This window comes from Gadus morhua, chromosome 13 (assembly GCF_902167405.1).
Source record: "Gadus morhua chromosome 13, gadMor3.0, whole genome shotgun sequence".
Classification (NCBI taxonomy): Eukaryota; Metazoa; Chordata; class Actinopteri; order Gadiformes; family Gadidae; genus Gadus; species Gadus morhua.
Genome location: NC_044060.1, coordinates 15,605,409 through 15,670,408, shown reverse-complemented (window position 1 = coordinate 15,670,408; position 65,000 = coordinate 15,605,409). Strand labels below are relative to the sequence as shown.

General features: G+C 45.3%; 4 protein-coding genes across 4 annotated transcripts in view; 2 read left to right on the top strand and 2 right to left on the bottom strand.

Annotated features, from left to right (window-relative positions):
• The first annotated feature begins 4,821 nt into the window (after positions 1-4,821).
• igsf8 (immunoglobulin superfamily, member 8) lies at positions 4,822-15,356 on the top strand. The gene is made up of 7 exons (XM_030375185.1): positions 4,822-5,319; positions 6,866-7,246; positions 7,999-8,460; positions 11,342-11,526; positions 11,745-11,997; positions 12,706-13,152; positions 13,322-15,356. The coding sequence occupies exons 1-7, from the start codon at positions 5,277-5,279 to the stop codon at positions 13,447-13,449; spliced, it is 1,899 nt and encodes a 632-aa protein (XP_030231045.1). The 5' UTR covers positions 4,822-5,276; the 3' UTR covers positions 13,450-15,356.
• A 1,079-nt stretch (positions 15,357-16,435) lies between these two features.
• Positions 16,436-20,383, top strand: LOC115557509 (uncharacterized). The gene is made up of 5 exons (XM_030375383.1): positions 16,436-16,673; positions 17,372-17,563; positions 17,858-18,078; positions 18,275-19,695; positions 19,861-20,383. Exons 1-5 carry the CDS (start codon positions 16,472-16,474, stop codon positions 20,144-20,146), a joined length of 2,322 nt encoding a protein of 773 aa, XP_030231243.1. The 5' UTR covers positions 16,436-16,471; the 3' UTR covers positions 20,147-20,383.
• On the bottom strand, positions 20,174-31,898 carry soat2 (sterol O-acyltransferase 2). Its single transcript, XM_030375384.1, has 16 exons — positions 31,736-31,898; positions 30,134-30,268; positions 29,942-30,000; positions 29,440-29,573; positions 28,688-28,741; positions 28,386-28,493; positions 26,822-27,104; positions 26,405-26,480; positions 25,636-25,720; positions 25,456-25,501; positions 24,967-25,096; positions 24,549-24,646; positions 24,067-24,165; positions 23,558-23,693; positions 22,762-22,907; positions 20,174-21,885 (listed from the first exon to the last, which is right to left on the bottom strand). Exons 2-16 carry the CDS (start codon positions 30,201-30,203, stop codon positions 21,829-21,831), a joined length of 1,581 nt encoding a protein of 526 aa, XP_030231244.1. The 5' UTR covers positions 30,204-30,268; positions 31,736-31,898; the 3' UTR covers positions 20,174-21,828.
• A 6,226-nt stretch (positions 31,899-38,124) lies between these two features.
• Positions 38,125-65,000, bottom strand: part of kif5ab (kinesin family member 5A, b) — a 70,093-nt gene continuing 43,217 nt past the window's right edge. The window contains exons 12-29 of the mRNA XM_030374757.1: positions 64,402-64,610; positions 63,664-63,732; positions 61,259-61,465; positions 57,004-57,150; positions 56,250-56,438; positions 52,610-52,727; positions 51,259-51,323; positions 50,228-50,337; positions 47,248-47,349; positions 46,414-46,474; positions 45,942-46,013; positions 45,381-45,485; positions 43,765-43,981; positions 42,712-42,900; positions 42,327-42,345; positions 41,246-41,307; positions 39,007-39,034; positions 38,125-38,203 (exon numbers count right to left, since the gene is read on the bottom strand). Of these exons, the coding sequence (XP_030230617.1) occupies positions 38,125-38,203; positions 39,007-39,034; positions 41,246-41,307; positions 42,327-42,345; positions 42,712-42,900; positions 43,765-43,981; positions 45,381-45,485; positions 45,942-46,013; positions 46,414-46,474; positions 47,248-47,349; positions 50,228-50,337; positions 51,259-51,323; positions 52,610-52,727; positions 56,250-56,438; positions 57,004-57,150; positions 61,259-61,465; positions 63,664-63,732; positions 64,402-64,610 (2,048 nt within the window). The remainder of the gene's footprint in view (positions 38,204-39,006; positions 39,035-41,245; positions 41,308-42,326; positions 42,346-42,711; positions 42,901-43,764; positions 43,982-45,380; positions 45,486-45,941; positions 46,014-46,413; positions 46,475-47,247; positions 47,350-50,227; positions 50,338-51,258; positions 51,324-52,609; positions 52,728-56,249; positions 56,439-57,003; positions 57,151-61,258; positions 61,466-63,663; positions 63,733-64,401; positions 64,611-65,000) is intronic.

Below are 65,000 nucleotides of genomic sequence, written 5' to 3'. Positions count from 1 at the left end.
GGTTGGCTAATTGGTGTGAGGGGAAGGGGTTTTGGGAGTGTCAATAGTAGGATTCTTGTAAACAACGTGAGAGACAGGCTGATCAGCATTCTGTTTATTTACAATATATCAGTTATAGGATGGGATTTAATCGATAACATTATTGAAATAACTATTGACATTGCGACTTTAGATAAATATGTAAATTATGTGTAAAAATAGTCATGAATCAAGAAGTTTTGAATGAACGCAGAGGCAGGCCAATATGTATTTCGGTCAGGAGGCATAGAGATAGTTCTGTCTGTTTATATATATGGAGGCCATCCACCCTTTTTTAATTCACACACACACACCAAGAAAGTACCAACACAGCCAACTCTCCATTAAAGGAGGTGCATTCAATACATGGTGAAACAATACAAATGTTAATAAATGTGTGCAAAATAATAAACATACATTATTCTATATGGTGGTTCTTACGATTAACTGTGTCAGCCCCACAGGGATTGGTCCAGTGTGCCAATTTACACCCCTTGGGTTGGGTGTGTGAGGGTGTCTGGGGGGGGGGGGGGGGGGGGGGGGGATATGACCCATGAGCCACAGCATGCTGTTCATGTATCATCACTTGAACTCACAACTTCACACCCTGCCTCTTGGCCCCGGCTCTTTGCCTTTGTTGTGAGTGAGGTTGTCTGGGGTTCTACTGGAACAAGGGGTGTGGGGGCGGGGGGGGGGGGGGGGGGGGGGGGGCAGAGGGGGGGGGGGGGGGGTCGGAGGGAGACAGAGGGGGGGCTCGGGTGTTGTGCGGTGTGAGGGGAAAGACCAGCAGTCAGACCATTCCATATGTTTTCAATTCTGCCCCTGCAGACCTCTCTCCCTCCCCCCCCCCTCTCCACACACCCACACCACACCAGTGGCTATGTCTGGGTCTCTCGCTCTCTCTCTTGTCCTCCCCTCTCTGATCTCTCATTCATTCAAGTGCTGTCTCTCACTCCGTCTTCTGTCTTGTTTCCTTTAGATTGTTCCTTCTTTCTCCCTCTTGTCTTGTTGTTTCTATCTGTCGATTGGGCCTGCGGTGAGGGTTGCAGGCGTAAGTCCAGGGTACTAACTCGATGGTTAACTACCAGCCTTGATATCCTGGACTTCAACACACACATGCAACCACACATATGAACACACACGCGCACACACACACACACACCCACCCCCACACACACACACACACACAACCACACGCTCAAAAAATGCAGCCACTGTTGGGACTCATTTCTGAGAATCAAAAGATGCTTGTGCATTGTTTAGCCCTCTTAGTTCAAAGTTAACCCAAAGAATTGAAAAGGATAGAATGCCCAGTCTGCTTGATTTTTATTGTAGTCAAGATTGTGGTTTATACATACACACCAGACATGTGATCAGTAATGGTGACAATATAACCAGGCCTGTTCAGACTTTCCATTTAAATATATTATACATGTTTCTGTCACGACATCTGGTTTTGTTCTCATGGAGTCTGAGGAATATGTGTGTGTGGTACATGCATACCATTTTCAACCTTTTTTCTATGCATTGTTTAAAAAACCCAACTTTGGTTACAAACGCAGAAAGAAAACACTGCATGTGTCAAGATGTGAACCAAAGTGCCTCATGCATATCCAGTGTGTAAAAGTGACCATGAGAATTGCGATGAAGCGGTCAGACGCTTAGCCAAACATTGTCAATGCATGCATCAATAGAGAACGGGAAACATGCTCACAAAGAACAAGTTATTAATACTCTGTCAGCAATGAAGTAGCATTTGTTGAAATCCCTGTTCATTCATTCACTGATTTGTATAAATACGGTCCATTACCCATCACTGGGGGTGGCGCAGGCCTTGTGGAGACAGTAAACCAATACACAGAAGATGGAGGAATACCCCATGCGCTGTAATGTTCCGGGGTCGTCTGCTGAACAGAGAGCTGTGTGAGGGATCCAGGAGAAAATAGCCCGTGGAGGAATTTAAAGAGAAAGTGAAAATAGATACTAAATGTATACATACTGAACATAATGGAAACAAGGGGAGATGTGCCAAGCCATGGTGGTTGGAGAGACCAAGACACATAGTCAGATACATATAGCTGAGACAGATAGCTAGAGACGGACAGAGAGAGAAAGAGGGAGGGAGAGAGAGACAGAGAGAGAGAGAGAGAGAGAGAGAGAGAGAGGGGGAAAGATGGGCTGATATGGCTCAGGAACAGAGAATATGACAGAAAGGACGAGACAGAGACAAAGACAGAGACACACGGAGAGAGACAGAGAGAGAGAGTGAACTGAAAATGAAGAGACAGAGGGATGACTGGGTAGCAGAGAAGTGGGTCATTGATTGCCTTGCCCATTGAGTGTCTACATGCCTGTATATAAACTGTCCCACACGCGCTGCAGACATGTCTCGCTGGTCCCGGTGAGGTCCCACTGATGACGGGGGCGTATTTGGAGACTACAGTACAGAGTAATTACAGACAGTGTTTGCTTTGATTGGTAAGTTACAGTTTAGTCTATAGCAGCCAAAGAGAAACATGAGTGGGAGTGAGTGGACAATGGAGATGACAGTGTGTGTATCCACTCGCACCAAAAAAAAGAAGCAAAGAAGACTAAAAACGAAGCAAGGCAGCCTTGTCAGTGCACTTTTTCGCCCTTAGAATAACGACGTATATACGACGGCATTAGCTGAGAGTACAATTACAATTAGGGCATTTAGCAGACGCTTTTATCCAAAGCGACTTAGAGTAGCCATCGCCAAGGTAATAAAAACGCATCATGTGGCTCATGGTTACAACATGGCAGGCCGAGCGTGCCGTACCGTAGCGGTGGAACGCATGTCGCGGCGGCAGCAAGCAGACAGTACAAACTGTCGATTTTGGATTCCTTGGAACCTCGCCCCCAAGTGCCGCCCGACCGCGTTTAATAAACCTAACGATACGGGGAAGTCATGGCGACGGGGGGAGTTGGAAGTTTACCCTGGCCGGCCTCGCCCGCGCCACGGCTCCCCCATCGTGGCTGATGGTGTGTAAACCCCTGCTGCTGCTGCTGAAGTCGGCATATCCTGCTGGCCGCCTTGTTAACCCAGAATACCCTAACGACTTCCCCTCTGGCTGCCCGGCCACATTGGGAAGTCATCAGGGCCCCCATGTTTCCACCATGGGATGAGTAGAGGGAGAGGAGGAGAGAGGAGAGGGGAGGAGATGAGGAGGAGGAGGAGGAGGAGGAGGAGGAGGAGGAGGAGGAGGAGAAGAAGAAGAAGAAGAAGAAGAAGAAGAAGAAGAAGAAGAAGAAGAAGAAGAAGAAGAAGAAGAAGAAGAAGAAGAGAGATGTGGAGAAGAGTGCAGAGAAGAGAGGGGGTGGGAGGAGATGAGAGGATAAATGAGAGGAGAGTATAAAACATGAGAAGAGGAAGTGATGAGAGGATGAGAGGAGAGGAGAGGGGCCGGGAGGAGATAAGAGGATGAACGAAAGAAGAGGATAAAACAAGAGGAGGGATGAGAGGATGAGAGCAGAGGAGAGCGGTGGGGAGGGGAGGCAAGACGCAGAAGAAGAGGATAAAAGAAGGGGGAGGGCAGCAGAGAGGCAGATCAAGAAGAGTTGATCAGCAGGAAGAATAAGACATCAAAAATCAGATCAGCAGGAAGAATAAGACATCAAAAATCTAAAAGTGAAGGGGAGGAGAGGAACAGTCAGAGGAGAGATAGACAGGGGTAAGGATGAGGGAGGGAGTGAGGCGAGGGGAGGAGAAGAGCGAGGGTGAGATGAGAAAGAGCGGGGCAAAGTGATTGACAGTAGAGGTGAAGAAGAATGGGTGATATGAGGAAGAGGCAGTCAGGGCCAGGTAGGGGGAGAACTGGTCCCCATTAATGAGGTGTGTGTTGACGGTTTAAATCCCCTTAGTGTCCCTGGTGTCCCAGCATATCATGTGCATTACAGGCCTACTTGTGACGGTAAATTCAAGTTTTTCTCTAATGCTTAACCACCAATCACAAAATATTTTCCCATCTCACTATATAGCTAAATAACTGTGGCCTGTGTGAGTGAGGCAAAGTGAATGAGAGGTTTGACTGCCCCTCTCACTTTTAAGGATTCACAGACCTTCTCAGAATTCTTTACCAGTATGTGAACTCTGGAATACAGACTTTATAGGAAATATTGTATATAGGTTGGTTGTAATTAAAGTACAGCTCCTTTATTAAAAACGTTACTATATCCATTACATATATTATCATGGTAGGCTTTGATAGTTCGTATGTAGTTCACTATATTATCTCAGTTCGTTGCATTATATCGCCACCTCCAGGTCGTACGAGATACATGCCCTTTTCTGTGATATGACTGCTTAGGATAATCAGTTGTATGATTTATTTATTATTTAAATAAGTAAATTGATAAAAGGTAACTATTTAGACTATATATTAAAAATATAGCGAATCAATATCCAACGTCCATTCCATTGTTGCTCGAGGAACGGTACGGAACTGAAGATCTGTCATAAAAAAGATAACAGGAAGGTTTTTATCATCTAGTGTTTTTTATTCTAATAATTGGATGTTTAGTGATAATCCGTGATTATGTATTGATGGAAAGCCCGTTGTGCTCGCCGCTTTTTGCCTCTAACAGACCGCCAGCCTATGTTATGGCGCCGCTCGGCGGTTTGACGAATTAATTAATTTTCCACCAATGCGTTCGAGGATGCTCACAACCAAAGCCATTGTTATCGGTTCGAAATGTTATCTTTGCTCTCTTGACCAATGGCCTCGTGTTGTTTCTTCCTCTTTTTTCTACACAAGCCACTCCCCTTTTAGTGACCCCCTCCCCCTCCCCCTCGCCACCACACTTTACACACATACGCCATCCCGCTGAGACTGCGTATGATGCTTTCTGTGAGCCCGGGTTGTCCGTCTGAAGTGAAGACCAACGAAGATGAATGAGACAGGAGCTATCCGAAATGAAAAGATTGAATCATTATGCAGATAAAGACGCGGCGATGCACAGTGCATGTAACTATACAATCGGCGACACACACGCGTCCATTTATATGCCTTCCCTGTTAGCGCATTGTGCTAACTCGCAATTTTGAAGAAGAGTAACCATAATATTCTGACAGTGTGTGAAAAAAGGCGTTTCATATATTTCTGCGCTTTAGGAAAGAAGGACATGCCCCAATTTTTGAGGATGCGTTAAGAAACGCAGGAACATTATTCAATCAGTAGTTCAGAATACACTAAACGAGGAATCTGGGTCAGTTTAATTCCTCTGCATCACTAAGGACTATGGCTCCGTTGCAAGCAGCAATTGTTATTCTTCTACAATTGAGTGAGTATAACCCTCTCGTCTTGTAGTTTGCACTACACTACACACATGACTGTATATGTCCCACATGATATGTGTCTCTGAGCTTTCCCCCTGCCATACTGCTGTATTCTACTGTACAGAAAATATAATTGTAATGTTCTGCATATGTGTTGTGCTTAAGCTGATTTGCTTTAAATATATTGCAAAGGGTTCTTTATTCCTATTTAATTTATCTTCATGCAGGTTTGTAAATAGCAGCCCTTCAATGGTTTTATACACCGTCATGTATGTCCCCCAAGATCCATATCGGTAGACTCATAGTTAGCATTTAATCCGCTTAAGTTTCCCACTGGTCCGTCATGTCCTTTTTCGTAGGGGCTTTGTGCCATGCCCTAGTCGGGCAGGAACTGTACGCACCTGTCTAGTATTACTAGTTTGACAAGCTGACAGTTAAATGTGGGGGTATGGTTAGAGGTGTGTCCCTTACTGGAGTTCATAGTCCCTCTACTTGGCATTAATGGTAAACATCAATGGCGGCCTTGCGTATGCCTCTCATTTGGGTTGATGTGATCATCCCAAAAAATACCCAATGGTTGTCTTGACATTCAACAGGACAACTATTTTTTATTCCGTAATAGTTGTTGTTGTGTGATTGTTTGGCATGTTTATTTTCACTTTAAACTAGCCTAAATATGATCTGTGAAATAATGAAGCTTTATGGTTTGCTAATGTTCTTTCATATTTTCTCATGTGACAAAAGGCTATGAATGGATTTAACCTAATTTATACCCAACATGCATGTTCTGGGTCATCACAAACAATGCTTCTCATTGAGTGAATGAGAAGCATTAAGCCTAGATATGAAGCACATTCTATGGTTTTACACTTCCCATGTTACTGTGACTCATTATCCACTGGATAATGTTGTGGGAACCATGTTGAAGTTCTGTAGGGCAGGCCTAATCGTCAGGGTAAGATGAAGTTTAACCATATAGTTATTAACATCCATTACAAGCTCAGTCAGATTTTGTCATTAGCGGCCCAGCTTTTCATTTAATGACCTCTCACAGTAATTCCAGGCCATTTGTTTCCCACACTTTGGTTAATCGATAGATTTCCCTGTGGCCAGCTCTCAGCATGGAGTATCGAGTGGCGGAAATGATGACGAGGTGTACTAAGCATGCTTCTAGGCAAGGCCCCTGTGACCAACAAAAAATGTCCTTATCTTATTATCTTATCTGCTTCAGGTATAACTACTGCCATTCTCTATCAGGGTGTGTCATTGGTGTTGAGGTCCTCCCTGTCTGGGAAACCAGGAAGGATCTCAGAATCAACATGATCTAATTCTGACTCTTTTGCAGCTTTAACATACATGTAGTAACAATAATTTAGTAGTAATAAAAAATCCATTCGTCCTATGATGAGCTGTGTACGTCAGTTAAAAGTCCCTGGAGCAAAAAGAATAGGACCAAAGACAAGGAGAAGACAAGACCAAAGCAAACTCCTATTTCACCCTGCCGACATCCTCATCTAACCCTCGGCTCCCCCCCTCCCCCCCTCCCCCCAGTGCTCCACCAGGCCGCGGGCCGCGAGGTCCTCCTGCCCTTGGGCACCCTGTACCGCGTAGCGGGCTTCCCGCTCTCCCTGCCCTGCGCGGTGACGGGCTACGAGGGCGCCCGCACGCAGGACTTTGAGTGGTTCCTGTACAGGGAGGACGCCAACGGGAGGCAGATGGGCATCGTGTCCACCCGGGACCAGGGCTTCCCCTACGCCCCCTACCAGGGCCGGGTGCGCAGCGGCGAGGTGAGGGTGGAGCGCGACTCGGGGGACAAAGCCCGGCTGGTGGTGCAGCGTCTGCGGCCCGAAGACCAGGGGAAGTACGAGTGCTACACGCCCAGCACGGACACCTCCTACCAGGGGAACTACAGCGCTTCAGTGGTCGTCAAAGGTGAGGCTCCTGTGATCGTGTTGTGTTTCCATAGTTAATGGTGCAGCTGAAAGAGGCAGTCGGCCGGTTAACACATTGGGGGCGACCGTTGGGCTAGTGCAGAGATATTCAGCATAAAAAAACACAGTTTTTGCGTTTCAATATGGAATTTGTGATTATAGCAAAACCTTCAATGAATATGCGATTGAAGTAACGTTTTGGGTCATTGTCACCTTGGACGTTGACCAGCAGAGCAACGTTTCTCATTGTTCATAATCGGCTCTTGTTCTTTGTTTGTATTGGATCTTATCCGTTTTTTCATCTGGACTTTGTTTCTCTTTATTACTCTACTTCTCTCACTCTCATATTTAGTTTAGTTGTGTTTTTTATTTTGTTCTCTCTTGGCTTTTCCATTCACCTTGCCAGGTATCGGATTACATGTGTTTTTTCTATATGCTCTGTCCAAGATTCCATCTTTCCATCCTGAATGCTACTTTTTATAGTTAATAGGCTGTCATTTTGGTTGGCTAGCTATGTTTGAGAACAACTTCTCCCTAATCCAGCCGATTTAGCAAGCAGTTTCTTAGGCTAGTGTCCTTAAGCTGTATGTCTGGCTCTTGCTCAGTTTCCCCCGTTCTATAGTTTGTGAGGAGTGCTTAACATGTGACTTTAAAGCAAACGCGCCTTATAAATCAAATTTGCCATTTACGTCTGTACCATCTGGCCCATGTGCGTCCTGTAACAACATCATCTGACTCACCATCATCCCACAGTGATACCAGACACACTCCAGATCAGCTGTACCCGCGCGCTGACCGGACAGCCCCTGCCGGAGGGGGCGGGGCTTACCTTAACGTGTTCGGCCGGCGTTCAATCCAAGGAGCACACCCACCTGTCCATCATGTTCGGGAAACGCGGCGGCGATTCGGGAGGCGGGGAAGGGGGCGACGTCAGCACCCTCCGAGAGATCATCGCCCTGGACCGGGTGCTGGGTGTCACGCCCGGGTCCAGCCAGGCCTACAGGAAGCGCTACGAGGACGGCGAGATCACACTGGAGAAGAGGAACGGCGCCGCCGGCGTGGACACGTACGTGGTGCGGATGCGCGCGGTGAAGCCCGAGGACTCTGGGTCGTACTTCTGCGAGGCGGCGCAGTGGATCCTGGACCCCGACGGCTCTTGGCAGAGGATCGCACAGAGGACCTTGGAGATCGGCAACCTGACCGTCCAGCGGCTCTGTGAGTGCTTCCAGTGAGAGACCGTGCCGTCTCCCAAGCTAATACCTGAAAATAAGTGCAGCTGCACATCGTAAAGCCTGTTGCGGACGCCAGTGAAAGTTTACACTGCTGCTTGTTTACACTGTCATGGTGGCATAGGGCCAAACCCATAATCTCTTGTCCACAAGTGGATTGTTATATGAGGCCCCTTTTGCGCCCTGTCTCGGCTCACGGGACTGTGCTGCTGTCATGGTCAATCTGAAGCAGGGTTTGGCACCTTTGAGTGAGTATTCTCCTCGTGCACAGTTCCTAGCAGTAGTTACATTGCTTGATCCGATGAAGCTGGTACCAACAGGCCTGGTCTTGTGCTAGTTGTAGCGAACATTTAGTTCTCCAACAGATTACATTCACAGGACCTGTCTGCTGGCAGCATTAACCTGGCCAAGTATAAGAGGAACTGGCTGGCTGGTGGGTTGATTGCTGACAACTCTTTACTTCCCTGTTTAACTGGTTATGATCTATAGCATAATATTATCAACTTACCTCGTTTTATAACTAGCTTTGCAGTTGGTTTGATAAGGCCTAAAATTTTTTGTTTGGTTCCGGTTTCCGACCGACCCTGTCAATTTATGTGCGACCCAAATTATTTTATGAGTTTTATAAAAAAAAAATATATATATATATTTTTTTAATGTAATTACGTTTTGGTACAGCACCTCTATAATTACGTTTTAGTACAGCACCTCTTCATTCTGTACAAGGATGAGCGAATTTTCTCGTTTTTAAATGAAAACAACCTACCTATCATTCGCTGCCGCTGTAAAAAATCCCTACCTACCCATGACCTCAACTGAAAACCAACAGGAACCAAACTTTTTTTTTTTTTAGGCCTAACTAGTTAGGGTTAGAGTGATGCACCGATCGATAGGTCAAGGATGTTATCGGCCGATATACGCCCTAAACACCTAGAAGTTGTCGATTATGTGTCGATTATGTGACCCAAAAACTACTGGGAAGACGAATTTTGTCCAAGACGTGACGTCATGTTCAGTCACTGAGCAAATTAATACTAATTATTAATACTTTAATTCGGTCCACACAAATAAAGAGGAGTCCGATACACAATCATTATTCACACTTCCCCCCGTTAGTTGAAACTATTGAAGTATCTATAGCGTCATAGGACAAGGCTGCTCCCCGCTAATTCCTTCTGCTTTATGTGAAACTAATTGGCTACTCTGAATGGAATATGAGTGAGCGAGAGCTATTTCCAAAATAATAATGTGTCTCACAATTTAACCCAAGCATTACGTAGCCAAATTATTGCAGCCACAGTACTTGCATATCTACATAATTCCAACAATATGAAGCAAAACGAGGGCTTCCTAAAAGCTAGTCTTTATAACAGCAGTCCACTATAGCTGGACCCCGGATATAATGTGGGTCAAGCCGTTGACAGAACTTCTTTCATGAGCTCGGTTTCATAAAGAGATTTTACACAGTTGGTTTGAGAAATAGCTATACTGTTTGATTTATAACAAGCTATACAGTTGGTTTAATGAATAGCTATACTGTTTGATTTATAACTATCTACACAGTTGGTTTGATGACCACAGACTCAAAGCTATAGCTCACTCAAAAGCTGTCCGCAAGGTTAGGTTGAATAGATGGTACACTAATAGAGCGTGTTGTCAGATAATGAAAACAGACCCACAACAAGTTTAGCTTTTTTAAAGAACGGCTAGCCATTGCAGCCTATTAAAAAAGCCTGTTGGTTGAGCCTATTGCAGGCTATACCATCAACGTATATGGGCTATACAGACTGCACTTGAGCAACTCGCCTGGCTCAGTGTTGGGTTTTAAGACGCTTGGGAAGGGCTGATGGATTAAATTATCTTCACCTGCGCCTAAGCCTGGCGTGGACTGTGATAAAGGTTTCTGCCGGTCTAGTAAACATGAGCAATCCTTTCAGAACGACACCACTCTGTATGGAGCTGCTGAGGGTAAACTGCACGTCATCAGCCCAAACAAAGCCCAAGCTCTCAAGAAGAGTTTCAAATTGGGAAAAAGTCAAATGAAGTAGTTAATTTTCTTTGTTTTGTTTGATTTGTGTTGTTTAATTGGAACAATTATCTTAATGCACACATCCCTTCAATCGCTATCCTGTGAAGAAGTGTTTTTAATTAAATAGTCTTTTTTTTTCCCTCTTCATTTACTCGATAATGACGTTGCGGAAGAGAATTAATTATTATTTTTTTAGAATAGAATCTGAACAACAGATGCCTCTAAATGGTGGAAATAGATGCCTCTTAAAAAGCCATTATTAAGTTCAGTGTTACGCTCATAGGCAGTCGCCTGCACTATTAAATGGTTAGTAATTATTCATGTGCCCTGCAGTCTGTCTGACACAATAGCCTGGCAGCTCAATCTGAGACTGAGTTAATGGGTTGTGTTTACAGCAGGCATTGTTTTAACAGTTCTTTGTTTAACAGCACACAGCCGATACATACTCCTGCTGACTGTTAGCCTAATGCGCCATAACTTAGGTTGGGCTAAATGGAAATCTGTTGCTGTTGAATACACTGGTTTGTGTGTTTTTAAGTACTTTTGAACCAAAGTATATTGTTTTCTTAAGCATGTGATCCTACTCTGCTTATCGGGATCATTTCATGTATTTACATTTCAAAAGCCGATTCAGTCATATGTATGTGTCATCATACGTAGTTGTTTACTCATCATAGTGGAGTGTATAATTTACTATAGGCCTACCATGTGGAGGCTGCCCTCATCCACCAATGGGTCATACAATGCCTATACCTGACCTGGATGACATCATTGATTTCTCAGTGTCCTTGCTCTCCTCACTCACTCTGTGCTCTGCGGTTGTTTGTCTCTCTTCTAGCCGAGTCCATGACTGTGACATCCACTCCCAGCGGCCGGGTCAGCCTGCAGGCTGGATCTCCGCTCACCCTCACCTGCCAGGTGTCCGGGCTGCCCGGCGGAGGGACCTCCGGCCTGCTGGTCCAGTGGCTGAAGAGGGGCTCTCTCCCTGGCGATGCTGTTGCTGCTGGAGCAGGAGGAGTGGAGGTAGGTTTTGTTTGGTGGTGTGTCAATCAGATACTTGTGTGCGTGTGCAGGGTTTGCTCAAGACTGCGGTTTAATCCGCCGTTTTCTATTGGCTGAGATCTTGTAATTGTAATCGTTTTTGACGTTGATAAAACTCTTTGTAGTGGTTGTGTCCATTTGTGCACGTGTATATTCGAGACGCAGAGACCAGCTGACCTTACGTGCCTCCGCTCTCTCAGGTGGAGGTGGCGCGCATGGGCCCGGACGGGGTGGTCAGCTGGGGCGACGACCTGAGCCGGGGCACCGGGGGGGCTCTGGAGCTGGTGACGGAGGGCAGCTACGCCCTGAGGCTCTTCTCCGCCCGCCCCTCCGACTCCGGCGTGTACCGCTGCGCCGTGAGCGTCTACGCCGGCCGCAAGAACCCCGCCCCCTCGGCGCCCGCCACCTTCTCTCAGAGGTCAGAGGGCGTCAGCGTCAACCTCAAGACCAAAGGTAAAGGGTGGCCCACATGGCGTACGACAGGGTGGAGTCCCCACTCGCCCTGCTGTAATGCCCCCAAGGGGTTGATTTTCAGTAATATAAGCAATTCGACCACATTCGGCTCTTTGTCAGGGCAAGGACATGGCATCCTTGTCCTGACGTAGTTGCGCTTGTGTGGACTCTTTCACACGTATTACTTCCCTTGTCCGACAACCTGCCTTCAATTGGTTGTGCGTGCATTCGTATCCCCTTCTACAAAGTTGAAGTCGTTGAGAAGGTTGTTTTAATCGGGCAACTCTGCGTCGGTCGTGAACCTCTCGCACAGAACCTCTTCCTGAAAACATATTTTTCTCACACGCACACAGACAGACAGACACACAGACACACACAGATAAGCAAAGAGGATGTAGCTGGTAGGTAGCAGGGTGTGTAGATCTTCTGTTCCGGTTCTTGTTCTGGGTTCCTGTTCTGGGTTTACAGTAATATAACCCCTTGATGGGGAAGAGCTTGCACTCAAACTTTTTACTCTGATGGCCAAGCGTTTTATATATTTATTTATTTTCCTTTCAAATCCTCCTCAGCCTGATTACTGTTGCTTTTTGTCAAAAGCTTTGAGTTGGAAGCATTCAAAGAGAAAGGCGGTTGTGTTTCCTGTGGTAAATTGAGTCGGCATATCCGCTCCCAAGTGCCCTCGTTATGTTAGGTTTTCTCTCTCTGCAGAAGTGCTGGTGTCGGCCGTGGCCCAGCTCCCGCGCGGCCCGCTGCTCAAACGCGGCAGCACAGTCACCCTCCTCTGCAACGTTACCGTGACGACCACGGGCCCCGCCCAGGTGCAGGTCCTGTGGCTGCGGCGGCCGATCCCGGAGCCGCTCATCACCAAAGGGGACCCGGCGGACGCCGCCGCCCTGCTCCCCGCGGGGCCCCCCAGCGCGGTGGCCGCCCTGACATACCAGGGCATGGCCCAGCTCTTCACCAACGGCAGTGAGGTGAGCGTGGACCGCGTGTCCGCCGTCACCTACAGGCTGAGGGTCCACGCCGCATCGCTGGAGGACCAGGGGCTGTACGTGTGCCGGGCGGAGGTGTGGGGGCAGGACCCCCACGGGGGGTGGTACAACACCCAGGCTAGAGACGAGTCACCCGCCGTCACGGTGTACCTGTATGCCCGAGGTGAGTGCGTCATAATGATGATGTCTTTGTGGTCGTTTTCTAAGTAATTGATTGTAGCTTACCTAGCGCTGAACGCGGGGCACTAGAAGTCTTTAGGCGTCACCAGGCCTCCCTTCATTATGCAATATAGATTTTTTTTTGAATAAATGACTCTCCCTTCTGTTTCCAGCGGCTGATCTTCTACTGATACCACTGGTTATCGGAGTGTCGTCTGCCCTGTTTGTGGGCATCGTCGTCATCTCCACGATAACCTGCTGTTTCATGAATCGACTCGCCAGGCAGCGGCCTGTGAAATAAGTGACGCATACGACTGCCTGAGCAAAAAAAACACGATGCCCCAAGACTTTTTGGCTCCTGTGGGTGCAAAGGAAAGCGATGCAAGGGACACATTGTGTATAGGATGACAAAGACATTTTTGAGAATTTATTGAATTTGTGGAAATAGTGAATGTCTTCATGTGGCGCTGTCAGATGAACAAGGTACTAATTGCATGGAAAGGAAAACAATTATCAATGGATAAAGACAACAAGAAAACGCCCAGTCAAAAGTATAAACAGGTTGATTTCTGCTTACACATGCTAAACAGTGACTGGAAAAATATTGTGTGTCAGGGATCTTGCTGTCTTGAAAAATTACAATTTTCACATTATTGGTGTTTTTTCTCTGAGCCGTTGATATTGAATGTGAACCGCATGTTATTTCAGGACAGTACCAACATGTCTGAATGGTACTTGGGTGCATTTAATCCGCCCGCTCAGCCCCTGGCAGACAGTTGCATTGAGGCTAATGCGAGCAGGACAGCTTTCTCGAAAGCCTGGTCAGGACAGGGACATTCCGCTGCCAGCACTGCGCTGCATACAAACACAAGCTTAGGTCTGACTGAATAACGAAGGAGCTGTCCAGAGAGTCACTCGAATCTGAACGCCACTCGAATGACGATTTTGTGAAAAAACATTCCCTGCCACTAGGGCCAAAGGCTGTAGTTCATTTTCTTTACTTGCTTGTTAGTTTTATGAAATGCATATGATGCACTGCTGTCAGATATTGAAATACAGGCGTTTATTTTTCATGTACAAAACTCGAGACCCTACACTGAAGTTGCCATAATATTTTCTCAGAAGAGGTTTTAATGTTCTTAACTTTCACAGCACTTTGACCAAATTTGGACACATGCCATGTCTCTTGTTCTTGTGAAGTGACTGAGACGGAGCAAAAAAAAAAGAAGGAAATGCAGTGAAACTGAGTTCCGGAGCTTTAGTACTAAACAGATAAGAGCGTTAGTGTTTTGTTATAGTGTGGCTACGTCGTCTTGGTAACTCGGTTAGGAGGAGTCATAACCGACTGATGACTGGTCACAGTTCAGTGTGGCTTGCCGTAATAGGCTGCATCACGTCACCAAGCATGCGCTCTAGCTGAGCGTCGCTCAGTGCCAAGACCCGTCACTGCTCTGTGCTGGGACCTGTCCCATGAAGAGATACAGTGTTGTGTTGGAACACTTAATGGTTCTGTTTTCTCCCAATTTGTTCAGTTAAGTTGAAGCGTGTCTCTGTTCATTCCTTTAAAAGACGCCTGGTCTCCCTCTCTTCTTCTATTGGTCTCTCTACCCTGCCTAACCTCTCTAAGGCCTGACAATATTCCAAATGTTATTAATGAACATTATTGAGATCAAATCAGACCACCGCTTGCTGCCAGGGATGCTCTTGGATAAACCAGCCAAAGCTGATTTGCACCACGCACGCATGCACACTCACACACACAGCAGTGCCCGATTCTGTACTGGCTGATATTTTTGCTATGGAAGTACCTAGACTATGTGAAAATACACTGATCCCTAATCCCAGTGGTTCTCGTCTCACTGTGCCCATCCCCCATTCTTCCGCTGTATTACTGTTCGGAGCTTCTCATTTAAGCCTCTGTCCCCATGTAAACGCAGCTGCCACCCCCGCTCGACATTCTCCTGTATTCTGTTGCACTAAGTCATGTTACAAGGTCATCACATGTTTGATGTACACATTTGTTGTGCTCTGTTTAAAAGGTTAGTAACCACTAATGAAGGTGTTGTGTTTCGCTTTTTACCACTTTTTTTTTTGTTTGTTTTAAAGCCATTAACAAATGCAGTTCATGGATGTGTTCATCTGTTACTTATGGTGCTGTGGCAATAAACTGCCATTTAATATTTCAATTAAAAAAAGCTTAAAACAGTATTGTGTTGATGCGTTTGTTTTGTTTGGTCTTTTAATTGCAGACTTCAATGTAGTTAAATATTAAATAAATAATGCATCGACATCGAGGGAATGGTTGGAGTTATAGACATCCAACCCCATTGAGATCTAATTAATTAATTAATATATATCGCGTCTCTATAGGAAGTCCATTTCTCAATATTAACGTAAAACTTTGTAAACCTACGAAAGCGTTCTCTGGCAAATTCTTGGAATTTGCCGAATTAGCATTCGTTCGATTTTAGTCCTTTATCACAAATCAACAATTAGTGTTGCTATTGGTTTATGACGTGGACGCTCGATCGACAACAGAACTCCGGGAAGCAGGTAGGGAACAAGGACCCACGCGGAAATGTAATGTTTGCTATATCTATCGGCTATTTATTTAACCGCGACCATTTAATGAAAATCCATGCTGGGTTACATTACCTACCTCCCGGAACTTTCTCCTAAGCACTCGCACCTGCACATAATTACTTAATATCACAGTTTTTCCAGTTCAATTTCGTCTCCGCAGTAATTTAGCAAAGACATCAATTTTTTCTCTTGGTGTTTTTTCAGGACTTTGTTTCTGGCAAGCCGTGATTAAAACACGAGTGTCAGAACTACACCATGCGTAGGCCTACGGAGTCTTATATGGACTTCAAAGAACAAAACTAGTCAATATAAAAGCCTAAAAGCATACAACATTCTGAACAACAAAGGTCATTAATATTCACGATGTCTCTTGCTTTTCATTTTGTTATCTTGTAAAAAAAAAAAAGTAAACGGATAGGCGTGTGCGTGTGTGTGGGCAAGCTCTGGATCAGGCCTGCACAGTGTGCTAGGCCTACTTTAATATACAATACGATAATACTTTGTTGTCAGACCAGTAAAAAATGCTATTTGCACCACAGCAGCTCCATTGGCAATATCACAAAATATATGAAAATCAAAGTTACATACACTTAACCTCACAATTCTTACAAATCCTATTCACTGATCAGGACAAGGTTTGGGTCAAAGACGATGCTGATGGCTAGCCATAACATGCTCTTATGGTATGCTGATTCACAGTTTCTCAAGAGGTTGGCGTGTCGCCAAGCTCCGGAGAAGACATGGCATACAGAAAAAAATCGGGTGCTTGCTGCCGTGTACCCAACTCGGCTGACATAGAAGTCAATGAAGTGTGTAATAACCCTCCTTACCTGGACCTTGGGGGGCGAGGCCAGCAGAGGGGCCAAACCATCGTGTTTCTGGAGGGAGTCCTGCAGAGGACCAAGCAGCTCGCAGAGGTCCTGGAATGGCTGACTGCCACACGTAGGTTCTGTACACAAACTAGCGGTTCCAGTACAAAGCCTTTATTATTTGACCACTGGCCATAGTATGCATAAAGAACCACTTCTATACATACACTATATGTATGTATGTATGTATGTGTGTATGTGTGTGTGTGTGTGTGTGTGTGTGTGTGTGTGTGTGTGTGTGTGTGTGTGTGTGTGTGTGTGTGTGTGTGTGTGTGTGTAACAATTCATGTCCAAGGTAAAATTTGAATACATTTAATAAGAGGCCCTTTAAACATAGAGTTTGCAATTTCTTTATGTTGTTCCTATAAGTACAATGAACTACAGCAATTGTACACACAACGGATATCTAACAAACAAACAAAGTCATCATAAGGAGAAACAAAATGGCCTGCTTTGCCTGACGTTAATATGAAGAGTTGAATACAATAGACATTCTCTGAAGGGTTAGCATGCCAAATGAACATCTCCTTTATTTGTATTTTGTAAAGCCTCAGAATAAATTGTTCAAAGGCCATCTTGGGAATGGCCTTGGAGGGAAAAGGTAGGCATTCATCTCCCCTGAAGCGCGCCGCTGACGGTTCTCCTTGTAAATCCAGGATTAATAAGAGGGTTGCAGCTTCTTCTTCATTTTCTCTCCTATGGTGCGTCTCATTGTCTCGGTGCTTCAGGGGTCTGTGCGGTGTGTCCTCACCCACCGATCTCTTTGTGTAGAACAATCCATACGGAGCCTGAAGGAAAAGGGCGAGGCCACTGGGGAGGATGTCACCTCCACGTGTATCAGCAACACCAAGAACAATTTAGAGAAATCCCTGAGTGACGTGGACAGCTGCATTCAGGATTTGGATTACATCTGCGGCCGGCTTTTTAATGTGGAAGTCACAGGGACAAGGGAAGATGAATCTGGTGAGTGTGATGGGAGCAGTTCCACCATTATACCATTTGTTTTATCATTACGACGTCCAATACTCTCAGAATCCTTAGTATCACGTCTTTGCCCTTTTGCATCTTCTTATTTGTTACACTAAAAACAAACTAAATTATGTTACAGACCCTTTCTGCATCTACCCTACACACTGTGAAATACAATCTGTTTATAAATAATTGATTGAGCATTTTGTTTAAATGTATTGTGCTATACACAGTCTTGTGCTTGAGTTTGCCGAAACATAACACTACGTCTACACTCACGGTTTGTAGCTCTTAACATGAGTGGGGACTGGATGTGGTGGAGGGAGAAGACGATGGATGCTAAAACAGTAAAATGCATCCAATTCCACCAACCCCCATCTGTGGAAGACGTGTTGAATGAACCATGTCTGGCTATTAAATCGTCTACCGAGCTCTCCTTCATGCTGCAAGACATTGTCAATTCAATGGACTTAAACAAACCAATGAAGACTGCTTTCAGGTTTGCCAAGGTAAATTTTCGTTTTTTTGAAGAATTGAAAGTTCATTTCATATGTAACTGATTACTTAATGATAGGGTATTATCGACAGGGGCTTGCAATGACCTCCCAGACCATAAACCCTAGATTCAAACCAGGTATCTTGGACATCGTACAAGTTCATTCAGCAGTGTTAGGTCTTACTGTACACACTACTTTGTTTTTCCAGCTCGGCCTTCACAATTTGAACCAGGCTCTTCAGGAACGTACCATAGAATCCAGGCGTCGTCAGGCCGAGGTGGAGGAGCTGAGGAGGGCCGACTGCCGCTCGGAAATGGCTCAGCTAAACATAACATTTTTAGCCTCAAAGCTCAAGGTATCTGCCATGGAGGCGGAATTGTCATCTTGCAAAGGGCAGAACCTTGCTCTTTTATCAGAAATCCAAGAAATGCAGCAAAATTGCATAACCACACATCAACAGAAGCCTTTGCCTGAGGTCTTTCCACAAGAAATTTGGAACATTTCATCTTCCAAGCAGAACACAGAAACCCTCTCAACCAGGCGTAGGCTACCTCCATCCCCTCTTAAATCACTGAGCCAGACTGCTGAGACGGCCCAAGACATGGCGGTCGTGGAGGAGGAGTTTGTTTATGAAGAAAGAAGAACTGAGAAAGAGCAATCCATCATAGATCAGCTGGAGAAGAAGTGCGCAAACCTCCTCAAGGAGTTCGAGAATTCAGTGTTTAAAATGATTGATAAATGCAGGAAGGGCGGTGGGATGGACAACAAGGCCCTCGATCTGGTTCAGGTCCACAGCGTCCTCCAGTCCATTATCAAAAATGCCTTCCAAGAACTGGTCTATCATCTGGATGACATGGTGACAGAAAGTATTGTGACAGAATACTCAAACAACTCCCAGACAGAATACTCAAACAACTCCCAGACAGAATACTCAAACAACTCCGGGATGTCTCCGGGTTACCTGCTGCATGATCTGAGTGAAGGCCTAAAACAGCACGAGAGGTCTATGGAAGAGGCAAGCCATACAATCGATGGCTTATCCAGACCAAAGCAACAAAAACTTGTCAACATTAAGGGTCAATCTGTTCGCCATGCCCTGGGTTCTGTGATGGCTCAGCTGAGGAACGTTAACGACAAGGCAAAGAAGCAGATATGTAAAATGCGTGAAAAAACACCAGAAAGCGTGATGGATGAGCACAGCAAGACAAGTATCTTCCGGGATACAGATAAGAGTTTGGCCTTGAAAAAGTCCAGTCTCTTTCTAATGGCTATTGGAACTGAGCTACCGGTATCTCCAAAGTTGTCTGACATCAAGACCAGGGAAGTGGGGGAGGAGAAAGTGAACCACGTGAGCCGCTACATTAAGGAGATGGCGGCCATAGCGGAGGAGCGGGTGAAGGAGGAGAAAGCGCTTCAGGGGAGAAGGAATGACCATATCTGGGTGCTCCTCATCGACTCACAGAGGACCAACCTGAAGCTCCTCTCACAGGCGGTGAACATTGGAAGCATCTCGGGCGAGCTGTACAAGCTGAGCAAAGACCTCATCATGGATGCTCTTTGTAGTATTGAGCAGAGGATGGCTTTTCTCTGTCGCAGGTTCATAAGACGCCGAGCTCTGAGAGACCTCAGGTAGGTAGCTGGCTTTTACTTAATCTCACAAATCAGACTTTAGATAGATTATCTAAGACACAGGTAAAAGGCTTTCAGTTTGCGGTTTCTGTCCCAGGCTCTGTGCTGTGTCCCTCCAGAAGTCATGCATTTAACTACAACAAGAATGTTCTTATTGTTGCACAGAAAGCAGCTGAATGCCAGATTCCTCCGGGCTAAGGACTTGGAGGATGGGCGTTCTTTAAAATGCTTGTACTCAGCCTTCCAGAAGCTGGATAGTTATGAGTCAGACGTGTTGGGACGATGGCACAAGAGACAAGTTTCCATCGAACGCAAGCGTTCCATCCGCATCGCAGAGATGCGTTACTTATTTCCTCAGGTTAGTACAGAGTGTAACTCATGCATACAAATTAACATGAGCACATACTACTCATTCCAACAACACTTTATTTTAAACGGGAATGTCTATTGATCATTTGTAAATATGAGATGACAACCATTGACATTTTCCTCTTTATTTTGGAAGTTCGTTAATACAGTAGTGCAGAACACTAAATAGGCAACATGTTTATTTGTTTATAGTTTAACTCCCATCCATGACAACTATTTACAAATAACAACCATAGCCAAAATAGGCAAGAGGCATGTGGAATGTTTTTACAAGGTCAAAACTGAGATGGATTAGTATGCAATACAATAAAATACAATACTCAATAAAATATATACCTGTCATCTATGATGACAGGTATTCTCATACGCCAACCTGTCAATCACAGGGATATCACCGCATATCCCAAATCAGTAATCACTATCAATCTACAGTACATGAAATAATAGTTTAGCACCGCCGATGATGAGAGTTGTTGTACTGTTTACAGCTACGGAAAGACTACCACTTACAGCTGGCCGTGCCTATCAGCTGTTTCAGCAATCAATTACAGCCTTCCCTCAAAGTGGTGACAAAGAAACTTCACTGGAACCCCCTTCCAGGTCCACCAACACAGTCCATGAGTCCCTTGCCCTTACCATCGCTAGGAACTCACAGAATCAGGTTTGTACGCACTTGAGGTGCGGTCTTGATTGATTTAACAGTGTCAATAAAAAGGGGAGATTGTTAACTGGAGATACATTCTCACTTTGGTACAGCAAAACTTAAAAAATCCTACTTGATAATAGGAATACTTCTCGACTTGGTCTCGATACAGTCTAAACAAACACATGACAGCGTGGTAGCAACATGGCGTTCACATGGTTTTGCATCCAGCATTAGTCGGGCAACCTGTTGGGTGTCAGCTGACAAAGCATTACATCATAAATGTAAATACTGTGCCAAGCACACACTGTAATCCTCTTCATACTGAATGACTTCACAGGCAAACGCAGGCACAGTGGGAGACTGATAAGTCACTGCACAGCATGAGGCTGGCCGGGGACACACCGCTGGCCACACCCGGCAGGCCCCGCCACATCCCCCGATTGCTGGAGCTGAACGTGAATGGGCGCGGGATTGGTGCACAGGGCGCCCTACAGGACAGGTGAGGCATTGCACCTTTGTTCTACGTGCACTTGCCTAGTAAGTTGGCTTCTTCCCAAATTAAATATTAATTATAATTCTCCCTCTTTGTTCAGACTTTATAAATATGTATTTACTATAGACTACGTTCAATAATTGATTGTTTAAGGAAATTATTTGGTGAAAATATAAAATTAGAACTAACCATATTAATGTAAAGCATGCGGGTATACCCGCAGGCTTATAAAAAGATGATGTTACAATATTTTCTGCCTCCGGAATGAATGAATGAATGAATGCAGGAGTTATTTTTGCAGTGATATATTTACAAAGCGAGGCCACTGGAACTATTTCATTTTGTCACATCAAACAAACGGCTTAGCCCTCTGGAATTCAAAGATTCGGGGTTCAGAAGCCAGTGAGTTGTGACAAGCTAGTTATCTTCCTCTTGGCCTATCCTGGTATCCGTGATGAAGCTACACAGCCTCGCATGCTGTTTCCGTCTGTGTTTTTGTGTGTTTTTCTTCATTTATTTAGTTATTTCATCATCGGTTTTCACTGAGTAAACGGTTAAATATAAGCTCCCAGCGTGATTCACTCCACTCCCACCCAAGGTCTGAGGAAGACCAGCTGCCTCCGCTTCAGGTCGAGTAGTTGCAGGACCACGACCGGGGCGTCACCAGCTCCCAGAAGCCATTCTGTTGGGGAGAAAAGGACAGAGCCGGCTCAGAATATATACAATAAAACCCAAACACAACACTGTGATTAATCTTTCTGGTGATCTTTAAGAAAGTATCTGTTCCTTAGTAACTGATCTGGTGCGTGCCACTTCTATATTTGGGTCACGTTTTAATCTGTTTTGTCAAACATGTTAAATGGTGGCCCTGGCCACGGAAGGTTACATCAGAGATTCAGTGTTAGGGGGAGGAGCTACAACGTTAGCACCGTGCCTGGCCATCTGCCATCCCAATCCATGGGCCAAACATCTGGCGCTTTATCAACTGCTCTTGGCACAAGGGGGTAAGGGGTGGTTGGAGGATGTAATCCAAACCACATCTTCACAAAGTTACAACACAGGCAGCTGTACGTCATAGGACCAAATGTACACTGTGTATGTGTTTGTTGTGCGTAGGCATGTGGGCCAGGGCTAAAGCCCACGTCATGCCTGGGATGCTCGGATTGTCTGGGGACAGGGGGACGGGGATAATCACAAAAGCTGGGATAATGAAATGGAGAAAGAACGGAGGGAGATTTTCAGACCCACGGTTAGATTAATACCAGCAGGGTGTAATACCGGTATTAATCACACATCTAAAAAGGAGGAGAAAATTTGGCCTCCCAGGTGTTCAAAAAGTAATCAATCACCTCATACGAGCCACGAGACTCTTCAGTAAAAAAGTATTTCCGCATTCAACAGTGGTGTAATTAGTTGGGGGAGGAGGAAGTACAGAGCAGAGAAGTGCATATACATTTGAGACAGAACAATAGCTAATAACTACAACAGTGACTCTGAATCATCATGAACACACAAGACCAAGAAAGAAGGAAAAGGTGGACCCTGGCAGGTTGCTCACCCCTGTCCGTGGGCAGTGGATCTGGGCGTACCACTCTTGACAATACAAGCACACCTGGACGCCCTGGCCAATGAACAGGCCGGTCCACATGAAGATGTTGCACAGAGGGCTCTGGCGCTTGTCGTTCAGGGTGAAGTTGAAAATCACTTGGGACGAGCAGAAGAAAATGAAAACACAAACATTTATTTATATAGGTTTTGGTTTAGTTTATGAGCTGTGTTTCGCTGTTTTCTTGTAGTGTACGTGAGAATGAGCTTTAAACAGAGAGAATGAAATCCAAAGACTTTATATGGGTGAGGAAAAAACCCTGACTGCTTTGGGCTTTCCGCATAAATACTCAATAGTTTTTTTTGTTTCAATAGAAATTGCATGTTTTTACTAATCAACTGGGACATGACTACAAAAGCATTAAGATTTCACCACTTTAAGTCCCTACCCAGAAGAAAAACTACAATCCACGAGATTCATATATTGTCTATCAATTAACTCGAACAAGATGATAAACCCATGGACTGCCAGATTACATTCTATTCACAGACACAATTAGTGAGCAGACTTTGATCCCATGTCACTTCTAATCAACCATATTTAACCAGTGAAGCCATTAAAGAAGATTAATTTCATAGTGGTCATGTGGAATTTCAGATTAATTATTCCCCCCCTTACTGGTTAACCCCCCTCGGTTAACATATATCATCAATCAATATCATTAGAAGCACACTGATGGCCTCCTCTGTATGAGCAGAGAGAGGTTATCAGTCCCTTAACCTCGTCTTCTACATATTGAGCTCCTCACCGCCAAACACAGCAAAGAGGCAGAACATGACGGGGTAGAAGAAGCCGAAGCCCATGGTGAAGGCGTACTCGTGGACCACGGCTGACACCAGGAACACGGACAGCATGGCGGCCGAGCGGAACCTCCCGTTGGAAAGCTGGGTGAGAGACGGAGACGGAGGGTGAGAGAGACCCTCTTATTTCATGGACGCCTCTTGGGAAACAGAATAGCCTTTGCACTGCATTTTAGGGAGGAGTGTAACAGTATCACGAACCCATTGGTACGACGAGTAAACACTTTCTAGCGCTACAGATATACAGTGTATTTTCTACACAGGACTAAGTTCTGATGGATAAAATGTGTGTCACTGGGGTGAAGTGGAAAAGCTGTGCCTCACACATTAGGTAGACGTTTTCTGATTGACCTCCATTTGTTCCTTTCCCCACTGATCCAATTCTTTGACAAGCCCTTAACAAGTTAACAATGGATCACCGAACTTTGATGTGACAACTAACTGCGTTCAAGCTCACCCAGAGGAAGTCTCTGTAGCCATAGTAATACAGCCAGTCATGGACAACCACGTTCCAGGTACGGTAGTAGTTGGCAAAGGAGGCAGAGTTCCACCAGTCCTACGGAATCAAAAGTGAAAAAATATATGAGGATATTTTAATATACACTATTCAATTACGTATTCATTTTGTTAGTGAATATTCTCACTTATAAGAACAACAACATGGTGACATGAATCAAGAAACTTCAATCAAGATCCCGGTCTTAATAACATCTTTCACAACCCCTTTGTCACACCAAGGACTGAGGAAAGAACCGGCAATTAAAATATATTTAATGAGTGATGCTTATCTGAAACTACTCTCGAGCTATGATCACAAAACCATGGCCCATGTGTCCCATTATCCAACTCAACTGAACATATTTCACACGTCTATTCATTTCAGGTAGAAACTATGGAGATTCCCTCATCGCACATGGTGTTGCCGATCGTTTCACACACCTTATAGAACATCCGGTCTCCGAAACGCAACAGCTCCCCAAACAGGTTCAGCCAGCAGTGGAGGAACGCAAAGAAGGCCAGCAGAAGTATCATTATACCTGATGGGGAAATAGAGAGAGACGTAAGAGTGAGATGCATTGACAGTGAGAAAGACTTAACAAGAGAGGCAGTCAGAGAGGAGGGAGAGAGAGAGAAGAAGAGTGATATGCATATAGAGAGAGAGAGAGAGAGAGAGAGAGAGAGAGTCATACAGAGTGAGACACAAATAGCAAAAGGCCACAGAAAACACGGTCTAGGAATCGCCATGCTGAGGCTGACTCCACCTCATATCATTGACAGTAATGATAGATTGCAGTGTATTAGCCAAGCTTGACAAGTTAAAGTATATAGCACTGTTACAGGTAGGCTAAATATGTACCTGGAAGTGATGAATTGAACAAGGCTAACACCAGTGTTCTTTTACTGAATGGTTTGCTTCCCTCGTTTCTGAAGACGGGCACACAAAGGCGTACCATGATGAAATAGCTATAAAACAGACAGCCAAGGATCTGCAGGAAACATAACAGACATTGTATCAAACAATAGCTTGGTTAAATCTAATTAAGAACCATTTAGTTCTCGAGATTTTTGTTACGTATCATATAATAAAGATACATATAAAATATACATATAGATATGATTTATGAAATGGGTTTGTGGTAGACCTTTATTCTGATCTATTACACATCAAATCTCAAATTAAATCTACATTTTGGTTTCGCAATTATAAATTGCAGTTTAAGTGCCAACCAGTAGATGGCAAACAAGCACAATGAAGGATTACTTTAGGAGCAGCTCGGGATTTCACAGTGAGGCTAGAGACTATTCCTATTAACTCTACTTATTATATATATTCTAATATACGTACCATGGCAGCGGTAGAACGGACGTAATCCCAACGAATGACGGGATTCCTGTGAATAAATTACAAGAATGATGTATGCCGTTGTACTGCTGAAGCTGCCTTCATGTTATATTATGTATGGTCATCGGCCATGCTGTCTCATTATTTTTGTACATGTGTGTGTTGCGTCATGACATGACGCACCTTGGGTACGACTCCCTGTAGATGAGGGTAGGGCAGAACAGGAAGTAGAGATAGCTCGAGAAGGTTGGGAATCTCTGTGTCTCTCCTGAATGGAATACCACAGAATTAGGAGTGTATAATGGTAATGGTCTATGTCTGCATAGTATTTGTACATTTATTTCTACCATAAATGGTTGATGGTTGAAACCCTGTCCCAGCGGAAACACTTGCACCTTTGTAGTCCTCAACTATGTGTGTGTGTGTGTGTGTGTGTGTGTGTGTGTGTGTGTGTGTGTGCGTGTCTGTGTGTGTGTGTGTGTGTGTGTGTGTGTGTGTGTGTGTGTGTGTGTGTGTGTGTGTGTGTGTGTGTGTGGGATTCTGTGTGTCCACTGTCCAGGAGGGTTAATGGTGGCCCCTTTACTCATTGAATGTTTTATAAAGCGTCTCACGTTGGACCTCATTCCGATGACCCATGTCCCGTGTGAATCCTCAAGGGGCTGGCCTTGACCGTAACGATGTCCCAAGAGGACCACCATATAGGGCTTGTAGGGCCAATCGGACAGAGACATTGTCGGATATATAACCATTACGTAATAAGGCCCTTTCTCTTTAAAGAAATGTGCTGCTTCATCCTTATTAGCTTTATCTCCACTCTTCAGTAGGTAGCTTATATAGGGTTCTGGTTGACCCCTCACAATCCCCCCCTCCTCTTTCTCTAAATAGGTTAACGTTGTCACGGTGACTAATGGCGGTCCGGTAGAGGCAATGCATCTTGTGGCGTTAACGGTACCTTGCCGAGGCTCGCTCCTGCTGATAACAGGGACAGTCTCCCTGATGAAGGAGTAGCTCTTCATCACGAAGCGGATCTGATAATGGAGGACGGAGCGGCAGAGTGGTTATGATCGGCAGACTTTGTGCAATACATTACAAGTCAATGCGTTATGTTTTTTTAATAGGGTCTGTGTTGCTTATCGGACGGCAGGTCATAGATCTCTTTATGTTGCTGGGTGACCTAAATCAAGTTTGTGGACAGTACCAATGACTGTGGCACATCTGCTACACATTGATATACACAGGCTTACGCAACCCTTTGATATACACCGGCATACACACGCACGCTCCATGCAGGCCGCACACACACACACACACACACACACACACACACACACACACACACACACACACACACGGCCTGTCATACACTCACCTGTTCCAGAGTTACGATGAAACGTGATGCAGGGGGCAGCTGGTAGTGTACCACCACATACACGGGGAACAGCCCCAGCACGCAGGCCTGCATGGCAGCCACGACCAGGCCGATGCCGATGGACAGACCCAGCTTGGATCCCGATGCATGGTAGACGGTTCCCCACAGGGTCACAGCGTTGTAGGGAACGACCAGTGTGTAGACAAACATCCATCCCCAGGCCCAGGTGACGATGCCCAGCTCCCCGAAGGCATAGAACAGCAGGTCAAACTCCAGCACCAACCTTAGTGGAGGAGGGGGGGGGTCAAAAAGAGGCGTCTTCGTGTTTTTATGCGGGTGTTATAGGAAGGTAAACACAGGTGAAGCTTGTGTATGGATTATATTATAGTTTAGTGAATTCTTAGTGAATCATTCTTTGTAGAAAAAAAGATAGGAAACAGCTACATATTCTACCTCAGTCTCAGCTGACATTTTTAAAAAGGGTGGCTGGGAAATTACACTACAGAGCTTTGCCTCTGGGAGAATTGTCTGTAAAGTTGTTTGTAATCCTCTGCATTGGAACTTCTAAATCTTTACTGTGGGATAACAGAAGCCCTCTGAGGGACTGATTGGTCTGACTCTCTCCGGCTGAGCGCTGAAGGGGAGCAGACATTGATTCACTGAAAGTTTGGTTTGAGCAGAGAAGATAGGAAGTAAGTGAGAGAACTTTCTGAGTCTTGACAGTCAGTTTAAGGGGTACCTAGAATGAGGTCACACACTTTGTAACGTGTCAATGTTATGCATGCACACACATACACATACAATCACATACACAAATAGAAACACACACTCACACTGAGTAACTTTTTATCATTGGTTGTACAGGGTAAGTTTAATAGCATACATAAGGAGCTCGATTTTCTGGAATCTATAAAATGGTAGCATTGGCAACATCATTCGTTGATGCATGCTCAGAGTTAGTGTCATCGTAAATACATCTGTATGTGTGTGTGCGTGTGTCACTGTGTGTATATGTGAATGTGTGTGTGTGTGTGTGTGTGTGTGTGTGTGTGTGTGTGTGTGTGTGTGTGTGTGTGTGTGCAAGCCAAGCAGCTTGCAACATATTGCTCAATCTCCTCCATTATAGGCAGCCGAGCTATTTGGAGGAGGAGGTGTTTTCTGTACCCATAGATTTTCTCTGTCTGTTAACAGACTGTGCTCAACCAACGTTGATTGAATAAGCCCATGTGTAAGTATTGTCTATTCTGTGCATGTTTGGCTTAAGTACTTTAACATGTTGTTTCGAGGATGTAGGGCATCAAAAGCAACTGAAAATATTTGTGCCCTTGCAATGTATTTTATAAATGCGGACACAAATAAAGATATTGAAATGTGTGTGTTTGTGTTTGTGTGTGATCCCGATGATATATTTTATCTAGGCCAAACCACAACCACCTGTTAGATAATACTATACATCCTCTTCTGGACAGTGGACACACACAAACACACACACATGCAGTCACACAGGACTCCCATGTTCACTGGAAAATGCCCACACACATATTCCCACATGCATTTGACTGACCTGCCTTGGTCAATGTAGTCGACAGCAAGAGTACTGATGCAGAACACAAGCAACACGGCGACAAACATGTGGTAGATGGTTCTGATGTGATTGATCTCAAACAGCTCACTGTCCAAGAGGGAAGAACAAAGAGAATACCGTAATCTCAAACAATTCCATTTAGATACATACTTTTCTGTATTAATGTTGTGTCACATTTAATTGTGTCATGTATCTTAAACCCCAGCAAAAGATGTGGGAGATGTTGAAAGTATTCCAATGATGTATACTACTCCAATATTTTCAATAAATCATAAACTTACTCTAACAGAGAAGCTCTCTGTATAAACACCTTTCCATCCTCCATTCTGTGGGACCTGAAATTAGATATCAAGACAGCAGGCGGGTAAGATCAATGCACACACATGCGAGCACACGCACAACTACACACACACACACACACACACACACACACACACACACACACACACACACACACACACACACACACACACACACACACACACACAATCAGAGTGCACTAAATGAGAAGATAAAAATATATTGTGTATTGACATTCATAATCCCTCTATGCACGGAGGGAGAGGCTTTTTAATCTATCTCACACAGGTCCAAAGAGGATCCTCTGTTATCAGCCGTCACCAGGGTGAGGCCTGGTGAGGCCTGGTGATAGTGTTATGCCAGGGGTTTGGATTGAGAACCGGACATTCACAGAAGACATGGCCAACAGAGATGGCCATTTCTGTGTCCTCTAAAGCTTTGTTTTTAAAGTCAAGCTAATTAATTTGAGGAGCCAGCTTCAACTTCAACTTCAACTATGCTATTATGCGTAGCTCATTGTTTCATCTCGTCTTCTGTCTCGCTGTTTGCTGCTGAGGAACGCTTCTTGACTTCTACTTGCTACGGGAAACATTGACTTCGGTATCAAAAAAGTATTTATCCATCTGTCTGTGTATCTATCAATTCAACTTCAAGAGGGCTATAAAATGAATATAAAGGAGGGAAAAAAGATTTACGGTAATGTCATTATTGATCGCCCATGGGTGCACCTTACCTGGATGTGTGGCTGTTGGTTTTCTCATTGGCTGCAGTTCTCTGGGTGAGGGGTTGAAGAGACTCTGTCAGGGCTTTGTCCAGGAGGACATTAAGCTGGCCCTGGATCTCCTCCAACACTTTTACTTTCACTTTCTGGAAGCAGAGCGAAAATTCATTATGGATTCCCGTCTGTTTTGAGCCCTTAGCTCCACACGTAGGCTTTAAGCCCTCCTTCAGTCATTATTATGCGTATCGGCCTGTGTGTGAAAACCTATTTCCTCTGCACCCCCTCCCACAAGCCTTTTACATTCCCCTCCTATTAGACTTTGTATGTATCGAATGCAGGGTGGACACAATCTTGAATAGGTGCAATGGTTTCAATGCTAAATATCCCCATGGATATTTAGCATTAAACCAATTGCACCAATTCATATCAATAAGCTTGTAAATGCTGAATATAGTATGATAAACCTTGTGGTCTGATAGAGAAACATTCAACGCAATACCAAGACGTATTTCACCTGTATGTGGCTCTGCAACTCTCTCAGTTCATCGCCTTGAGCATCCGTTTGGCTGCCGGCTGAAAGTGGAGACACACAGGTTATATGAGCCCCACCGTCTCAGAAGGCTTTTGCCTCTTTTGGTAGTCTTGGAGGGAATATGGAGGGAAAGTTGGTTTACTGAGCATGTCATTATTTCGGCATCAACCCTACCATCATTTGACTGAACGGCCTTGATGTGCTTTTGATGCCCGAGTCCGTTGGGAGGTTTAGTTGTTGCCATGGTTTCCCCCCCCAAAAAAAGGGCTCAAGTGTGAGGCCTGCTTATTGGGACCCTGTCAGAAGAACCTGTTATAATACAAAGGGATGGCACACACAGGGCAGAACATCAAAGGTCAGACTTCCATTTGCATTCAGTGGATCAACTCAGTTATTGCCAAATGAATGATGCTATACAATCATGCTAAAGTCAATGAATTGTAGCTCAATTTGGACTAGTGGCCTCAATCTGGAATTATAATGTAATGTAAAATATAATAATGGTGTGTATTTGGTTCTGTCTGTTGAACGGACACAAATGGACTAGGTCCTGAGGGAGGGTGGTACAGTTATGTTAGCAATCCAGATCCAGATTACACCTATTACTATTATTATGTCCTAACATGCAAAAAACTTACATTACATTTAGAGGTGATTCGGTCATGAGTTATGACCAGCAGTAACCTACAGTGGGGTGTTTCAAGGCTTTCATCTGTTATGCTATACAATATTAATACATTATAAGGCTAGCCTATCTCACTTTGCCATAGCTTGCACCTCACAGCAGTGTTGAAGTCTGTTGGAAGGCTATTTCAGGGCATCTAAAAGGCTGTGTGATTGTTTCAGGCTTCTAGATGAGGAAATCAATGCCCTTGTATGACAGAGTAAACCTGATACCATTCTTATCTTTATGGCTTGATTACCTGACTCATTTTCAAGATTCGACATTGACAGATACCATTTGTGGAAGTAGGCACATCATACGACTATGTATTAAACTCTAGCCAAGCAAGAGTTAACGATACTATAAGAGAGTGTTACATGAGATAAAAACCTGCATCAGTTGTTTTGCCTTTCATTCGTATAAAATGTAAAAGGAAAGTGTTTCGTCTTTTTCAATCCGTTCCATACTTTATAAACACCATCAACATTGAGCATCCCTTCCATGCTCTGTGGATTAAAATGAATCTTATTTAAATATGATGCCATAAATAATAAAATAGCCCTCCCTTTAGCAGGATTCTGTAGATTTCAAGTAAATTATTTACCAAGAGGATTTAGTCTGAACCTTCTGCTATTATCAAGAGAATAAGAAGGGTACTTTTTGATGATGCACGCCAATGTTTCAATGGTTTGGAGTCAATCCAATTCATGGGAAGGTTTACTCATGCCTTGATTGGATAACAAGTTTCAAGAGTAAAACAATGTAGATAAAGTTTAATCAGCAGACAATCAAGAGCACTGTCACATATCAGTATTGAATACCCTCCTGTTGATTTATTGACCTGCGTGTCATTCAATACTTCACTTCAATCTTTAGTATTTAAAAGTAAGTACTAACATGAGTGTATCTGTAGAGCATTGACATTGTATTAAGCCATTAAGCAGATGCTTTCTTCAAAAGGAACTTCAAATCGAGTAGTAAAAGCACTTGATTTTAAACCAATGTAAAATATACAAATGAAAATGTATATTTTACATCTCTAATAAAAAAAAGCTGTGATCCGGCAAAACTGCAGTGCCATTCATTCCTGCGTGTTAGCATATTGTACTCACGCAGTCTTCAGGAGCTCTTATTCAACAGGGATATGAAGGAAAGGGGGTTACAGCATCATCCAGTGTGCTGTCCACTTTTAACCGGTGTGGCTTCCTGCTAGGTATGTGAACAGAGCTGTCTGTAAACTCTGTTCCCTTCCTCCTTGGTTTGTTATGTTGATCTTTGTCCCCAGTCATGGCCCTGGGCCCTTGGAAGTGTAGTCCCTTGGATGTCCAACCCCTCGAACTCCAAAGCTATGCATGATGTCATGGGACACACTCACAGCCTTTGGAGTTTAACCTCTGCTGTCGGATCAATACACAGAGATAGTTTTGGGATTTGAATAAGAAGAACATTTCTAAGTTTCTGAATGCTAATGAAGAATCTGGGGCATGGAAAAGTCTAACTTGACTTCTTGCATGAAAGGCCAGTCCTTCAAACACAGCTTTCATAAAGGGTCACCCAATGCCGTGGTCAATCGGGTGGATTAAAAATTGCACACCACTTTCAAGAGACATTTAAGAAGATCATAAAAGGAAAGACCCCTAGAGGTCCTAGAAGAGACCCTCAGGGGGAGAAAGAAAGACAATGACAGCTTGCTCTTCACAGCTGATTCATATACAAGCCTGTGGCCGTCATTGACCCTGTGTGCTATGGTCTGTATAACTCTCTTATCTGTTATTTTGCCTCTCCTACCAAATATTGGTGGTCCCACAGAGGGACAGGTTGTTACATTGGCCCAGGCCACTGCCCTTTTACCTATTATTGAATCCATATAGCCCCAAACAAAAACAACCATTGAGACGTTACCATTATTTTTGACCTGCAAAATCCCCTGTTGCGGTAATTTAATTCAAATGAATAAACACTTGGGAGGGGCAATAAATATCATGTAAAATGACACGGGTGAACTTGAATCTGGCGACGCGCTGATGTTATTAAACAGAGAACAAGTGGAGCTGTAGGGCTGAACCCTGCATAGTCTAGCCAAAAGTTTACAGGCAGAAGCTGCCGGTGACCGAATAAAAGGAAACCACTGCATAATGTTTCTTCACACTTTATATTACGAGTTATGAATAGGGCTAAAACTACCTGGATCTTGAAGTCGGGTAATGTAGCAGACAGTGGAGGGAAGGTTGTCCTTGTATTAATGAGACACTCAAAGTGTTGTCTGAAAGTCTGCGGTTGCAGACGCGTCTGGGTTAGGATATCAAAATGTTTGATTCACCCATCCTGCAGGAATAAGTATTGGTCTAAGATGGGGAGGCTGAAACTGTATGTCATCAACACATACAATGTGTGAAACAATGTGTATTAAATCTGCGATTTGGAATGGCTCCTGGAATTTCTCAGGAAAGGAAGGCACAGAGGGAGAACGGGTAAAGATTAGAATAAATACAAAATGGTGTGTTGATTTGTAGACAGGATCACCTTTATTGAAAGAGCGTCAACAAGGGTGTTTGTTTTTCTGTGGCTACAGAGGTATGTACTGCATGCACTACATCACACGCTACGAACTCAATAAACAAACCAACATACAGATGTACAAACAAACCAAACAAACAAGACAATTCGCCAATGGACTTCCATCTATGAGTTTTTATACGGCCCGACGTTCCGGTAATCTTTTATCGCCCTCGTTTGCTAGTTTAATGATAATAATAATGGCCCTGATGCGCAACTACACATTGATATCTGGCCATATTATTTTTTGTTTGATTACCGAGGACAAATAGATTAACTGGAATCAAGGTTTCTTTTATATATTATTATTATTATTATCCCATTTTCCAAACATTTAACAGGTCAACAGACATCCGTAGTGCAGGTAAACACAAAGGTGAAAGGTTTCTTATAACCATTATAGGTCGGAACAGATTGAGACCATCAATGCCAGCCACATTCAACTCATGGCTTCTCCATGGTTTATGTAATATATTATATAATGTAAACACACACAAGATACTTGTTAGTCACTTGCTAATTCATATAACCTCCCTTGGAGAGGGTCTAATTGGGCCAGAACCGGCTCACATTGAAGCAAATGGTTTAGGAGAATAAAATATTTTCTAAAAAGTGAGAAATGAGAGCTTTATAAAAAATGATTTTTAAAAGTGCTTCATGCATCGCTAATGAGTCTCTATGTAATACAAATGGAATGTTTTGATTGGCTGGGATTCTTCAAAGTCAAAAAGTGAGCATCTTGGCACCTAAACAGTAGAGGTAAATGATTCTCCAGATTACACGCACACATGCACACAAGCACACACGCGTGTGTGGATGAACACACAAATAAACGGTAGTCCCCTCCGGGCCCCACTCTTGACCCTCTTGTACTGATTGGCTGATCAGGATGAGAGGTCCGGCATATAGAGTGCTTCACCGACTTAAACTCAGAATGCGTCCGCTGCTTTAATGTAAAGGATCCAAAGGTCACCTGCCTCATTGGCTGATAAGGCAGTATCATCTTCTATGCCAGCCAAACATACTGTTTCTGTTGAAGCAGACAGGGGAGTATCGATACTGAACGTGCCTGATAATCTAAAGTAACCCAGAGCTGGACGTTGTCAACATAATGTAAACAGGCCATTACAGGGCAAGATGCTCTCTTTCAAAATCCCAACAAACTACATACTAAGCTTTGGTTAGACGGATGGGAAACTAGAATTTTGCATTCACTGAACGTGCAACTACTTTCATTTTAAAATTGCACCGGTGTACAATGTACACTTGCTCGAAAACAATTTGCTTTGCATACAGAAACAGAACATACTTCTAACATAAATACAAAACTCAACTGAATAATAAATAATAAGCCGAAAACAATTAGCTACAAACAGGTAAATAAATAACAAAAAAATAAATTAATTATTTTACTACATGGGATTATAAAAATAGTTTCTACATTTTTTTAACAATTGTATTTCTATAATTTCATTTTCTTTTCCCCTTCTGTGATCTTGAATAACATGCCAATGACTGTATAGCTAACAGACAATTATTGACACACAATTCATGCATGTAAACACAGAAATCTTTTACACCTGGTACATATAGCCTACTGTATTTTTGGTCACCAGTCCAGAACCTTTTGTGTTTTCTCTTTTGCTGTACCAACTTTCCTATTGCAGGCTTTCATCAGAACAAAGTGACATTTTGCATGTAGGTTCCATCTCCTGTAGTTATACAACAAACACAACAGTCAGGAGGGTAAATGGTGTGTACAGACACCATTATGTAATCCAGCTCTAAGCAAGCAGACACTGATCCAAAACCACAGGGAGAACACAGAATTGGCTCAATTTAGAACCAGGTGGTCACTCGTAACATCATCATCGACTCGGACCCATTTCAGCATAAGCCAAAACCTGTGATTCAACCAGATATAGCATTGTCCATGTGGTTGGATTATATTGGTTGCCAGGTTACACTTTGAGGACATTTCATCAATATTCACGTTATTTCTCATAATTTCACTTAACTCAGTCATGAACTCAAGCACATAAACAAGCACAGCCATTATAAAAAATGTTTTCAACCCGAGTTTTGGCCTATTCTTTTGTTACGCAAATAACACAATGGTAATATTTAATGTGTTAATCATTACAGATTTAGGTCAGATACAAAACTTCAGGGATTTCATAATAAGGGTTGGACGTTTATAAATTCTCTTTCTTCTACACTCCAATTACAACAGTAGAAATGCCTAACGAGGGAATGCGTGAAGAAGAACGAAGGCTGGGCCGAGGACTCTGCTTTGTCTTGGGACGTACGGACGAATGAGAGGAACCTGCGTTTGTCCTTTGAGCAAACATCTGCGTTCCTCTTGGTTTGTGTACCATCTGAAACATTTCCCTTTTAGAGGGGTGATGTGTATTTCAGCATGATTACGCTGAGATATAACATTTTAGTTTTTAGATTGTGTGTCCGTGTAAATGTGTACTTGTGTATGCGTGAAAATACGGAGGTGAGGTCAGTTACACTGCTACACAAATCATTAGAGCAGATTCTAACAGTGGAACTTTAAACCACTTCATTAATTCATGAGAAAACAACGATGCCCCTCTTCATAAAACACAAACAGACACCCAAACCCACTAACAGAAACCACAAAGACTATAAAGTGTTTTTTGTGGTAATGAGATTTGTTACGAGTACACATTTATGAATAAAGGAGACATTTGAAAAAACTAATACCTTAAATAATCATTAATCGAGCATTGCAATACTAGCGGAAACATTTTTAAAACTGAAGAATTTTTTTTTGTGAATGTTCAGATAAACTTTTAGGTCAGAAAAACAACAATTAATTTTTGGCCCATAGCCATACTGTAATTTTTTATAGAAAAACATTGGGGATGTATAAAAACAATTATCTGCTCTAGCTCAGCCATAACTATTTCCACCATGCGCTTCTCATTGAGGGAATAACAGTTTGATGATATATTATTATACTAGCCCTGCAGGTCTTATTGTTCCACGCCAACCAGGTTGGCACGTTTTCGCTAGTTCAAATGATAATCCCTTGGACCGCTGTGGGGTCTCTGTATTAATACCTCACTACCTCCCTACACACAGACATTCACATTCTCACACACATACACAGGCACACACTCACAGACACACACACACACTCACAGACAGACACACACACACACACACACACAGGCACGCACGCACAGACACACACAGGCACGCACGCACGCACACACAGGCACGCACACACACACACACACACACACACACACACACACACACACACACACACACACACACACACACACACACACACACACACACACACACACACACACACACACATCCCAGCAGCGAACCGTTGAAACGGGTGGATTGACAAGGGGCGAGCGAGGAGAACGAGGGACTCTGAGAAGATCAGTACAGTACAAAGATGATTTTATCTTTTGTTTTGTTTCTTTTTTCCATTTTCCGGATCATGGGAAGTTTGTTAAGACAACGATGCATCTATAGCTGCAGCCTCAGGACGTACAGCCACCTGGATGAAAGCAGAAAGAGAGAGAGAGAGGAGGGGGGTGAGAGAGAGAGACACACACATGAAGACTGAGTGACAGAGTGATTGGGTAGACACAGAAGTGAGAAAAATTGGTAAACCGAACGGGGAGGGGGGGGGGATGAGAGAGCGAGAAAACGATAGAAACAGACTCAGTGAGTCACTTTGACACAGCCAGGAGGCACTGAGTGAGACTAGCGGCACTTCTTTCTACCTGCCATTGTTTTGGGAGGTAAGTGTTCTGAACACATTGCAGCCAGGTTTAGACGTCAAAAGACTCATAAAGTCCTTGTTTACCTAAGCTGCACTGTTCAAACAAGTCTCTACTCTTCGGTTCTCTTTCATTACTTCAGTTATCCACTTATATTATAATCTTAACTGAATTCCATCTCACTCTATGTAGGAAGCATGGCATTCATGAACAAATGTGATCTCAACTAGTCTTTGTCTTGTCAGTTTGTTTTGTCAGAATAAAAACCTGCATACTTTAAATATGCGTCTCAACCTCACTAAAAAACCTTTGCTGACTAATCCCCATGCCAGTGTCTGGACAGGTGTAAGATAAGGCCGCAATAATAGACTTGATATCAAAGCAATGCAGCCATGCTATATTCTCGCCCAGTGTGATTTGCTCACTTAAAACAATATGACTCCAGGTCTTGTTTGTGTGGTGCTGGCAATAAGCCTGTGAGACAAAAATATGTGCTGCATCTGCTTAAGGCTGTAGACCACAATCTGTTGGCAGATGGTGGCAACAGACGCTTGTTACTCGGCCCTATCTCGTTGTCCTGGAAGGATTGCCCGATGTCCACTGTGTGACAACTCGCTGGGCTTTATCTCATTCTGTTGTCAACGCCAGGAAGAACTGTAAAGGTGTGGATAAAAATATAGTTCTGATGGACAATGAGGAACTTCCTGTATCTCCGATTGGGCCTTCCTCCGAGCTCCGACCCCACCGATCACAGCCACGACAACGCACACCTTCACCAGCGTGGCAGGGGCTCTGGTCCCAACCACAGTCCAGTGGCCTGGCGGCTGGTCTGCTCACATTCCATTTTGCATGCATGCGTGTGCTCCGCTGTCTCGGGCTCTCTTCTCTGAGGCCGTATACCGAACTCCCGCTACAGTTGCGGTCTATTTTTAGAACTAACGGGAAAGGGAAGGAGGACGGGGAGGACCTGTCTCGGTGCCGTCTCCTGCTTTGAATGATTGGATCATGGATCGAGGTCGACGGCGGTCGCTTTACGTGTTGGGGCGCCTGTCCTTATCCTCTCTTTGTGTTCCGTCCACCCGGTGGACTCCATCGAACTCCGATAGCGAATCACCGTCAGTCTGCGTGGTGGGAAGAGAGCGCCCCCCTCACCTGTCCTCCGCTGCTCACTAGCTGGCCGAGGCCTCGGGCTGCAGGCCGTAGCGCGGGGTCGGGGTCGAGCCCGCCTGGTTGTCCCATAGAAAACGTCTGGACACAGAGTGCACGCTCAGACACATGCATGGGACCGCCCACACACACACACACACACACACAACACACACACACACACACACACACACACACACACACACACACACACACACACACACACACACACACATACAAATCACAACACACCGCCAGCGCAAAGCCGTTTAGCGGGAGCCAGTGGTGGGGCAGGAGGAATGAGAGGAGGGGGCAGCAGCGGGAGCAGAAGGCGGCAGCATGGATGGCAGAAAGGGAGGGCTGGGTGGAAGGGGGGGAACGGTGGGAGGGGTGGAGGGGGCAGGGTTGGGGGGTGGTGAGAAAGCAGGGAAAAGCCTGTCTTGAATCGTTCCCTAGACTCGGCTCACAGAGGGCAAGAGGGAGAGAGTGGGAACTACATGAACCCTTCCAGTGTGGATCTCAGTCAGCATTAGCATGCAGCGGTATGGCGCCATATGGACGGCCTATATATTTCGCAACAAACGTCTAGCTTGGTGGTGTGTGTGTGTGTGTGTGCGTGCGTGCTTCGAGTTCAGAGGCAGCATTGTCTCCGGTTGAAAACTCATTAATCTTCTTGTATCCTGTACGGCGGAGATTGGCAGCTTTGTGTACGGCAGTCAAATAAAAATAAAGCAACGATTTCCTTTTCATTTCTTTACAGCACCCTTTGGAGAGAACATTGACTACCAGCGTTAAGGCATAGCGAATGTGGCCGGGCTAAGCGTATTGATCAGTGACGGGGATGGAGATGGAGGTGGGGGTGGAGGAGGAGGTGGAGGTGGGGGGGGGGGGTCTGGAGGCCTTACCTGTTGTCATTCACGTCGGCCGCGTTCCCTGTGGGACAGAGAGGAGGTGTGTCAGCAGGCGAGTGCGGCGGTGGCGTGGGCGCGGGGCGGGGGGGGGTGTGTGTTAGTGCTCAGGCCACGAGTGGATTTATCCCGCTGCATTAGTGCCGTAATTGGAGTGTTTATTCAAGCTAAACGTCTGAAAGATAAGATGGACAGCTTCGTGACGCGGCCGGTGTTTGAGTGCTTAGCGCATCGCCGGGAGGCATAGGGGTGGCAGGGCGGGGGTGGGAGGTTGATGAATGATCCTAACGTTGAGGTCAATCCAGTGCCTCCACGTCCACCGCGGCGGCAACGACAACAACAACAACAGCGGCAGCGATGACAACGATAGCACACAGTGGGTTGATTTACATAGTGCCCGTCTTCAGTGAGTAAGGAGACAAGACGGCAATCTACTGGGAAACGGCCGCCCGTCTGGGCCCTTGACAGCCCAGTGGAGGGCCGGAGGGGACCAGCTGCTTCTCTGGATTGCCTCTTCACTTCTGTTTCCTTTCCTTTCCTTTCATATCACATCATAGCCATCATTTAAATAAATGAAGTGCCCTATTCATAGTATCCATAATGACAACTATGCCCGGCACAGACATAATTACCGATAGGCTTATTCCCAATTCTGACATAGTAGAATAAGCATGTGAAACAGTTAGTATTGATATCTTCATGAAAATAAATATAAAGAATCTACTGTTTGTAGCCAATCTTGACTGTTGTAGCCCACACTTTGGTGATTGTGTGTGTGTGTGTGTGTGTGTGTGTGTGTGTGTGTGTGTGTGTGTGTGTGTGTGTGTGTGTGTGTGTGTGTGTGTGTGTGTGTGTGTGTCTGTGTGTGTTCACTTCTTTTGACTTTCATTAAAAGACTGATCACGCTCGACTATTCAAGAGAGTGGATCTAAGCAGTCTCTTTGGCTAAAGTGCTGAGGTAGATAAATATAATTGGATGCCGGCTATTAATAAACACCATGTATCTCACAGGAAGCTTCATAACAAATCAGAAAAACCTCAGCCAGAAGGAAGAACCCGCACGTGATCGGGAATAAAACTCAGAAAATAATTGAATGTGATTGTTGTTCATTGTTTAGGCCCCTAAACAATAAGCTTGCTAGTAAATACCAGCCACAAAGCACTATTTTAAAATACAATAAGCCACACGACCGGCCATATTCACAGCTTAGGGGCCTTCATGTCCATCGCGTGGAGGAGGACGTTTCATGCTGTATAAATACCCATATGTGGTCATCGTTTGAATGGATCACTAGTGTCACGGGAGAATGCTTGAGGTGAAGGAGTGTTGGGGCAGTGAACAAGCTGGAGTCATCGGTGGGTCAGGCCAGCACTGCGGTGGCATTGCAGGCTGTCTGGAGAGCTCCCTGTCTGGCTAAATAACGACCTGGCGGGCCCCCATCCATTTCCACTAGAGACTGTTGATGCTGATGGCCGCACAGGCACACAAACAAGACATACACACACGCAGAAAGAGACAAAGGTACACGCGCACACACACACGCGATTTGAGAACAAGAACAAAAAAAATCACTTTGCTTTCGAATATCTGTGCTAAATGTGAAACTTGGATTCATAAATATGCATGATTCCCCTCATTAAAATGTAAACTCACAAGTTAACTTTTGACAAGACAAGACAAACTGGCTCCTCTTAGTATTCAACACACACACGCGCACACAAAGTTAACACAAATGTGCATACTTCACAGAGAGAAAGTTTGCAAAGAACTGAAATCACATTCAGTCCCAATGCACTCCGCCAAGCAGCCATCAGCAGCAGCAGCACAATAAACCTCTCTCTCTCTCTCTCTCTCTCTCTCTCTCTCTCTCTCTCTCTCTCTCTCGCCGCCTCTGCAAAGAGACAACCTCCTAGAAAATTCTGTCTGCAGATCCCTTGGCCCTTGCACTGAGCACGGAGGAATGCCCGCCCCCGCCAGCTAAGACCATGCCTTCCTTGAACACCCACCCTAATTACAGCCGGGCAACAATCGCACGGGACCCGCTTCAGCACCCCTCCACCCCGGGAACAAGCGGGCCTTGATTGTTATTCTACCAGTGGCGGCAATTACTGTCATTTGGCATGAAAGACGTCCTACCAGCCAGCAGAGCGGCAAAACGAGACCGACAGATGGTAGCGTGACGGAACAGAACACGCTTCAAAAGGAGCTCAGGTGATGTTGCCCAGAGAAACTCACCGTTTTCAGAGTCGAGCATCTCGGCTGCCGTGTCCGTGGCGCTCTGCGGTTCATCAGGTAGCCTGGGGAGAGAGCGGAGCCAGACAGATGAACATCACGTGGCATAATGATGACACTCTTAGCTTCTCGTCTCTCTTTGGTTCTGCGTTCATGTACCGAGTGATATCATAACAGTGTCGTTTTAACATGCTGCGAGCCCTCCTGTATTCTACTCCGATTGCAGCACTGCAGAAGGTTTATGGTTGTAGTGGCGGTCGTCCCGTCTTATCGGGGGTACGAAAACAACCAATAAGCTACAGATGCCTCCCGAGTCCCAACATGGAGTGCAGATAAAAGCGGCCGAGAGTGGAACAGATATCTTCAGTCGATTATGGTAATAAAAAACACTGGCAAACATTAAGTGGGGGCCGTGTTTTCATAAAGTTGGATTACCGACGCATCACTTTCAGTGTCCCCCAGAGACCTACCCCACCCACTCATAATATGGAAGAGGGTTTCCATCCTGACGGCTCCTAAAAACCATAGTGTCTGCTTTTTATACCAATGAAACTGAAGGGTCCTCAAGATGTATTTCTTGATATTATTCTCAACATTTCCCTTCAGTCTACTTAGATCTACAGCCCGTTTTACAACTCGTAACCAGCATGCTCTGAGCAGAAAATAAAGTGGCACATATGCTCCCTAGGGCTTAATTGAAAGGGGGGCGCTGCATTAAATATTGATCCCCGGTGACCCCCATAGCTCTGGCTGTGCATTTGGACAGAGACAAACAAATGGAAGGAAGAATACAGAACATGATTTCCCATCGGACCATTATCTCCGCAGCTAGCACGGCCATAGACTGGAAACATTTATATAACCTGAAAGTCACGCATGTTTGTGGTGGGAATTTTCGAAGGAACATAATTAAAGTAATGATTCAGAGTCGAAACTCCTCGATCTATGTAGTGACCATAGCACCACAACAAGCGAGGATATAAACTGACTCTTTCTGTAGAACTTAAGCCAATGCTTGAGCAAACTTAGATCCATCAATGTCTTCCTGAAAGCATATTTCTCTGCCAGCAGAGAAGGCTCTCACCATCCCACAGGGTGACATCCTGTCAAGATACGGCGCTCTGACATCACGCACCACCCTCACTGCAGGCGTCCTGCCATCACCAGGCGCACTCACGTGTTGTTCTGCGCCGCGCTGTCGTATGTGCCGTTGTCATGGCGATCAACGCCGGGTACAGCGCCGTTCCAGTTGGTCGCCTTTGTCGAGGCTTCCGTTACTTCCTCTTCCTCCTCCTCCTCCTCTTCATCCTCCACCTCTTGTTCCTCCTCCTCCTCCTCCTCTTCCTCCTCCTCTTCCTCCTCCTCCTCCACCTCCTCCTCCACTTCCTCCACCTCCTCCTCCACCTCTACCTCGTCGTCAACCTCCTCCTCGTGTTCCGCCTCTTCCTCCCTCTCCTCTTCATCCTCCTCCTCCTCCTCCTCCTCCTGATCCTGACCCGGCTGCGGGGCTGGGGGGGCCGCAGGAGGAGCAGCAGCTGTCTGGTGGTCCGTCACAGTGCTGCTGGAGGAGGTGGCCGTGCCGTGGCCACTGTAGCCCCGCACGAAGAAGGGGTTGGTGGGGGAGGCTGGTGGGTAGTGTCCCGGGCGCACCGGCTTGGCTGTTGGACAGTGTGAGATGTGGAGGAGAAGGAGGAGGATTAATGAGTATGTTTAACGGCACCGTGGCTGATTTAGAGGGAGAATAGTACGATTATGAATCATTGCTGGGAGTCTGAGGTTTATCTCTGAGGCAATGCCGCACTCATTATGGGTGTAATGGGGGAGGCATTAGAGAAGCCTGGAGGAATGTGAGTCAGAAAAAACGATATTCAGAGGCGAGATCAAGAATGACAGGAGAGAAAGCTTTTGTTTTGCATTAGGATGTGGTTTGTGACTGCAGAATAAATAGGATTAAAAGGCATTACTCACTTAATTAACACTGTACTTACGTGACAATGCATCGATGAATGAATGCCGATACTGCTTTTACTCAACTTAAAGACTTTAAGACTAGTTTAAGTCTTAAGTGTTTTAAGTAAATATGTGTATTCCTATGGTCCTGTGTGTGTGTGTGTGTGTGTGTGTGTATGTGTATATTCCTGTATTTGTGTATGTAAGTTCCTGTGTGTACATGTATTCATGTGTGTGTACGTGTTTATGTGTGTGTGTGTGTCACTGTGTGTGTGTGTGTGTGTGTTTGTATATGTGTGTGTGCATGTGTATTTGTGTGTGTATATGTATATGCATATGTACGTGTATGTGTATGTGTGTATGTGTATATGTGTGTGCGTATATGTGTCTGTGAGTATGTGTGTGTGTATATGTGAATATTTATATGTATATGTATATGCATCTGTATGTGTGTGTGTGTGTGTGTGTGTGTGTGTGTGTGTTTGTGTGTGTGTGTGTGTGTGTGTGTGTATATTATATATACACTATGTATACACACACACAATGCATGCAGGCCCCCCAGCCACCCCCACCTATCTGCGCGGCGTAGGGTCTGCGCAGGGGGTTGCGGGCCCTCATCACGTCCCTGACGCGCTCCACCTCCTGCTGGTAGTGCCGGCGGTCCTTCATGGCGCCCTCCTTGGCCTCCTTCAGGGCCCCCTCCAGGGCCTTGACCCGCTCCGCCGTGGAGCGCAGGCGCTTCTCCAGCTTGGGGAGCTCGCAGCGCAGGTCTGCATTGTCCCGTACCAGCTGTGGCGGCGCGTGCACACACACACACACGCATACACGCACGCACGCAGGCAGACACACACACACACACACACAGATTTGTACAAAGAAATGTTAAGACATACACGCACGGCCACACACACACACACACACACACACACACACACACACACACACACACAAGTCCACGCACACACACACACACATGCACAAAAACATGCTCATGGGCACACAAGGGAGTGCCCACGGGGAGTACAAGAAATAAGCAAATCAGTTTACTGCGATGCGATGGGCATTTAGTCATTCAATTACGCAAGTCGAGTCACGTGGTCATGACTGCGCTGCCAGAAATAGACGTGTTTCATCACATCACACACAGTGATAAATAGGTGGAGCGGCAGAAGGAGACGGCGGAAGACAGAAGGGGGTTGGTCTCTGTGGCCGTCTCCCACTGATTACATCTGGCTTGGAGTTCAGCTGATGGGCAGCTGACTTAAGCATCAGATAGAATCTAATTCCTGTCCCCCCTGCATCCGACCATGGCAGACTATCTCAGAGCACATACAGAAACCCTAGTATATGAAACACACCGACTGCACATTGACCTGGGTGCGACAGAAGGAATCTCTAGTGTATTCATCTGCCATTATAGATATATGTCATGCGTGCCGCAGAGTGGTCTATAGGAGTCTTATTATTCTGCACAGAGCAGAGGGAGGCCATTTATCAATGTGCCTGTGGTCCAGAGATTCCCAGTGTCCCTGAAAATCTGTGGATGGGACTCAAGCAATTGTTTTGTGACAGAGCAGATGTGCTCCATTTCTCTCTCTCTCCCCCTCTCGTTCTTTCTCTATCGCTCTCCCTCCCTCCCTCTCTCTCTCTCTCTCTCTCTCTCTCTCCCTCTCCCTCCATCCCTCCCCCTTGGCTTTTATGTTGAGGTCCATTGAAGTTTGTTGATTTTCCTTAGCCTACTTTAAATGGTGAGAACTCCTCCCATTGAAAGTAACAGTGGGGATGCATGGAAGAAGAGGAGACTGTTTATGTGTGTGTGTGTTTTTGTTATTCTACTAACTCAGTCTCTTTTCCTAAACTTTGTTTATTTTCCTTCGTCCTCACGGCAGCAGTAGCAGCGGCAGTAACAGCCCCACGCTGTTCCGCAGACGAGGGAACTTGGATCTAATGCTTCAACGGGAACCGTGATTGATGTTCCCGGCATAACTCTGGCCCAGAGGAACACAATGAAAACAAAGAACCGGCACTCTACCGCACTGATCTCTCAATCTAGCTCACCGTTTTTCCTCCTTTCCCCCTTTGGGCGATTTATACTACCATGAAGGAGTACCTGCACACTTAATTTGTCCCTCTCAACCACCGCCTAGTAATCAGTGTATACCGTTGAGGTATTTCTCCGGTGGCCTACCTGTTTGTGAACTTTCGTAAGCTGATCTAGGTTGTTTTCAAGAAAGGATATCTTCTGCTTCTGGGTGATGAAACCCCCGCAATCGGCAGGATTCATTTGGGAACCCTGTGCGGATGAAAACATTGGCTATGAGTGTTATGTTAGCAATGAATAAGCAGAGGTTAACCAGGGAGACCTATCACACTATAGCAGACGTTGCAAGCAGGCAGGATGTATGAAATTACTATAATGTTTTGTTGCTTGCATTACATGGGCAAATTATTAAATTCTAAAGGAATTGGACCTGGATAGGTCTATTCAGTGTAAGTGTCTTGAAACTTAAATGTTCACATGAGAGATTTGTAATTCTGGTGATAAACCGGAGGTTCCTGTATGCGTGTTTATGAGTGCCTCTTGACTTTGTTTTTTTTGGTCACCCTGTAACCCTGACGCCATGTTGTCTGCTGCTCTTTAAGCCAAGTCGCTCTTGAAAAATACATTTTTATCTCAATGAGTCTCATCTGTGTTTAATATAACATAATTAATATGTGCAGCAGAATGACAGGCTTTCTGTCGACTGACCCGTTTGACCCGAGTCGTGAGGTCCTGAACAAAAAGCCTCCGGAGGTTGTGGAGGGTCTGGAGTTCATGTGCCTGGAGAGAGCAGCGGTAGGGAAAGAAAGATAGCAGGAGAGACACAAAGAAAGATGGATAGAGAGAGAGAAAGAGGGAAATAAAGAAAGGAAAGAAAGAAAGAGGGAAATAAAGAAAGGAAAGGAGGAAAGAAAGACGGAAATAAAGAAAGGAAAGAAAACAAAAATTATGAATAATAGCAAATAAGACAGAAAAGAAAAATGATAGCAGGAAAGAATGAAAGGAAGAAGGAAATTTAGAGATAGATATAGAGAAAATAAAGAAGAAAGGGTGAAATATTAAAATAAAGACAGAGAGAAACAGTGAAAGAAACAGTGAAAGAAAGAGCAGATGAATAATAGAAGAGCCAGTGGTTCACTGTGACCTTCCGAATTCATTATCATCGCAAACACTGACTTACAACGGTATCCTCCAGGCCTTTCAAATCCTGTTTGGACTGCTCGTGACGCTCGTGAAGAAATCTGTAAACACAGTGACAGAGGAATAGTAAAACCAACCGGCTAGATCAAGAGATCATCATAAACGACAGCTAGATGTCAGTGTGGAAGAGGGCGCAAATAAACAATAAATCTCCTCTATTTTGCCAATGTTGGTAGTGAATTATTGTGAGTATAATACTTAAGGACATCTGCCCTGTGACGCAATATGCTGCAAAAATACACAGAAAAACTGAAATGCCAGGAGAGAGAGAGAGAGAGAGAGAGAGAGAGAGAGAGAGAGAGAGAGAGAGAGAGAGAGAGAGAGAGAGAGAGAGAGAGAGAGAGAGAGAGAGAGAGAGAGGGAAGGAGGGAGAGAGAGAGACAGAGACAGAGACAGAGAGAGAGAGAGAGAGAGAGAGAGAGAGAGAGAGAGAGAGAGAGAGAGAGAGAGAGAGAGGATTACTGAGCAAGATAGGTTTACTGAGGGAGAGAGAGAGGTTTACTGAGGGGTAGAGACATCAAAACCTGCATTGAGTGTGACACACTCCATCAAAATGACACTGAAAGAAGGGAGAGAGAGCGGGAGAGGGTGGGAGCGGGAGAGAGAAAGAGAGAAATAAACAAAGGTACATAAATAAAGATGGGGCAAGTTAAGATTTATACTGATTTGGTCTTATCATATGGTCTGATCAAAGTACTGATCGTAGGGTCTGATCAAAGTACTGATAATATGTTCTGACCAGAGCATGGGTCATACGGTCTGATTAAAGTAGTGATCGGTTGATCTTATTAAAGGGTGTATGGGTTGGACTCACATCAGCTCCTCCAGCCGTCGGCTGTTGTGGCGCTCGCGCCCGCGGAGGTGCTCATAGTCCCCGTGCAGCTGCTCCAGCTCCAGATGTTGCCTCTGGTTACGACTGCAGCCGGCAGAGCATCAAAACATCACATCACCTGACATGCCAAGAATCCCCTGATCTCAGCAAGTTTCAAACTTTTCTTATTGGAATGTACATTTACCGCCAAATTCATGATCATATGTGTGCATCAACCTCACGTTAATTGTAAAATCTAGTAATCATTTCAGGGCTTGCCACATGGTAACAAGATAAGCATTCTTAAAAAGATATTGACAATTATTAGACCGGGACCTTTTTGCATCATTATTGCACAACAATCTAGAAATTAATCAAATATGTGCTTTTTCACAATTCCAACAACAGGGCCTTTATACCTGACTAACTTACCCTGACGACAATTAAAATGTTTAATTGTCTGAAACACAAAATAAATTACACAAATAAATAGCTGTGTAGCTGTGTCACGAATCATTATCTACAAACTTCAACAATCAACCGGCTTTCCACATCACCACTCTGTGTCCTCTGTCGGGAGAGCCCAGTGAAAGCCAGTGTAACAATGTAAATTGCTACACACCACCTGGTTGACTTTTACTGGACTTCTCCAGACAAAGGACACAGGCTGGTGGTGTGGAAAGCTGGTTTATTGTAGAAGGTAGTAGATAATGATACACGGCTCTGGTGCTCCATTTTGCCATGCAGGAGATCTCTCCTTGAGTGTGTGCGTTGATGGCCCACAGCAACCTTTGCATTTAAAGCCATGGTTTTGAGAAAGTAACATTGTGGAATTAACCTTGGACCTCCAAAGCACAATCCACATTTTCTAAGAGTGAATGCTGTGAATTATTGTTCTTGTCAAATATGAGAGTATTTTACTGGGTGATTTTAATGTAAATGAATGAGCGGGAAAGTAGACTATATATATGGATCTTTTTACTAGTCTAGACTTTACCCTTCATGTGAAGAATACCAAGCACAAGAGTGGAAATTCACTGGGGGACTGATGTGGATGTTTCCTCTAATTTACATGTTCGGGTTTCATGCCACTCCTGTGTGTCTTTTCGATGTTCTCTCTGTACTGCAAGTATGTGTTCAGAGCCTGACACATATCCATGCGCATACAGAAAACAAAGGCACCCGTACACTGAACAAGAGATTTCTCGCCTAGCCTCAATCCAGGGTTTTCAGAATTAGATTCGTGCACTTTCTGTGCACAGCCGATTAACCTAAAGCGGTTAACATTCATCAAAGGAATCGTTGCTAAACTCACAGAGAACACACTGCAAAATAGCTCTATCTCCGCGAGATAATTACACTGGTCAACACTTTCCTCAGAATGATTTCTATGAACCCTCCAATACGTTGATAAATGCAGGCAGTGTGACTCGGACCAAGTGCACTATTTAATCGTTTGAAATTATTTCCCTGGAGGACTTCACCAGCCTGGTAATGACTTCCAAACTTAAAATGTGCATATTAGACCCTTTACCATCAAATATTTTTGAGGAACTGTTCCCGGTTTTAAATTGTCCTATTCTTGATAGTATCAATAATTTGCTTCCTTTGCTCTCTTTGCCCTCAGCCTTTATATCTGCCGTGTTGATCTGCAAAATTCTGAACAGCTATAGACCAATTTTCAATCTTAATTTTATTTTAAATTGCTTGAAAGGGCTGTCAATGATCAATTAACTGCCTGCTTATCCAACCAAAATCTTTTTGATTCACTTCAGTCAGTGTTTTGGTCCCGTCCTTCTACTGAAACTGCCTTGACCAAACTTAATTAATACTTAATTCTAACTTAACATCAATGTCGGTGCTCCTAGGCTTGAGTTCAGCTTTTGACACCGTTAATCACAGCATACCTCTATGCTGCTTGGAGAAGCATATTGGTAATCAAACAGCGGTGATTTCATGTTTCACCTTATAGTATTCCAATAGAGCTCAACGTGTAGGTTACAAAAGTGCGATCTGAATGAATCTCTGAAAGATTGTTGTGCTCCAGGGGCCCTGGCCCTTTGCCCTACTCCATCTATATTCTTACCCTTGGTGACATCATTTGCAAATCCGATTTCTTTCATTTTATTCTGGTCCCCTATTCCAGTCCCATCTCAAGGCTATTACCAAGACAGTATTTTTTCTGCTTAGTAATATTGCCCAAATCTGACCTATTCTATGACTACCTATGCTTGTCAGGATGGTGCAGAGAAGAATCTTGAAAAGAAACCTGAAACATTTGATCAAATAACACCTATTCTGTCCTCTCTTCACAGGCTAGTGGTGTAAGCCAGAGTGGCTTTGAACTTCTTTGAAGTTGTAAGGCACATGGACTTGCAACACCTTACTTATCCAAGCTTATGATGCCATACACACCGCCACGCCCTCTTTGCTCTCTCAAACTGATCTCTTGCTCAGTCCTTCGATTAACGAAAGATCTGTCGCCTCCCGTGCCCCTCCTCTCTTGAATGGTCTTCCACTACAAGTGAAAGAGGAACGTTCAGTTGAAATCTTTAAATGAAGACTGATGTTTTTAATGTGGTGGTTTTATTTTAATAATTGCATCTGCTTGCTGCGAGCTTTGTCTTAAGTATTCTTCTTAATTGTAAAGTGGATTGGGACCATCCCTCCATCGTGATTCTGCACTACAAATATAGTGGGTTGATTAAATTAATTAATTTTATAGTGTATCTCAGTAAATATATTTATTGGATTTTGCTTTTGATATTCAACGTCTCGTCCGCAGTGTTTAAATCCAGCGTGAGCCGGACAACCTTGAAGCATGTGAAAGAGATTGAAGCAAACCTCCAAATAACCATTCCATATGACCTCTAATGTCTCCTGGGCAAGCGATGGCTCCCCCCCCCCCCCCCCACCCGCCCCTGGGGGGGGGGGGGGGGGGGGGGGGGGGCGGAGGGAGTAAAGATATGGGCAGTGCACTGACTCTGTGAGCTCGTCGATTGTCTTCTGCTTCTCATTGATCTCGTCCCGCAGGCGTCCCAGCTGCTTGCTGTGAGCCCGACGACGCACCTCCATCTGCTGCTCCAGGGCTCTCTGAGATAGGGGAGGGGGGGGGAGGGAGGGGGGGGAGAGGCAGGAGGGGGGGGGGGGGGGGGGGGGGGGGGGAAGAGGGGGGGGAGATACAGGAGGGGGGGGGGGGGGGGGGGGGGGAGAGAGCAAGTGGAGGAGGGAGAGGGAGAGTGAGTGAGAGAGAGCGATGGAGAGATACGGGAGGGAGATACCCGGGAGGGTGGAAGCAAGTGGAGCAGAGGGCGTGAGACGGAGAGAGAGAGAGAGAGAGAGAGAGAGAGAGAGAGAGAGAGAGAGAGAGAGAGAGAGAGAGAGAGATTAGGGAGGGTGGAAGCAAGGGGAGGAGAGGGAGAGAGAGAGAGAGAGAGAGAGAGAGAGAGAGAGAGAGAGAGAGAGAGAGAGAGAGAGAGAGAGAGAGAGAGAGAGATGGTAGGGTAGAAGTAGATGGGGCAGAGAGGAAGGGAGAGCAGGAGAGAGAGATAGAGTGGGAATGCGGGAGGAGGCAGGGGAGAGGAAGAGAGAGCGAAGGGGAGTGGGGGGCGGGGGGGGGGTCACAGACGGTGAGAGGAGATAGAGAGACAAGATAGAGAAACATGTCTGAGGATGAGAGAGAGGCATAATGCAGCCAGACAGGACCACATAAATTACGGCCGATACACAGAGAGAGTTACTCTCATCGGTGCAGATGGGCTGGGTGCACACACACATGCATTCATGCATGCACGCACGTGCACACGCAAGCACACACACACACACACACACACACTTACATGCACACACAAATGTACAGATGGACATTCATAGACTGAAGAATAAATGGGCATATAAAACCCGTGTCAACTCCTACAAAAACACATTCACAAAGACACATACGCTCACAATCTCAATGGCCGGTGGTGATAATGGGTCATTTTGCCGAATTGGTCAGGCTGTCACCATGGTTACCTGTATATCATCAGATTCCTTGACAGCCATCTGTTTCTCCCTCCTGGAAACCTGGGCCAAAGTCTCTGAAGCACACACACACACACACAAACAAACAAAAACACACATTTATGAAAGAAGTCGAAGGGAGACAGAGAGCGAGAGAGAGAGAGAGAGAGAGAGAGAGAGAGAGAGAGAGAGAGAGAGAGAGAGAGAGAGAGAGAGAGAGCGAGGGAGAGATAATATGAGATCTTGATATCATTATCTTCAAAAATCCTACGATGGCTATTTAGGTGGAAAGCTGTGTATCCAGAAGAAAATAATTTTGGTAGCAGTAAGTGGTCTGCATTTTCATAGTGATTTTTCTGCCTGCGATCACTCAATGAATTTTAAAATCAATGTCTTTCATTCGACATTGTGTGTTTGTGTGTGCGTGAGTGCGTGCGTGCGTTTGCGTGCGTGCATGTGTTACACACCCGCAAAGACCCTTCATGTTGATGTTTTGAAGTGTCCTTAGCAGTAAGAGTGAGGAGGAAGAGGAGGAAGAGGAGGAAGGAGAGTCTGGAACAGCGACTGATGGCTTCTGCAGTATTAGTTAATGCTTCCATATGTGCTGCTGGTGGTGTAATACGAAGCCTTCTATTTTCGACGTGTTTCTGCTCTCATATTGATGTGCTGAGCGAGAGAGGTGCCGATGCTTATGTCATTCCATCCTATTGCAGGGCTAAACTGCTTGAGGATTTGACATATTTTCTGTGCTGGGATTCTGGAGCAGGGCCAGAATTGATCCATCCAATCTTTAATCCACTGCTCACTTGATGCACTTCCCTGGGACGCAACAGTGGGAATAACTGGCCTGCCCGCTGACCTGACATTACACACTATTGATGCATGTGTGTTGTACAGTACGGTAAACGTACGGCACAGAAATCGACCTACCTAGTCAATCCACCTGTTTCCGTGCGCTTTTATCGATTTAGCTTGACGTGTGGTTAGGTTAGTCTCACATGGTTTACTAGCCTCGAGTGAGTTCACGCAACAAAAATAGATGACGACCTGCTATACACGTAGTAGATTGCCTGACCTGATTTAGTCAGTGATGGGGAATGATCTGATGTGGTGGGTCGGTGACTGGTGTACATGGTGTGGTGTGCAATCTATTCGTCCCTCGGGCTCATTTCAAGCATAGGTTGATTGCTTTCAAGCAATCAATGAACAGTCCAATCAAACCAACCTCTTTTCCACTCTTTTCTGCTCTCTCCCCCTCTCCAACCCTGTCATCCCAGCAGCTATAATAATGATAGGACCGATGTCTGAACGGACCATATGCTCGCTGCCCCACCGGGTGGAGGGGCTAGGCGGTGGGGTGTACCTCGGGCCTGGAGCATGGCAAGCTCCTCGCTCAGGGAGTCGTAGCCCTCCTCCAGCCGTCTCTTCTTCTGCTCCCCCTCCTGCATGTACTCCGTCAGCGAGCGGATCTTGGCCTCGTGCTGCAAGTCACATGACCACATCACAAGGGCAGCGTGAGACAAACCTCTCATCACGAGAGCACCCACCTACGGCACTGTCAAACCTTTTTTCGTTTTCTGTTTTCTGCAAGAGCTTTTTTATGATTCACTGAGCCAGGTCAATGGGCTGTATTAAATATTAATGACACCCTTGTGGAAATTAGAATTGGCTTTTAATCTCTAGGATGGTCACATTCTGAAACACTCACCGCCTGCAATTCACATTAGGCAGACAGAGGAACATTTTAATTAATATTTTAGGAGCACCACGCTCATCATTAATGGTTTCATTAGAGATCTAACCCAAGAAGACCCAACCGACCAAGAACAACCTGAAGATCCCAAACATCACCAGAACAGTATTTATACAGAAACAATATATTTTGAGTGTCCCTCACAGCAATATAAATTAATGCTGCAATAAGGAGGATTTGAGAGCTTAGCCATCCATTGATTTAAATGCGCTGTGAGACTATTCTATGCTGGTTGACTGTGCCTGCCCCTCTATAATAATGATAATAATATCAATTATAATAATAACAATAGTAATACAATTCTATCCATCTTCACACCAACAATTTTCTCGCATGACATCAAGCAATCATCAACAACATAAAAATAACGTCTGACAAACAAGAACATCTGACATAGAAGGACGTCTAATGTGAAGAACATTAGTCATTCGCACACACACACACACACACACACACACACACACACACACACACACACACACACACACACACACACACACACACACACACACACACAGACACAGACACAGACACACAGACACACACACACACACACACGTGTGGGTGGAAGCTTAGTCCATTTGAGCGTGTAACGAGTGCTTGAACTGATTGGTCCTGCAGCCGGGCACCCTAAAACTCCTTACAGAGGGAAGGAGTTTTATGTAGGACATGAATCGGGCCCAGGGACATTTCCTCAGCAAGTCGAGAGGGCGTGCTAAGGAATCTTCCACAGAGCGAACCCCCAGCTAAGAGCAGAATCCCAGGAGCTGTAGAATCCTGGCCTGCAATTGGAATGAGAGGCCGCGGAACCAGAGCCTCTGTGTCGTGGGATGCTGGAGCAGGAGGATAAAGAGAGGATTTCCTCACAGTCTCCTTCAAAAAGCAGAACTTCTGCGCTACCTTATTGCAGTTGAAGTCCAGACGGTAGGTCCAGCACTGTGCACTGTCAACGTGCCCCCACGGGTATTTGAAAGATGATGTTTGTTTCATGGGTCGGTTGTGAATTGTCACCGGGGCAATGTGTTTGTAATGAGCGGTTTCAAAGAGGAGCTCTTCTGTACTTGAGGACATTAAGTGTGAGAGTGTTATAGTCACGCCACTGAACCACTCTGTTGACCCTGTCCATGTAGCGATCTGGCTCCTCCCCCTCCTTCATCAGTCGTATCATCGGAGGGTTTGAAGATGGAGTGGACAGTAGAATAGACACATTAGTAACACCGGCGTTGGTGTAAAGGGTGAGTAGCACTGGGGAGCTGATACAACGATGTAGAGCTCTGCAGTTATTAAGGAGGGGGGGGGATGGTAGGCATTATTGACCCTTACAAGGGGTCAAAATGTAGATGGTACCAGAAGGAAGAGTACCAGTGTATAAAATATGTCCTAATCTACAACTGATGTATTTTTAGGAGCAGTATGTCTGACTATGTTGTGTTGAATGCAGAACAGAACTCTATGAACAGCACTCTGGCATATGGTTGTATTTTGAGTTCATCCAGATGTTTTGAGTCAAGGTGCATGAGGGTAGCGACCGTATCGTTAGTCCTGTCGCTTGTACACAAACTGGTTCGGGTCAAGCATATCCTCGATTAATGCGCATATTTGAGATGATTCCCTTGAATGATTTCACTAATATTGAGGTTAGGGCTGCCAGTCCAAAGTCCTTGTACCCCTTGGGGCACGGTTTATTAGGAAGTGGGATGAATCGTGAAGTCTTTTCAGACTGTGTGGACAGTGTGTGTGTATAGTCAGTCGATGTTGGAAAATGGGCTGGCACAACGGGGCCAGCTCCTTGCTGTATGTCTTCAGAACAGAGGCAGTGATGTTCTGAGGGCCGCTTGACCTCCATGCATTGTGGCGTCGAAACATGCCGGCCAGCTGGGATATTTAAATATCTGCTCATCTTCAAACCCCTCCTTGCATCATCAGAGCTCCTTGTGGTATCATACCTTGCTGAAAAGGGTGTTAAGTTAATTTCCAGATGCCAACTCAGTATTCAGAATTTTGTTTTTTCCTTGGCACCCTTTGCCTAAGTGGCCTACGTTTCACTCTAATTTCCTTGGATCTTCTTTGCAGATGCATAGCATCCTTGTGCAAATATCCAATACCCAAAAAAGGTTCATGGCGTAGAATGAGTCCGTTGCAGGGGCCTGTGTAGCCCCGATTCATAGTATAGCGGCCTCACAGCTTTTAAATGAATTCCTTGAATAGGCCATTATCCCATCCATTCTGTCGTTCATTGAGGGCAGATTGGCACGGAATATAGCAGATAGCGCTGGGAGGGTCTGTGACACCGCAGTCGCCTCAATGTTCGAGCTGCTCTGCGTGGCTTCCTTCTCGAGTCATTCGATGGTCGTTTAGTTCCCCAGGGACATTAGCTACCAGCCCTGCTCGTGTCTTTCTCAGGCTTGCTGGGTCGTTCCAGTTTCCCCGGGAGGCTATGGAGCAGCCTGGCTGTTGCTGTACTCTGCATGTCCCGCTGTGTTAAGGAGATCCAGGAGTGTGTCTTGAGCGTAGGTCGAGTGCAGGTCGGCAACAATACGATACTCCATGCTGGTACACACTTTGGCTGTTGCATATACAAAACAAAGTGCGATAAACAGAAGAGTCTTCACCGCTGTTGGTCCGAACTTGAACGCCCACATACACCCGTGTTGGACAAATAGTTCTGTTGCAAAGATCGCACAAACAAACACAAACAACACGATTGGGTCAGGAGTACGCATGCAAATCGACGGCTGAGCTGCGCCTACATACTTGTCTCTACTGTGAGACGTGAGGGCTCTTCCCTGATTGGTTCGGGAATACATCTTGTGTAGTATGCGTGTGACATACAATTATTGTGTTTGAATAAAACCATTTTCATTGACAGACAAATGGCGGGATGTTTCATTAAGTCATTAAGTCCCGAAATCTCTTCTCTCTTTTTTATTTTTTTAAATTCTCTCTCTCTCTCTCTCTCTCTCTCTCTCTCTCTCTCTCTCTCTCTCTCTCTCTCTCTCTCTCTCTCTCTCTCTCTCTCTCTCTCTCTCTCTATATTAAACCCCTCTCAAACCTCACAGCAGCTCTCACTCCCATTACTACCAACCGTGCTCATCTCAGTGCATGGTGTGTACCGGTACTTTGAAGCAACCTTTGACATGACCAGTCCGACCAAAAAGACATTCATCAGACGAAGCCTTCCAAAAGACCAAAAAAAAAAAAGTGCATTGTACCATATTGGCTGAGAAGAGGAACGTGAGTCATCGCTCACCTGGGAAATGAGAAGCTGGCAGGAGGACAACTCCCGGCCCGTCTCCTCCATCTTGCGGCAGCACTCTGTCTGCAGGCTCTCCAGGTGGCGGCAGCGCTTCACCATGGACTTCACCTCCGACTTGATCTTGCTGATGTAGAGGCGCGCCGCCGTGAACTCCTCCTCGAGCCCCCCGGAGACCTCCACAGGCTGGGCCGGGGGGAAAACCGCGCCGGGGGTGGTGGATGTGGAGATGGAGAGGGGGGAGAGGGGGGAGAGGGGGGAGGATAGAGGGAGCAGGGGGATGGATGGGGATGGTTAGGGCGGATCGGGGAGGGGTGGAAGTGGAAGGGGAGGGAGGGGTTGTCAGAGGAAGGCAGAAAGATTGATTGGGAAGCAAAATAGTAAGCAAGACCCTAAGAAACACTCTGGTGTTTTATTTTTTTTTCAACAGCCATAAAGGTGACATTTGGCGATGAAATGAGCCATGTAAAATACAACAAACCCATCAATATTAATTAAACCGCTGAAGCAAAACCGCAGTTTGACCAAGCCTCGAATAGACAGGTTTTCAATATGTCTGTAATGCCTTAAGCAATACATGGACGATCTGGCACACAGTTTTCTACATAACACCAAAGGAGAGGTTGTGTAAGGTAGTTTCAAAAACACGTACAGGGACAATACTGGGCCCACAGGGCTATGATGTCTATAAAACGACTGGGCAGATTGTGGTCATCAGCATATTGGGAGGCTTTGTGAAGGGTCCCCTCACCAGCTTAGCGTCCCCAGATCCCAGGACGGTGCCGAACTCACTCAGGTCCCTCATCAGCCGGTTCAGCACCTCTGCGATGCGTTTCCGCTGGCGACCGCTGGCTTCCTGGATACGGCTTAGCTCCGCCTCCAACGCCACCAGGCGGGTCTGGTATGAGGAATATAAAGGTGCATTAGTGTGTGTGTGTGTGTGTGTGTGTGTGTGTGTGTGTGTGTGTGTGTGTGTGTGTGTGTGTGTGTGTGTGTGTCTGTGAAAGAGTGTGCGTGTGCTTGTGTGTGTGTGCGTATGTGTGTGTGTGTGTGTGTGTGTGTGTGTGTGCGCGTGTATGTGTGTATGTGTGTGTGTGTGTATGTGTGTGTGTATGTGTGTATGTGTGTATGTGTGTGTGGGTGTGTGTGTGTGTGTGTGTCTATGTGTGTGTGTGTGTGTGTGTGTGTGTGTGTGTGTGTGTTTGTGTGTGGGTTTGTTTATGTGTATGTGTGTATGTGTATGTGTGTGTGTGTGTGTGTGTGTGTGTGTGTGTGTGTGTATGTGTGTGTGTGTGTGGGTGTGGGTGTGTGTGGGGGGGAGGGGTAGCACCAGACGTGAGAGGCATTGGGAATGAGCAGCGGACACAGAGAGACAATAACAAGAAGAGATCGGAGGGAGAGGGGTGAGGAAATGCATGGAGGTTTGGTAAAAAGAAAGTAAAAGAAGATAATCATAGAGTTAGGAGAATCTTATTCTTTGAAGCACTTAAGCATTTCACCGACCGATTATGTTAACTTTAACCCCGATGAGCAGCTGCTTAAATGGGAAACGTAAAATCAATATGCTGCAGGGATAAGAGGGATGGATGGGTGCAGCATGAGGACAGCTCTGTGGAGGAGCGATGGAGCTGAGAGTGCCCTTCTCAATCTCGTATTCAGCCAGAAATTGGCACTCATGAAATATAAGAATAAATTTGAGGAAGGCTCTTAATCAATCAGCATTTGAAGGAAGTTCAAATGCCAAATGATTACGTTGACATCTATTGGCCAGTTCAAAGGCCTAAAGCCTAACCCTTAGAATAACACACCTTGTGCACTTCATCAATACATTTCGGAGCATTGTTCCTTGCCACATGCCACCTGTTTGGCTTTACTTGGCTGCTCTGACACAGGACACAGGTGGAGAATGTATAGGACCGGTTAATTGTAGAGTTTGAAACTTGGTTACAGTCAGAGCAGGTGTAATCCTCTTGCATGTCAAGTCTGTCCCTCTTGAGTGTGTGTTGTGATAGATGATTTCAGTGTCCTATGCACCCAAGGTGTGCAGCCTCGCCAAGCCCCCAGAGCCTAATCTGTCAGACTCAAGTCAGGTGAGGCTGCTTCCCATCACCCACAAACACTCAATACATTTTCATGTTCATTTGTTTCTTGATTAATATTACGTTATATGTCTTTAGGTTTAGGTTAATTTATTTAGCAAACATTCACAGTAATGGTGCAAGGAGGGAACGAAGCCCAATGGGCTGGTACAAGAGTTCCACCCCTGTCAATAATCACAATCAAATAATATTTATAAGGCTAACAAATAAACTTTAGAAAGTAAGGAGACAGAGTACATAAATAAATCAAAAATAATCAAAATTCAATGATAAGATGATTCATGAATGAGAAAGATGTTTTTTGAGCTGCTTTTTGAAGAGTGAGTGGGATGATATGGATCTTAATAAGGGAGGTAATACATTCCATAATGCAGGGCCTCTATAAGACATACTAAATTGATGATGTGATGTGCGGGAAAAGGGTAAAGATAGGTTGTTATTAATGCTGTGTCTAGTACGATGTGAATGTACGTTAAATGAGTGAGTAAACAAAGACTAAAAGCTTTCAGTGAGATCTTGGTTTCTGTAAATAAACTTGTGAATGAATAAACATATCTGATAGATATTTAATTTGTGAATTGGCAAAATAGAAAATTCTTGTATTATAAACTTGTATTGCATGTTTACTTGGCATCCCTATTTTCACCTCTATTCTTGCTGCTGAAAACATCGACATTTCCCTGCCTGGGGTCAAATAAAGTTTTATTTATTCAAATACCATTAATTGAATGGAATGGATGATGGATTAGTCCTACTCGAACGGTCACCGGCTCGACCCGGGCTCGCTCAATTCTGCTTCGACCGTTTGAGAGACCCTAGCAGTGAACTAGAAATCTAACCGAGACACAATCTAATCAAGCAACAAATCATTCAGTCTTTCTGTGACATTTATCCAGAGACGTGGCCGGCCCCCCAGCCCCGGTTTGCACATTTTCTTCATTCTTCACACCACTAATAACATCTGGTATCAAAGACTTTATTTTCTGGATGCATAAAAGTGTTGGCTCTTATTCGTCTCTCGCTACTGGACACGGTATCCGGTTGTCAACATGATAGATGAACTGAGCTGCGCCATTACGGTAATTAAGGAACTGCACCCCCCTCCAAGACTCGGGAGTTTAAAGCGTCAGGTGTACGGCTAAGGGCTCCACGGGTGTGTGAGGCGAGAAGAAGAACTGGTCAATGAGCCGCGTCATCAATAACCTATCCGCCCGCCTTGATTAGCAACGTTAGCTTCCACGCACAGCGGGCGTTCTCGGGGCCACTTCCTGTCCTCCCTTGACATTAACTCAACACAAAGGGGCGGCACACAACACACGGCGATCAATCAGCTCGTAAAGCGACCGGGATGATTGAAAAGTTTGGAGGAAGAGGAGGAGGAGGAGGAGGAGGAGGAGAGCGGGGAGGAAAGGGCAGGGAACGAGAGATGTATGCGTTGACATGAACCCCTGTTGAGAGGACCTTGGTGGCCTCATCCAGAGGCAATAAAGAGGTGAAGATGAATGGAGGACTTTCATGGAGTTGCAATGTAAATAATGCAAGGCGTGATGAAAGAGGTTGGACTCCGTCAGACAGACGGACGATGAAAAGGACGGGGGGGGGGGGGGGTGATGATGAACAGATGATGAACAGATGGATGGTGCAGGACATGAATAACGGCACTTCTGGGACCCCCTGCACCCCCCTGTGGCCCAGGCATGGAGCTTCCAGGGAAGAAACATGGGTGAAAACAGCTTGGGGGGAGGGTGTGGAGCAGGTGATAAATGCAGTCAACCAGGCCAGTCGGCCAGTCATTGTGGGAAACAACCTGGAAGAGCCACAACAAGTTAACACTGCACCATAAAAGATGACCTTACAGGGGACGGGTTTGTTGTTATAAGCTGGAGAAAGAAGCAGCCCCACCCGATTTAATGAACACAGTTCATTAAATCGTCGTCCAGCATTGTCAGGAATAAGGAATGTTTTTGAAGGCAGATTGGAGGTCTTCCCTTGTTGTGAACAAGCACACCACACACCCTGAGAGATCTCTCTCAGGGTGTGTGGATGCCTCTCCCATATATTTCTAACCCGCCTCCTATCAAGTCTCTGTATGTCCCCTGTATCTCTGTCTATACATATTCATGCCATGAGCGTGTACGCCCTTGAGTTAGGGTGGTGCATTTATTTTCGAAGCTTTTTTGCTCATATTTATTGAAATTCTCCTTACATCCCAACAGCAATGAATAAATAAAATGCGCTGACGGGCCTTTAAGCTCGGCCAAAACTTTCATGTGGCCTGAAATGATAGGATGGTTTAGCTGTCTTTCTGCCTACCTATTCGGGCAACGGCACACATTCTGCATGTGCGCTCATTTTGCCTAAGTCTTCCCCAGGCTAGGCAGGCCTTTGGCTAAAGCTAGCAAGGTAGTCACATGTTTAATGTGGTTTTTTCAGCTTAAACTTTTAAAATTGAGCTTATTCAAGCTAGTTTCTCCAGACCACTTACCTTTAATATATTCTAGACCTACTGCTTGTGGCATGCATACACACACTGTTACCCGGAAGCTAATGCTGTTTTACATCTAGTTTGGATACTATTGATTGATGCTCAACCAAATAATGATATTATCAATAGAAGACAAAGACTTCCAACATGCTTCGCTCATCCGTCATTCTCCAAGGATCAGGAGAGAAAGCTACTGTTGATCATTAGCTCCTCTCCGATTAACAAATCAATTATCTGGAATGAGCAACCGGTGTCCCTGGACAGCAGCAGGTCTGTTCCTATAAATCATCTCAGAGAGAAAGCAAAAACGTTCCCCCTCTGATAGATAGATGGAGACGGTGGAGGCAACCAGACCCAGGAAGACGAGAAGAAAGAACAACCAAAAACAAAACAGGAAAAGGGATGGAATAAAGGAGACCCACCATCTTCTTGGCCAGCTCGTCGGCCAGCAGCTTGTTCTTGTGGCTCTTCTCCTCGGCCTCCAGGCTCCGCTGGTCGTAGTTGAGGGCCAGCTCCTCCAGGGCCTCCAGCACCTCCTTCACCTCTGTCTTGGCTGAGGCGCTGTCCCTCTGCAGGCGGGACAGCTCCGACTGCACCTTCTCACTGGCCCCGCGGGACGACGCCAGCAGCTGGAACACACCCAGGGGCCCATAAGCGCTCAGGGGGATGAGGTAACGCGGGCCTCGCATTGATCTCCATCTCGGCTCATTTCTGGGTCGCGAGATGAAAGTGAAACAAGTGGATGGTGATAGAGCGGTGGATGAGGGGGGCGTTGGTGGGGATGGTGGTGGTGGTGAGGGTGGTGATAGTGGGGTTGATGGTGGTGGTGGGGATGTTGGCGGTGGGGGTGGTGTTGGTGGTGGAGCCGTTGGTTCTGATGGTGGTGGTCGACTAGGCGACACAGTAGAGGTGTTTACAGTCTGTAAACCGTGGCCATGCATTAAGCCACATTTGATTATGAAATGGTCCTTTGGATTTATACGAGATTAGGCTTTCAGTCCTTTTTTTAATAGGACTCAAACTATTACATGTCAGACGTTAGGCATTAACATAATAGCTGAACAATCGAGCAACGCATAATGAGCCATCACGCTTCACATAAAAGGTAATTATATGAAGCACGTAACATTTATACATTATCTCATTTTTTTTTTTTTACATATTTCCTCTGGCTGTATAGAACTCAAAACACATCACACAAGGCACATATACAATTCACCACTTGTATAATGCACCAGCACTTCTAAAGCAGTGATGGGATCATTATGTAAGGCAAAGGCACGGCCATTAATCCTGACAACGCCCTGTAGAGGCCATTTGAGCTTGCAGGCTTGTTGTGAAACCCAGAAGCACCCTGCCAGAGAGCGGCTGGAAAATTCTTCACTTCAACCCACTGCAAAACTATTGTTTTGTGCTCCAGATGGATGACTGAAGTGAATATGGAAGACCACTGGGTGTGTGTGTGTGTGTGTGTGTGTGTGTGTGTGTGTGTGTGTGTGTGTGTGTGTGTGTGTGTGTGTGTGTGTGTGTGTGTGTGTGTGTGTGAGCCTGTGCTGGTTGCAGCTCTTTACAGCCGTTTAGTCGGCTAAATGGATAAGTGGAGGCTGAAAATTGAAAGTCTAACACCAGCCAGGTTGCCTGCCGATGGAGATACCAGGCCAAATAAGGATAAAGTGGTTCTCCAACTTACATTACCACCGGTCTACCCTCTACGAAAGGGATCTGAAGGTGAGTACACCCTCCCCCTCTACCACCACCTCCAAGGACTGTCATTTTTGGAGGATTAAACAGGCTGTTGCCAGGCTGTTATCTGGCATTGCAAAGATGAACACGAAAGGTGAACACAAAAGAAGAGGGGAGAAACATGGGTTTTTTATCTGTGTAATGATTCAGCTTATTCTGGGTATGCAGGGATCCTGGCGTGTGTCTCTGCCAGCTGCATGCCTTGGGCGTTTATATAGTCAATGGCTTCTTAGCTGTAGCACCAATAAAAAAAGAAAACGGTTTTAATAATATGGTTGCGTTCAAGATCGCTTAGAAACATTGTGCATGTGAATATTAGTATTCAAATGTTATTGATGTTGATGCGGGTATCGGAAAAGTACTACCCCTAGGGGTACTTTATGTTTAGGGGTGGACAAATTCTAAAGAAAAAAAGGTATTATATTAATGTGGACTATTCAAAAATTGATTGTCGATTACATTATTCTTTAGAACTTGTCCACCAGTAAGCATTAAAGTTCCCCGGCCTAGGGCTATTAACCTTTCTGTTTAAAAAGGGTTAGAGCCCTCTGAAAACTTCTTAGGAAACAATGTATTTGTAGCTCTATCAGTGGTCCCAAACTTAATGTAAACAGTCATTTTAAACAGCTACTTGTCATGCGACGGTGACAGAATTGGAACAATAAATCCTTTGGGAAGGCTAACAGGAGAGAAAAAAATACATTGGTGGCATTACTACTGGGTTATAAACACCCTGCAGGCACCTTTCAGTCATTCCTGCCAGTGCAGCCCTGCAGCCTACTACCGCACTACTTTCCTCATATGTTGGTAAAGCGTTTCACAGGGGCTGACTATGCCTTTGTGAAGACCGAATCTTTTTTTTCGTTTGGTCCCTCAAGCTCTCGAAAAGATAAAACATTTGCATGTCCCTTTGAGTTTCACTCAAGGCGTGCAATCTTACCTTTACTCATTTACAGCGATTCTGGTGCTCCTACATAGAGGACTGCCAGCCATGCAGCATTTAAACCCCAGGGAGATGTGTGTGGGTGTGTGTGTGTGTCTGGGAGGGGAGGGTGAGGACAGACATGAAGCTGAAGTCTTTTACCTCCTCCTGGTCAATCATCTGCTCCTTGAGCTTCTCGACCATCTGGCTCTGGTAGTTGATCTCATCATCCTGGAACACACACACACGCACGTGACGATGCTTAGTGTATACATTTATATTCTATATACTATGCTCTACACATGCACTTGGGACCAGCCACCACTATCCCTGATGTATTTCAGCGGGGATGGAGAGTGATATGTGGATCCGCTAAGCTATTACTGGGCCGCCACAAACCCTGAAAGCCACTAGAATATTCCCATTTCCCGCTGACACATTGTGTAGACATACGGAGGTAAACGGGACACATAACACCGGCACTATTAGTGGATTATTGTCAGTGGTGATATGGAAACTGTAAGAAGCATTACAATCAGAAATGACGGCTTATAAAGCACATGGGGAAGTCCTTGTGTACGGCATGCTGTGGCAAGTTACGACAAATGACAATAAACGTGGCAATCATCCAAATGACTCCCATTACCAGATGTCAAGTAAACAAAATTGCAGTGCTGCTGTACATTCACACTGGCAACCATTTACATGAATGAAACATGAACGAATGCATCTCTAATGGGATCGTTGCACGCCATGGTGAAGAATGCAAACACACGCCCGGAACACAATCGATTGTTTGCGAGCAGTAAATGACAACGTGTCTACGGTGATGTGATGTGTCACCCGTTCCCGCCTGTGATCGATGTGTTTATCCCCCCAGCCCCTGGCCACGTCCATCACCTTGTCGTCGAGCTGCTTGTAGAGCTTGCGTATCTCGTCCTCGTACTTGTGCCGCTCCTCCTCGGAGATGCGCACCACGATGGAGTCTGTGGGGCTGCAGGGGCTGCAGGGGCTGCACATGTCCTGGGAGGGCCCGTCTACCCCGGGGGGCGCAGTCTGCCCACCAAGCGACCCTGGGCTCAGCGGCTCCGGTTGAGGGACGTTTTCCCCTAAAGACGGGAGAAATTGAATGAGGATCAACACCACCTCTCTGAGACTTTGGTACAGATTTATTGATATTACTTGATGGTGATGTTTTTATTTGTCTTTTATGTTCTCTATAAAGATTAGGGCATCTTTAGTGTGTTATTCATCCTTTGACTTTATGGTTTTGAATTCAAATTTAACACATTAACTTACTGCTGGCCTATGTGATTGAATATCTGCTTCAAGACAACAATATGTTTACTTATTTTTGCAAAGAAGAGAAGACAATGGTTCCCTAGCTAGACCGGAGTGGCGCTCCACATCTGATTTATGGACTCATAAACCGGGCGGGAAGTCCTCTTTAAAACAAGGGCATTCTTTTACAGCATCTAATTAGCATCACAGGAATACAA

Excerpts from the sequence above, each read along its gene's own strand:
- igsf8 (XM_030375185.1), top strand. The coding sequence starts at position 5,277 with ATGGCTCCGTTGCAAGCAGCAATTGTTATTCTTCTACAATTGA. Across the intron at positions 8,461-11,341 it reads CCTGACCGTCCAGCGGCTCT|CCGAGTCCATGACTGTGACA; the intron begins GTGAGTGCTTCC and ends TCTCTCTTCTAG. Across the intron at positions 13,153-13,321 it reads GGTGTACCTGTATGCCCGAG|CGGCTGATCTTCTACTGATA; the intron begins GTGAGTGCGTCA and ends TTCTGTTTCCAG.
- soat2 (XM_030375384.1), bottom strand. The coding sequence starts at position 30,203 with ATGGCAACAACTAAACCTCCCAACGGACTCGGGCATCAAAAGCACATC. Across the intron at positions 28,742-29,439 it reads ACCAACAGCCACACATCCAG|GTCCCACAGAATGGAGGATG; the intron begins GTAAGGTGCACC and ends ATCTAATTTCAG. Across the intron at positions 28,494-28,687 it reads CAGAGAGCTTCTCTGTTAGA|TGAGCTGTTTGAGATCAATC; the intron begins GTAAGTTTATGA and ends CCTCTTGGACAG.
- LOC115557509 (XM_030375383.1), top strand. The coding sequence starts at position 16,472 with ATGGCATACAGAAAAAAATCGGGTGCTTGCTGCCGTGTACCCAACTCG. Across the intron at positions 18,079-18,274 it reads CTGCTTTCAGGTTTGCCAAG|CTCGGCCTTCACAATTTGAA; the intron begins GTAAATTTTCGT and ends TTGTTTTTCCAG. Across the intron at positions 19,696-19,860 it reads CGAGCTCTGAGAGACCTCAG|AAAGCAGCTGAATGCCAGAT; the intron begins GTAGGTAGCTGG and ends ATTGTTGCACAG.